This window comes from Syngnathus typhle, linkage group LG7 (genome assembly GCF_033458585.1).
Source record: "Syngnathus typhle isolate RoL2023-S1 ecotype Sweden linkage group LG7, RoL_Styp_1.0, whole genome shotgun sequence".
NCBI classification, from domain to species: domain Eukaryota; kingdom Metazoa; phylum Chordata; class Actinopteri; order Syngnathiformes; family Syngnathidae; genus Syngnathus; species Syngnathus typhle.
In genome coordinates, this window is record NC_083744.1 from 6,460,129 (window position 1) to 6,518,348 (window position 58,220).

The 58,220-nt window shown below is 41.4% G+C and overlaps 7 protein-coding genes across 11 annotated transcripts; 1 reads left to right on the forward strand and 6 right to left on the reverse strand.

Annotated features, from left to right (window-relative positions):
* Positions 1 to 12,246: 12,246 nt before the first annotated feature.
* si:dkey-234i14.6 (uncharacterized) lies at positions 12,247 to 23,390 on the reverse strand. Its single transcript, XM_061284315.1, has 5 exons — positions 22,513 to 23,390; positions 20,709 to 20,885; positions 18,730 to 18,939; positions 16,693 to 16,906; positions 12,247 to 16,251 (listed from the first exon to the last, which is right to left on the reverse strand). Exons 1-5 carry the CDS (start codon positions 22,984 to 22,986, stop codon positions 16,073 to 16,075), a joined length of 1,254 nt encoding a protein of 417 aa, XP_061140299.1. The 5' UTR covers positions 22,987 to 23,390; the 3' UTR covers positions 12,247 to 16,072.
* Positions 23,391 to 26,054: 2,664 nt separating this feature from the next.
* Positions 26,055 to 30,895, reverse strand: prpf18 (PRP18 pre-mRNA processing factor 18 homolog (yeast)). 2 transcript variants are annotated; one of them, XM_061283833.1, is made up of 10 exons: positions 30,692 to 30,895; positions 30,089 to 30,166; positions 29,866 to 29,892; positions 28,837 to 28,938; positions 28,485 to 28,598; positions 28,022 to 28,168; positions 27,782 to 27,850; positions 27,564 to 27,704; positions 27,119 to 27,346; positions 26,055 to 26,815 (listed from the first exon to the last, which is right to left on the reverse strand). In XM_061283833.1, the coding sequence occupies exons 1-10, from the start codon at positions 30,755 to 30,757 to the stop codon at positions 26,735 to 26,737; spliced, it is 1,053 nt and encodes a 350-aa protein (XP_061139817.1). In that variant the 5' UTR covers positions 30,758 to 30,895; the 3' UTR covers positions 26,055 to 26,734. The 2 variants fall into 2 exon arrangements, with proteins under 2 accessions (XP_061139817.1, XP_061139818.1); XM_061283834.1 differs by lacking the exon at positions 29,866 to 29,892 and having other exon boundaries at positions 30,692 to 30,894.
* A 1,486-nt stretch (positions 30,896 to 32,381) lies between these two features.
* sephs1 (selenophosphate synthetase 1) lies at positions 32,382 to 36,305 on the forward strand. 2 transcript variants are annotated; one of them, XM_061284005.1, is made up of 10 exons: positions 32,382 to 32,454; positions 33,498 to 33,615; positions 33,713 to 33,809; positions 33,907 to 34,010; positions 34,261 to 34,368; positions 34,434 to 34,588; positions 34,658 to 34,748; positions 34,831 to 34,930; positions 35,012 to 35,224; positions 35,596 to 36,305. In XM_061284005.1, the coding sequence occupies exons 2-10, from the start codon at positions 33,520 to 33,522 to the stop codon at positions 35,808 to 35,810; spliced, it is 1,179 nt and encodes a 392-aa protein (XP_061139989.1). In that variant the 5' UTR covers positions 32,382 to 32,454; positions 33,498 to 33,519; the 3' UTR covers positions 35,811 to 36,305. The 2 variants fall into 2 exon arrangements, with proteins under 2 accessions (XP_061139989.1, XP_061139990.1); XM_061284006.1 differs by lacking the exon at positions 32,382 to 32,454 and adding an exon at positions 32,461 to 33,114.
* Positions 36,306 to 36,693: 388 nt separating this feature from the next.
* cpt1b (carnitine palmitoyltransferase 1B (muscle)) lies at positions 36,694 to 44,643 on the reverse strand. Its single transcript, XM_061282144.1, has 20 exons — positions 44,500 to 44,643; positions 43,979 to 44,142; positions 43,249 to 43,401; positions 42,462 to 42,601; positions 42,102 to 42,273; positions 41,932 to 42,033; positions 41,570 to 41,707; positions 41,415 to 41,492; positions 40,828 to 40,935; positions 40,659 to 40,743; positions 40,055 to 40,250; positions 39,779 to 39,961; positions 39,464 to 39,569; positions 39,232 to 39,348; positions 38,900 to 39,064; positions 38,505 to 38,639; positions 38,155 to 38,307; positions 37,981 to 38,094; positions 37,409 to 37,501; positions 36,694 to 37,029 (listed from the first exon to the last, which is right to left on the reverse strand). The coding sequence occupies exons 3-20, from the start codon at positions 43,387 to 43,389 to the stop codon at positions 36,901 to 36,903; spliced, it is 2,355 nt and encodes a 784-aa protein (XP_061138128.1). The 5' UTR covers positions 43,390 to 43,401; positions 43,979 to 44,142; positions 44,500 to 44,643; the 3' UTR covers positions 36,694 to 36,900.
* Positions 44,644 to 44,687: 44 nt separating this feature from the next.
* On the reverse strand, positions 44,688 to 49,013 carry LOC133156440 (kelch-like protein 42). Its single transcript, XM_061282145.1, has 8 exons — positions 48,501 to 49,013; positions 48,247 to 48,434; positions 47,949 to 48,133; positions 47,522 to 47,861; positions 47,280 to 47,425; positions 45,581 to 45,735; positions 45,315 to 45,475; positions 44,688 to 45,054 (listed from the first exon to the last, which is right to left on the reverse strand). The coding sequence occupies exons 1-8, from the start codon at positions 48,751 to 48,753 to the stop codon at positions 44,872 to 44,874; spliced, it is 1,611 nt and encodes a 536-aa protein (XP_061138129.1). The 5' UTR covers positions 48,754 to 49,013; the 3' UTR covers positions 44,688 to 44,871.
* A 243-nt stretch (positions 49,014 to 49,256) lies between these two features.
* Positions 49,257 to 54,621, reverse strand: chkb (choline kinase beta). Of its 3 annotated transcripts, XM_061282149.1 has the most exons (11): positions 54,467 to 54,621; positions 54,088 to 54,388; positions 53,771 to 53,993; positions 53,339 to 53,472; positions 53,157 to 53,261; positions 51,629 to 51,687; positions 51,352 to 51,466; positions 51,162 to 51,270; positions 50,837 to 50,937; positions 50,657 to 50,738; positions 49,257 to 50,392 (listed from the first exon to the last, which is right to left on the reverse strand). In XM_061282149.1, exons 1-11 carry the CDS (start codon positions 54,513 to 54,515, stop codon positions 50,336 to 50,338), a joined length of 1,335 nt encoding a protein of 444 aa, XP_061138133.1. In that variant the 5' UTR covers positions 54,516 to 54,621; the 3' UTR covers positions 49,257 to 50,335. The 3 variants fall into 3 exon arrangements, with proteins under 3 accessions (XP_061138133.1, XP_061138130.1, XP_061138131.1); XM_061282146.1 differs by having other exon boundaries at positions 54,088 to 54,612; XM_061282147.1 differs by having other exon boundaries at positions 51,352 to 51,439; positions 54,088 to 54,610.
* A 655-nt stretch (positions 54,622 to 55,276) lies between these two features.
* Positions 55,277 to 57,690, reverse strand: LOC133156442 (axonemal dynein light intermediate polypeptide 1-like). Its single transcript, XM_061282150.1, has 6 exons — positions 57,418 to 57,690; positions 56,680 to 56,816; positions 56,424 to 56,593; positions 55,797 to 55,975; positions 55,497 to 55,661; positions 55,277 to 55,415 (listed from the first exon to the last, which is right to left on the reverse strand). Exons 1-6 carry the CDS (start codon positions 57,496 to 57,498, stop codon positions 55,383 to 55,385), a joined length of 765 nt encoding a protein of 254 aa, XP_061138134.1. The 5' UTR covers positions 57,499 to 57,690; the 3' UTR covers positions 55,277 to 55,382.
* Positions 57,691 to 58,220: the final 530 nt, after the last annotated feature.

The window sequence follows — 58,220 nt, forward strand, 5'->3', positions numbered from 1 at the left end:
GAGTTTATCACCACGGCCAAAAAGCACGGGGACACCGTGGAAAGTTGGCAGAGAAGAGAAAAAGGGTATTTAAAAAAAAAAGCAAGTTGAGAGGGAAAGTTAAGTAAAATGCTGATATCGGCATAAGGCGGCCTCATTGTGAGCATTGTTCCCGCGCTTTCTTGCAAATACAGAAAAGAGGAATACTAGAGGGGAATAGGAGCTAATTAAAAGAAAGATCAAAGCACTCCTCTAAGTGTTTTTCCTCGACACATCCGGGAAAAGTCAAAACAGCGCTATTATTTTTCTGCCATCTCAGATGTTTCTTTTAGGGTTAAAAAAAGACAAATATAGTGAAGTTTCTTTGAGTACATATTGTTAACCAGTTAATCACGCTCAAACACTACGAAATCTTTGGTGTCAATACGTGGCGGTTGACGATATAAACCGAAACACTTCACAATTTACACAATCCACAGTCAGAAAACACCTTCAAACTGTATGTAAATGTATTTGGCCTTAAAAATAGGGACAAAGTGATTTTGGGTGCAGGATATTCAATTAGCCTCAATGCAAGTGGACTGCAAGAGCAAAAAGGTAAAAAATATATATTTCCCTTCAATGCACCACTTCCAAACGTAGACCATCTCTGTAATTGTTTCGATTAATGGCAAATATTGCGTGTGTGTGCGTATGTGAGTGTGTGCGCTCGTGCGAGTGTGTAAACTGCGAGTATTAGATCCCGTGTAGCTCGACAAGGATTACACCCCTAATCTTCACTGTCACTCTGAATGAAGCCACAAAGACACATGCACGGCACTGAGGGGTGCGGGAGCTGTCAGGTGTTATAACCACACAAGCTTTAAGACCCCGTACTCATAATGCACTCTGGCACAGCATGCATATATGATCCACCCATCCTCAGAGAGTTTGAACTCATCGGGGAGTCAGAGTTGGAATCATAAAAATCAGGTCAGTGCGGTATGTAGTGCCTTGACAGAGATAACCACAATGTCAGTCAGGAGAGGGCACATCTCCTAGACGGCCAAGTTGAGTCGAGACGTCTTTCCGGAGACGACGTCAGACAGTGCTGCCACCTGCAGGATAAAGGTGGCAGAGGTCTACAGTATTACACGCTCTTGATATGTTTAATTTATATTGACTGTAATGTTAACATGCATTTCAGATAGAATTTGATATTATTAATTCTCATTATATAAAAACAGCATAGCAGTCCTATAGTCGCTTTGTTTTGCTGAACTCACAAGTTCAGTTCCACATTCTCTTAAAAAAAAACAATTCTAAATGCTCCTAAATTCTGTCGAGAGCCATCCAAACTATCCTGGTTTGTAGAGGTCACATTCACATGAGTGTGGTTGTGAGCACTCACAACCGGAAATGACATTATTACCTGGCCCACTCCAGATTGTAAGTGATTGAGTTGTGCAGTAATGTGACACTATATTGACTTAGACCAAGACAGGTCACGCCAAGCCTTCCCTGCTCATCAGCATCAGTGCGCCTTAAAAAACAGCCCCCGTTCACCCCAATCAATGGCCTTCGCATACATACATTTGCATACTAACCTAATGGATCTTTACCTTGATCAGACCTGACCGGCACATGAACATTGCACTTAAAAGGAGGCCAGACCTGCAGGAAAGAATGATGCCCTTGTTACATGACGCCATGAATGATGTTCAATAAAGATGTCGGACAAACAAATCATGATAAAGCGTGTTTGCGTAGATGATATTGTGCATAGTGATGTCACTATGGTTACGTGTTCTTGTGGTTCTTATGGCAGTCAATCATAGACATACAAAATGAGAATGCGCACAAGAAGCAGCTTTAGAGCACATCTTATGCCCGGATGTTCACAAACACACTACCCAGCCAACCTGACTCCAACTCGTGATGTCACTGACTAAGCCACGCCCCTTAAAAAGCAAACATCTAACACTTGCACACTAGTGTACACTTTACAAATTCACATTCATTTAGATTTTTTTTTTTTATTACAATACAGTTTTTTTCGCTTTATTCAAAAATATATCTTTTGATAGGACTTGTATGACCATGTAAATATTTTAATTTGTAATTTTGGGCTAAAACAGGTCACACATTCTGGCTTTCCACATCTGGACTGATCTTTAAATTGTAAGCAACCTCGTGCAAGTGCTCACTGTGGTATACTCAAAATGAGCAACTACGCACACCACACACACGCACACAAAATCATATCTCCAAAAGATGTTTAGCATTTACGATTGTTGGCTGCCATCACTTTACAAGCACATTGGGGAGAAAAATAAAACACTGTAAGACACCCAAGATAATTCATCAGACTAATCGGGTTGAGATAATTGGTAATCAAAAGGCGGCATTTATGGAGAAGTGTACGCCACTTAAAAGTTTCTTTGCAAAAATCTCCAGCGGCATTGTGCACACAAAAGGAGGTTTGCAAAGCTTTGACTGCCCAATAAGCAATTCTTTGGCAATACTGGAGCACAGCCGCTTGGTTGTTCCAACTTGTATGTTTCTTTGAGTCTCGTGTTCCATCCATCAAGTTATTTCTTGTTACCACTGGAAATGGTCTCCACTTTCAGCACCATATTTCCATTAATGTCTGCCTTTCAACAACCCCCCACAGTAAAATTGTTTGAAATGCGATTGGAGATTGTTTCCGCATTCATCTTGTTGATTTAACTGCCGTGCACCCAGGCCATATTTCTCAATACTGTAAACCGTCCATCTATCTGTCCGTCTGTCTGTCTAAGAATTAACCAAATCACAAAAGAGAGAACAGTCAGCTCCTGCCAGACGTTCTTCATCAAAACACCCTCAAATGGGTCAGTGGCAGTTTGTTTCATCAAGCAATATTCCATCATTGGAAATAGCAAATGAAAAAAATAAGCCTATGTTGGAAAAAAAAGTGCACTGAGCGCTTGTGTGAGGAGATGATTTATCACAGCTATAAAATTTATGTTGCTTCATTCTTCGTGTTCACATCTGACTGTGAGAATCCACACAAATTAAACATGACAAAGTCTCTCACAATATGTGAGATATACCTAAAAAAATAAATCCAATGAATACTGAGCATTACTCTGAGTGGTCATACACACCAAGTCAGACCTCCTGGTGAAAAACCTGGAGTAGTTACAAGTAACAACATCGATGGCCTCGTTGTAAAACTTCCTGATTAAATGAGGTGAGGTCAGAGCTGTCCCGCGTCCGCCGTCACTCAGTCCCACAACACATTATTCACCCGAGTGGCAGCCATCAACAGGCGTCCACTCGTGGGTCTGCCTGTCTCATCCTGTCCTGTCCTTTCACTCCGTCCATCTATCTGCAGCTCCTGTGGTACAGATTAAAAGCTTGTATTCTCCTTGCCACATACACACACACACACACACAAACACACACTATAACTGAGTTAATATGAATCCTTGCGTCATTCATACTATCCATGTTTAATAGGTATTTAGATAAAACTGGAGACCTGGATGTTTTTATTAACAATTCATTTTACCGGATGTAATGCATGAAGCCAAAAATTCAGGAATATTTGTAAATATTATTTAACCGATAAATCATTTGCAGGATTGTTGTAATGTCCTGACCTGCCCAAGTGATCCCGTTTTTGACAGTATCCAGACAACCACAATGTGATGTGTTTTATAATCCACCATGCTAATAGGCACACATATGCATAACATAAACTCCTCGTTGTTTCAGTGTGCCTTCCCACAGAAGCTGGTTCCAAAGGCCCCCTCAAGGCGGAGGCCTCGTCCCGGGGAGTGAACACGCCGAAAAGCCTGATGATCAAAGTGGCCCATTTGTTTGAACACGGCGAGACAGAGTCATTTGAAATGCATATTACACGACAGCTATTGCATATTAACACGGCCGGGCGGCCAATTAATCATTAACTCATCAATATCTCATTTGCATGAAATTATTCTCTTTTAAGAGCCCGTGTCTGAGGTGATGGGGTGAGCTCATCGATAATGCTAATGCCCTCAAGAGCCCAAACTGAATGTGTGTGTGCGTGTATGTGTGTGCGCCCATAGTGTGTGTGCGTGTGTGGGGGGGCATTTTAATTCCAATCTGCAAAAACATGTTTACTTTCTAGGTGTTGCATCTTAGTAGGAGTTTTGCCAGTGACGTGAAATGAAAGCAATGTGTGTCACATATGCAAACACACACACACACAACGCTATTGGCAAGGCCTTAGTGGCGTGTCTCAAGGTCGCCTAAGGCTCAGGGCTCTTATAGATCGCCACTGAGGTCTGTTTGTGTATGTGTGTGTATGTGGCCCAACCACACTTTGTGCCAATGGGTGTGTGTGTTGTGCACATGGATGAAAATGGCAGCGACCGGGAACGATTGTGTCAGCCCTCCTTATAGAGGAAGGTGAGATGTGCCATGCTTGTTATCCATCAAGACATTGATTGCTCACATGGAATGAAGGTACGAGAAGAAACAAGAAATGCTTAGAGCACAATAGTCAAAAGGCACAAGTTTCAAAATCCTATACACAAGTGCAACTTTATCTAATGATATTTAATGGAGATAAGTGTCCGAATATGGCGCATGGCATTTTCCATTTTCAGTATATAAAGAATTGGGATTAAATCTGGATTAAGGCACATTACACCATTTTGTTTTAAAACTGCAAAACTGCTGCTGCACTATTAGTCATTCTTTGCAAAGAATGACAATATGCCTGTGAGTATTGTTGTATTGTTTGTCTGCATACGTTGCTACCATTTCTGTTAAAATAGAAGTAATTTAAATGTTCATAATTAGTTTTCGAAACCTGTCTGTGTTTTTGTTCCCTCTCTCTGTTGTTAAGTATTAAAGGGCAAAGTTTGATAAAAAAGTCAAATATTTTTGCCCGGAATGTTGTGAGTAATTTAATTTATTATATATATTCTTAATTCATTGGCTGATTAATTGGTGATCAGATTTTTTTTTGGGCCAAATATCAAAAACATTTTAATATGATTTCTCAATATAGCAAAACGATTGTGGATGTGTCTGGAATGAACACCCAGGAGCTAGCCACGAGGAAAAAAATTCTGCGATTGATTGTTTTTCATTTCGGGTGGTGTGCCTCAGTCACCTGGTGTCCAAAGTTTCAAGAATTGTGCCAGAAGGAACTCTTTGTCCTCCTGCACTCTCTTTTTGTTTGTCATCTCCTTACGCAGCAGCGCTGATTACCAAACACGAAGAGGTGTCCAACAAGTTCAAGACGGTCTATCGATCATCAACCACACAGTCGGTCCTCTCATTGTCAATCCACTCACCTCACACACAAGCCCCACTTTTTTCTCCTACACATCACGTCCTCGGTTTTCCAACCACGCTAGCAATCGTCAACCCAACCCTGCCGTTTGACTGTGTGCGTTCCCGTCAAGTGTTAGGACTCACACGAGGCCCAATTAGAGCCTTCGCGGCTTCAATGGGAGTCTTCTAATGGCGCATAATGCAAAATGCCAACATTCCTGCGCTATAAAGGCAACATTGATTAATGAAGAGCACTTTGCGATAGTGTGTAAAAAGATGATGTATTAATCCTCTGCCCTTACAGATGGCTCAAGCCTCCTGACAACCGCTATTCTGTCGAGACACTGTTAGCGCGCATAATTATGCTAATTAAGACCTAATTAAGCGCTAATTCTTTGGAGAGACGCTTTCTTTGGCTAGAATTTAACGCGACTCAGCATTTAACACTTCTTAAGGAACCCACACACACACACACGATTCATTTGTACAGATACAGTACAGTCAGGCTGGTCAAACAATGATGAAAAAAAGACCAGAGTTGAGGAAGAATGGGCCTGGAGCCAAATAGTAAAAAAAAGAAAACGAGACGGTGCAAAAGAGAAGACCACATTAGCATGGACATGGACTTAAAGGAAATATATGATGAATTGAAAAATGCCGGATTGCAGATTTTTTTTTGACATGTTTAGTGTTAATAATCGCATCATTAACATGTTTTTTGAAACTGAGGACAGTATTTAATATTGCCATTTCGAATCTGTCGGGAAAATTAATGCCAGACAGGCAGCATGTGTAAGTGATTTATTTTGAACGGGTAATGTAGTAAAATGAGTTTGGAATGATATTCAAGTGCTTTGGAATCATAGTGTCTGGTATGTTTTCGATTTGAACTACAGCGATGCCTTCAAGTGCAAGCTTATCGAGTTTTGTGACCATGCTCGTAATTTGATTTGCAATACAAGTGCTCTGACAATTGTACTTCTCAAATAATCTTTCCGCACTGACATGAAAGAAAATGCCATTATTCTATTCCAGCCTTCCTGTTTTTTGCAGAGCAAAAATAAGATATGCCTGTGAGGACTGCTGCATTATCTGTCTATCGACACGTGTTGCGTCACCATTTCTGTTCAAATATCCGTTATTTTGATATAACACCTCAGTCATGTTGATTAAAAAAACAGTAAGCATGCAAAATGTTGGTAAGGGAGGAACTGGTGGGAGTTCCCCTATCACAACATGCAGTTGTAAGGATGCAGTCATTGTTGACTGACCGACAGGTCGACAGGTTGCGTCCGAGACAAGTGACAGTGATCTGGTGTGTGTATGTGTGTGTGCGTGCACGTGTGTTCTACAGTGACTCACAGCTCATTAAAACACAGCCATTACAAATTTGACATGACATCTGTCAACAGGGCCATCATCACAGGTCAGGACTCTTGACCCGTCCCCAACCTTCCGTACCCGCTCTCTGTCCCCCAAACCCCCACACTCCACGCTGACGTGCCTACAGCCATCAGGGCAAATGCTGCTCAATGAGTGCATGCGGCTTACAGCATAAACCTGTTTCAGAACGCCACCGGATGGAACATTTGTTTAGCATTGTGATCAAATTTGGGAGGGGAAGTATGTGGCAGGTGGTGAATTTGTTTGTTTTAAAGTTATTTGGGGGAATAAATACTTTGGTGATTTAAGTAAAAAGATTACAGTAAAAATGTGTTTAAAACTGTCTTAAAAGCCTATTTTGAAAAAAAACATAAGACAGGCTTCAAACTTTGACTTAAAAGCCTGCTTTCATTTGATTTACTATGACAGTTATTTTATTTTTTTAGTTATGTTTCAATGAGATGTAATTTTACAGCATTATGTCTGTTTTTATTGTTTTTGTGGGAAAGGTAAGGTTTCATTATCATGTGTCTAGTTGCCTGAAATTAAATCTGAATGCAACACAATGTACACTATGTAAAAGTGACTATCTATGACATAGATTCTATGTGGAAAAAATAAGCAAATCCGGAAAGAATTAAGAGCCTATAAACTTGACTGTTTGGGGGCATTTGGAGCATTTTAATAAATGCTCAGATTTGTATTCATAAGTATTTTTGATCATTGTTGCATTATTATTTTCCCAATTAAAAAAAAATCTTACATCCTATTTCATCTTAAATTTTAACCTGAAGCTGAAACGGGAGTTTCAACCCCTTTGCCTTGTCAATAGAATAACAAACAAACAAAAATACTAAATACTGCACCAGAGCAAACAGATGCAATTTCGTGCAATGACTTTTTTTAACCGCTGCTTAAATTAAGGCTGGCTGGTGTGGTCGTATGGCAGAGCAGTTTGTTTTGGGGCAGATAATGAAGTGTGCCGCTCTGAGGGAAGTGTGCGGGGCCCTGCCAAAGCTTAATTACAGATTCATCCGCTCTTATATATCACTGTTAGTGTGTGTCAACAAGCTGCCATGCATCAGCTGCTGCCACAGAAAGCTTTATGGCTCAAACTCGCCATGTGTGTGCGTGCATGCGCGTGCGTGCGTGTGTGTGTGTGTGTGTGTGTGTGTGTGTGTGTGTGTGTGTGTGTGTGTGTGTGTGTGTGTGTGTGTGTGTGTGTGTGTGGAAATTAAAGAGCAATAATTAATGGGAGGTGGGGAAGCTTAGCACCTGTTTCAGTCTTTGTTAATAATGACGTCTCGGTGAGTGTGCCTGTGTGTGTGCGCGTGTGTAGAGGTGACATCAAGATAAACAAAACAAGTGCATGTGGCCCTCACTCTCACTAGGCGTAATAAAGCACATAAATAGTGTTTGGTAAACAAGTTAGGGAGCAAACTGAGGCTTGAAACCGAACTTTGACATCATAACAACCTGTTTAAAAAGTAACTGAGGCTTTGGAAAAGCCACTGAGGGGCATATAATTGCAACTATTGGCAAAAGCTGCAAAATTCACGTTCATGTCAGCTTGTCAGGGTTCGTTCAAGATAGCAAAACATTCCAAGGGAAAGATGAGAGCCACTTCCATTGGCCCCGTTCACTGTTCACTCCTACAACGGCACAGACGGACCTTTCTACTTGCGCCCATCTAAAAAAAATACAAAGAGAATCAAAACCCCTCTTGATATAGATATATAGATACATACATACGTATATATCTATAGATATATACATACGTATATATCTATATATATATTTTTTTTTAAAAGAAACAATTTGCAAACATCTGCTTTTACTCGGAAAAACATTCATCAACATTTTTGCAGACTTTCTGGTGGATCTTATGGACCAAAACCATAAGTGAATCCAAATTTAAAATAATCATTTGTTGCACCGCAACAGAAATTGAGTCATAGCTGGACAAAAGAATATTCAGAAAATTGTGGGATTGCAGAAAACCTCTGTTTGAAGGTAGTTCACACTATCAATCTATTTGTGATTGATTTCTTCGCTCAAAATGATAAAAATAGAGTTTGCCCACACAATTTCTTAGTGGGTCAATTATTTTCTCTCATTAGCTCTTCTTTTGATGCACTTTTGAATATGACTTCTGTGGAAGTTTTCTACTGTGCTGCAGTCTGATCGGGTTGAGCGGACAGAGGAGAACCTGCCGGAATTTTATGAAAAGAGACAGACATCAAGTGAAGGAATGTTTAACGTGCAGCTGCATTGACTGTAAAGTGCTGTCGTGAGCAACGATTCCAAAGTCAACTTGACCCAAAAAGTGAACTGTCCACCCTCCCCCTTCTACACACACTCACTTAAAAAAGTCACAATGCATGTCACTCACAGAGGATCTCCGCTCAGCATTTTCGTTGACTTTTTTCTGTCAGCCTTGCAAAAACAAAACATCTCTAATGTCTGTCGGAGCAAACATGATCGCCAACCCCCACCATCGTCACCCCACCGCTGCTACGGCAACCCCCCCATCCCTCTCCGTCCCTGTCACAGTTGCTCATTCGCAGAAGGGATGAACGCGTTCCTCTCGGAGAGGAAGGCCCGAGCACCCGAGGGCAGCATGCTAACGTGGGACGGGATTGGCGGAGGGGGTCTGCGGGAGTGCGAGACTGAGTGGGCTCTCATGTTCTATCATCTAAAGCGTGTTTTCCATCTCATCTGCCTTCACTTGCCATTCTCCTCCTTCAACATCGGGCGTGCTTGGTCCGCACGATGCAAGCTGACAGACCCGACCTGAGTGGTGACTGACTGCTTTTTTTTACTTTGAATGTGTGTGTGTGTGTGTGTGTGCGTCCATTGAAATGATGATAAATTGAGAAAAAAATAAAACTAAAATGATCCTATATAGTATAAGTGCAAACTGTAGTATTTGTGTAGTGGCTGTGTGAGCGTAACCTTGTGAACATCAGGTAGGTTAGTCGACGTGTGAACATCCGTGTGTGAGTTGTGGCCCACAGCAGCTCCATGCGAATTCTCTCTGTACCTTATTTTAAAAATGTTTTTCACTTAATTCCTTAAACTAATATTTCATCTCATAATGTTTTATCTCATTTGCTCGCAACGATGCGTATGGTAACTTGAAAAACTTTGACAACCAGTTGTTTTTAAATGCACTTGATTTTGTTATGAAGAGTGTGCTTTTTAAATACAGCCATAAAGACATCACTTTTCTCCCAGTTAGCATGACTTTTACATATATATTGCGATTACATTTTCTGCTCCGTCCAACTGCCTTCAGTTGCCATTCTCTTCCTTCTACATGGGCCTGCCTGCTCAGGCCAATCCGTACTGACAGGCCCGAGCTGCATGCGTACGCGCCGGCTGGCTGACTGACTGACTGCTCTTTTTGACTTTGGGAATGTGTTTGTGTGCGCCTGCGTGTGTGTGTCCTATGCGGCTCGGCTTTGCGATGGCTCTGATTTTTGTGGCAGGCCTGTCAGATCTCTCGTCCCTCCACGCCAGATCAATGCCAGCGCCGAGCAAGTGGCGGCGCGTGATGAGAGCCACCCGCCCCCTCCGACGGGTGCCCGCCAACAACAGGGAATATGTTCTTTCCGAGGAGTGGGCTGGTGGAGGCTGACTGACGGATGGACACCCACACATGCACATTTTAGCGACAAACTAGAAACAGGAAGTTCTTCACTAACAGATGCTTCATACAGTGACACATTGGCCACATTAGGTGCAAAACAAAAGAAGCCCTTCACACTATACAACCTGCAGGAGACCCCCGTCTATCACAGTCTCTCGGTCTGCAGTGACACTATTAAGTGAGTTTTGTGTTTTACACCTACGGAAAACAACTACTGTGGGTTCATTTTATAACTTACGTCATTGGGCATGGTAGTGAGATAAAAAGCAGGATTACAGAATAGAGATGTTATTTTGGACAACAAGCAGACTGTGCTTAAATACAGTACTTCGTAATTGAGAGGCGCTTTGTGCATCTTTCACGAAAAAAAGAGGTTAGCGCTTCTGTAATTTTCTGATGAGGATTTCTGTTGTCGTGGTTGGTCAGGACAAAGGTTTGATTGAAGAACTCAGTCAAGTGATTCACGTATTGAGGGCCGCTGTCTTGCATGTTTTACATGTCTCCCTAGCCCAATGCATCTGGTTCAAAAGATCATCAGCAAACTCTGGAGGAATCTTGATAACGATTCAGATCATTTGAATCAAGTGTGTTGGATGAGGGAGACATGTAAAACATGCAAAACAGCTGCCCTCGAGGACCGGGTTTGGAGGATCTACTTCAATTTTAGATATTGAATACAGAAACCAGCAAATCACAAGAGTGTATTATGCATAACAGCAAAGAAAAATTATCATTTGAACGTTGATTTTAATACACAAGTGCATTATATTCCGGAAATTGCAGGGTTTTTTTTAATACAAATTGGCAATTCTTATTGACTAAAGATACATATCTTTTATTGCATTTTTTACATAATTACATTTTTACAGTATAATTACATTTTTACAGTATATTGGCTGTGTAGTTTGTACATGGCTAACATGCACACAGCCAAGCACTTTTTTTTTTTTCCGCCGCAACAGGAGAATATACTTGCGCTGTCAGAATGCCGCTTAGGAAGGGGGGGAATAAAAAAAAACAAAAAACAGCACTTTCTGCATGAAAGTAGCTCGTACTGATGGAATGAAAGCCACGCAATAAATTTCTTCGCGACACATTTTTCACAGAGCGGGGAAGCCAGATGCAGGCGGGACGGCAACAGGGTGAAACAGTTAATGCTTGGCACCAAAAGCCATAACACTAAGTAGACGCTGCCCACTTTAATCTTTACATTCTTCATTCACTTAAGCTCACCAAACACGACAGTCCCCGTAGGCAAGTAATGAATAATCATTAGGGAAAGGTCCACAAATTATTGATGTAAAATAAGCAATGATTCTTTTTTTTTTCTTTTTTGAGGGGTGGCACAATTTATAGCCATTAACAAGTAACTTGCAATCCAATAAATGTCGGCATGGCTTTCAGTTAATTAAAGGCAAAGATATTATACAGTAATGCAGGGTGGCGTTTATATCTCGATTTCCACAGACTGCAATTTACTGCCCGGGCCTTTATTTGAAGGGAGCCACAAATAATGGCCATTAAGCCGTCACGGGACGGACAGGGATCACATTAATGAAATTAGATAAGGTGGGATGGCGATACGCCACTGGAGGCTCTCTGGAGACATGGGCACGCGTGTGCATGTGTGTGTGTGTGTGTGTGTGTGTTTTCCACATGCTTTTGTGTATTGTGTTCACCTCCTCGTGCACTTTGTCCAGACACCGGCAGGACTCCACTTAGGTGTGCAACATGAAAGTCTGCCACCTCATCAGTCCTGCTGGGGCCGTCCACACACACACACACACATAAGCACACACACGCAGAGTGGCACGTCTCTCCCACTAACAGGGAGGTGTCACTCGGGGAGGCAGCTGCAGTCACTGGTGTGACGGCTTGCCTCAAATCTGAGACCCTCGTCCCTGTCAACAGCAACCTGGCCCCCAGGCTACCTGTGACACACAACCCCCACGCCCCCTAACCGCACCTCCCCAACTCCACACACACTCACATTTGAGAAGGAGGAGTCGGCTCGTTTCAATCGTGAGGAGTGATTTAGACCATATGGTTTTAGAAAAAAATGTAATTGCATTAAAAAGTCTACACAAACCATCCAAAGCCCAGGTTTTTAAAATATGGCAGCAAGATAAAATCTCTTCCACTATGGCATGTTACCTATAACTTGCACAAGTGTGCACACCCTTTTATAAATGGGACATGTTGATCTGTGAGGGGTCATTGGGGAATCTCGAAATAGTAAAAGAGTAAGAAAGTATACTAAACAACAGTGTAAGAAGTCATACAGAGGTCAAAGATCACCTGCACCTGCAAAAATAAATACCTGTATGGTAGTAATATAAAAAGCAAATTATTATTTCATACGATCCAGCTATGAAATTGTCATAAGCTTATTTCTGTAACAATTGATTAAGGATAAATCATTAATTTATCAGTCAAAAAAGGCTACTAATATGTTTTTAAAATATCTGTACGGTACACATTTCCTATTTTAATAAAGACAATTACCATAAGGATATTCTTGCCCCAGATCAGAATTAAAAATATGCAGTCTGCAAGATTCACAACATGACACAAATATTGCCAAAGACACAAATGATACCATTAATTGCTTTCTTTGTGGCTACAACTTGTTTGCGCAGGCAGCAGAGACAAGGCGGCCTTCACTGCGCATCGGATAAGGTGCCGATATCCAAGTCATGCGACAGTGACTTCCTGTCTGCGTGTCAAGACAGCAAGCAAAGGCCCGTCGATACCGGGCCGTGCTGGCGTCTTCTCAAGCAAGCAGGGAAAGGTGAAAACGACATCTTCATTCATTCTTGGTGGCTGTTTAGTTCATATGAAGGTGAATGTTAAAGGCCAAGATTGGAATAATATAAATCTTATTGACTAATTCAGAGGTCATTTTCCCCTCTGTTTATAGTTTTGGTGTGGTTTTTGAAGACTTTGATAGGGTTTGATCATTTAATTATCATTACTGTTCCCAGCTAATGTACAATAAATAATGGAGAATATTTCTAAAAAGGTAATATTGAAATATAATACAATTACACACACAGAAATATTTTTAAAAATCCAAAATAAATAAAAGAAATCTTGAAAATAAGCGTACATTTATCAATTATTCATGCATTGGTTACAAAGGGCATTGTAAACAGTTTTTGGCTCACTATTTAGCAAACTAAAACTGAGGTCATATTTTTTATTTTGTTTAATTCCTTATCTGGCTGCAGAAATATTATAGTATCATTAATGACGTCTTCTCATTTATAAGAAAAGAAAAAAGTGGTGGATTGCTCACGATATAGCAAGATCAAGTCAATATAAGTGTTGACTAACTTATATTTAAGTTATGTTAAAGTACTCACTAAACCTTAGCTATACAGTATAACAGAAATATTGGTAATGAGGGTCTACCATTTTAAAAAGGGGGCAATGTGGAAAACTCACTATTCGGCAAGGTCAAGTCTTTTTTAACGCCAACATAAGCGTAAACCAGTTAACATTTAAAAAAAGGAAATATTTTGATTGTAAAAATAATTCCAATAAATGGATTTTTTCTTCACTTCATTTTAATCTTGTCATTTTTTGTTTACGCGTGTTTTTATGTACCATTATTAATTTATTTCTGTGTCTGTGCTTGACAAAATTGTTATTCGATTTTTGGATGAACCAAAGCAAATTTTAAATGTAAGCAAACAGTGCTCTCGTGTGGCAGAAGAAAACATGTACCGGCCACATTTTTCCACACGGGTACAAATCAACTCCAGGAAATTTGTACAGTAAAACTTCCATCTTAGGGGAGATATTAGAGTCGACAAATGAGTATAACGCAGTTGGATCACACCTTGCAAGTCAGACTCGCTTAACATGTGTCATTGATCAAAGCCTGAAGTCCCCGTTGGGCAGTCTGATTCATTTACCAACTTGTCATTCCATGCATTGATTATGTTGTCCTTCAACGTGTTAATGTAATGACATGCAAAGATAAAAGTTGTTGTCGTGATTGCGTCTCATCTACATAATGAAAGGCCTTGCAAAAGAGCAGTGGGCCAATTCAGAGGGGAACACTGTTGACCCGAGAGGGTCAAAATAACCCACGATTGAGGCCGTTTAGAATCAGAATGGGGATACTTTCTATTTGCTTCACTGATGTGAAAGGTGCAAATTTTGTGACCCAACCCAGACTTGTGCAAGTCAAATGACCAGTTTAGATGCACAGTATTGGTACTTGGTTGACTAAGCATAACATGGACACACACAATTCTAGCCAAATTCCCCCATTGCATAACAGTTGTCTACAAAAGAAAATACAGTCAGGTAAAATCACTATATCAGAGGTTGCATTCTAGTTTAAGTCTTTAAAAAATACATTAAAAATGATGTTTTTATGCTGGAACTACAAGATTGTGAGTCTGCATTGACACAACACCTGATTTGCATTAATGGTTTGAAATTTATATGGAGCAATAAGCAATTTTGAAATAGCAGCCATGATGATCGACATTCTGCCATTGTCAACCTTTATGTCATTTGGGGTGTTGTGGCAAGAGACGTCATTAAGTCGTGTTGTACTTTTCAAAGACACCGCTAGGAGACAGCAAAGCTCTATTTAAACTCAACACTAGATTCAATGGACGACAAGGAAAGGACTGAGGTTAACTAACTAACTAACTAACTAACTAACTAACTAACTAACTAACTAACTAACTAACTCACTGATTATTAGAGTAGGCTAACTTTATTCGTGTCAATTTACAAGAGAGATTTAAAACTCCATGGCTGCCACTCTAGTGCAACAGTAGTCTAGGTCGATTATTCACATAAGTATTTCCTTCATGGAGACATGTTTTCTTTCTTTTTATTAAAATAGGATCAAAGATGCTGGAAATTTTTTCTCCCTCAATTCTGAGTGAACTGAGTGGTGTGTGTTGAAACCGAGGTGATCTTAAAATGAACTTTTTTCGGTGTTGACAGTCTCTTGCGACTCTCTGCTTTGGCAATGGTACAATAAAAGCAAATGCACAGTTTTTTTTCCTTGCATTACCAATGCAATTAGCTACCAAATATGACTCTTTCATGGGACTCTTTTTTGACGAAGTTCTGCAGGCAGCATTCGCTCATTGTAGAGGAATCACCTGTCGCTGTAATTCCCTATTTTAAGTGGGTTTTCGGGTGTTGTCTGTAAAATGCACCTTGTTTTCTTCTTGGACTTGTGATGAATAATCACTGTGCCTTTTCCTCATTGCAAAGATTTCCAAATGTGTCGATTTACTTTACTCATTTCGCTTGTTCGTGAATGTAACATTTGCATCACGCGACGGCCACTAGACATTCGTATGTCATGAGTCCATGACAGACGGATGTCATAGATAGAATCTGGTCACTTTTCAAAATAAAATATTTTTCAGGCCTTGATTGATAAATAAACCGGAGGTCACTTGAAGGTTAGGGGTTAGGGTTATAAATTAATTCCTGCGTTAGCATTGCTTAAAGTTTCAAATACAAATTTGGATTGTGTGACCAAGGATTGAGGACTAATTCAACTTGAAGTCCCTTTATAAGTATAATCCTTAAATATATCATTATTTTACATACAGTATTAAAAATGGACACAATCCATCACAAAAAAAATTATACTACTATAGCAAAGACATCAGAAACTCAGTCCAAGGCGTTTTAGGTGAGTTGATGATACTCGTTGGCATTGGCGTGACACCTTTTCTCTGTAACCACCAGTGTGCACCATCCATGAAAGCAGAGGTTTCAGGCATACATGGACTCAGTCAGACCTGTCTGCTTGAAGGTGCGAGCCACTTGTCTTGAGTGCTGCATCTTGGCCGAGAGAGCCTCCATGACGTCGTGCTGGTCCACGGCGGTGGCCGTGCGGTAGATGAATGTGCTCATGGACTCCAGGCCTCGTAGGCCTAGATTCACTCCGCAGCCTACAAGAGACAATTTGGAGGTCATAATAATTCAAACACATTAACTGGTGGACATTCCATAATAAATACTGACGGAATGAATACATTTCAGTATGATAAAGAATTTTCAACCGTCTGTTCAGAACCGTTTGCCATTATTATACTTCCCACAGGTGGGTACAGATGGAGCAACACAATGAATGAAATTAAAGCATTAAATCATGATTCACAAACACAAATCCTTTACAGCCGGACAAGTCACAGAAAGGCTTTGCAAATTTTCATCAATACCTGTTTTAAATTTTGCAGTTCAGCTCCTTGCTAGAGAACAACAAGTTGTATAAAAAGTAGTGAAACACTGAACAGTTGATGATCACACAGAGAGACTTGCCAGAAACCACCATTACACTTGGACACGTGCGTTGAAATTTTTACTGAAGATCAAATTAATATCACCCATACCCGTGTCAAAGTTGAGGACGCGGGCCGCCTCTCCCTCCACGGTGACAGCGACATTGTCCCCCTCGATGTAGGCGGCGCTGACGCGTCTGTGCGACAGCTGGACCTCAAAGAGGCGGCGGCTGCACTGCATGTGGTAGAGCGTCATGTCATTCAGCCGCGGTTCGATGTCCGTCTTGTACGCGTTGAAGGACTGATAGAAGATGTTCTTCATGATCTATCCGAGCAAAGAAAGAAAGACGCTCCTTACAGTGACATATTGGACAATAAACCTCTCAAGGAAAGACATGTTTATCATTCATGTGACCTAGATGTTTGTAACTGTAATGTGATTTTTAAATTAAGATATTTATCTTATTATCGTGATAAGTGGTTCTTCACAGAGAATAAAGAATCCATGCCAGTGCATTGAGTATTATTTGTGAGCTCCAACATTTGTGTTGAAAAATCTATTTATCACAGGCACAACAGTATCAATTATTTTTTTAAGAGGAAGTCAAATGAATGCATGAATATAGCTAAAACTGTTCAATAAATGATGAGATGTAGACACATAAGGACATATTCAATATGAATTAAACCGGCAAAATCCCCCTGTTTTCGATCTATCTATGGGGGCGGCCAGATTGCCACTTGCTGTCTATTGAAAATGAGATCACGATTGTTCAGGTCTCAGGTCACAACCAATCACAGATCAGCTTCTGAAAACTGGTGAGATGTGATCGGTTGTGAGGTCTCTCGTCACAACCTTTCACAGATCAGCTTCTAAAAAACTGGTGAGCCGTGATTGGTTGTCTCCTGAGACCTTGCAACCATGATGTCATTTTTCCCAAGTGATTTTAGCCTGCTTAACTCATTTTCCACAAACACAATTTTAATCCAAATGCAGTGTTTGAACTAACGGGAACAGAAATTTTGGTGTGGACTTTCTCTTTAAATTGACTTGTTTTGGTGGCTTGGAATCAATGATGGATCATCAAAGCCCTGAAGATGAATATTTTCCAATTCAAGAGTAATGACAATGCCAGCCAACATCTTGCAATCTCTCCTCCTGTTCAGTGACGCTTGTCTTCTTTCTAAGCAACCTGGCGCAGACATCTGTTACCAAGTAACGCGACACACCAAGTGAATGGACGCCCACGTAGCAACAAGGATGGCCTTGCCATGCACCTGAGTGCGTATATTCTGCGGCCACAAAAAGAAGTACAAGCGCACACACACAATTCCTCTGAGTGCACCCACAGACTTGAACATGCTTTCAAAAACAACAGCACGGGCGCACGCACACACGCGCGCACACGCACACACATACACACTCTAATGGACTTCGACATAAGCATGGCCCAGCTGCTAAGTGCAAGGTGGTGAATACCTAGAAAAGCACCTTCCGTAAACATGGTTCCGTCGTTTGGTCAGTGCATTAGCAGCAGCGTATTTTGTCATTTTGGTGCTAAAGGCAAACCCCATAATTGCATACTATTAAGACTTGGACTATTACTTTTGATCATCAATTAAAAGATACAAACTCGAGAAAATTCCTTAGTCCATGCTCTGAATTAAGTCCTTAAACTCATTTTAATCGTTATTATTTAATATGTGAGTGTAATCAATAATATCAAACATCATCAACAGTTTATCATTTTGTCGACAAGATGGAATCATCCATTGCATGAGAAGTGTGCGGGAGCATTTGGAACAATCATGATGTATTCGGCATGTTTATTTGGTTTTAAGTGTGTGAATTAAGACTAACGCAATAGCAAGTGCTTTAAATCAAATAGAATCTGGAAATCTCGGCGCCGCAGCATGAGCATTTTGCACGATTATTAATAGTATTTGTTAAGCACTGATAATTAGCGGAATATTATAATGTCAATGGTAGTAATATTCAATGGTGGTAATATTGTATTATTTATTGAGCTCACAGAATGTACATATGCTTTTTTTTTCCACGACTGCCTTCCACTAAGTAGGGGGGGAAAACATTACAAAAAGACAGTTGGTACTATTATTGAGAGGCAGGGCGTACGAGTATCTTACCGAGGAGTTGGCCGTGTGTCTGAGGAAGCGGACCATCCTGGCATCGGAGGCGGGACAGGCGAGGGCCATGTAGCGATTCCTGAAGGTGCCATAGATCTTCAAATGGAACCCTTGCTTGGCCAAGAGGTTGCGGTGCTCCCGCTGGGCTTCCACCCCGTACGCGGATAGGTCGAAGTAGAGACTGTGGGCACGGATCTCCGGAGTGGGCACCTGACGATAAAACAACAGAAAAACAGGGAATTGTCATTGTAGGTTTTGTGTTATGATGTAACAGTGAGGCCTGTTTACACAACATCACTCCATACTGAGTTTTTCTGACCATGATTTAATTAGATAGACAGAGAGAACTTTCAGAGCCACTTTCAAGTAATTGCTGGGATACAATATCTGGTATAACAACAATGCATAAAACATTTTCGGTATCATTGATAAACGCTTTATAAGGCAACGTTTTATAATTGGTTGTCAGTATTTGTTATGGGAAAAATGGCATTGAAATAAATTGTTGTAAATAGTTGCATTTCAGTTTACGGCTAGAAATGTCCATGCTAGTGACTCATTTAATTGGTGTTGGGATTATGAGGGGCTCCCTGGAAACATTTTGAGAACCTCTACTTTGGACAATATATGTGCTATGCATGACCTCCGAGGTAATGAAGTAGGGAACATACAGTACACGATTCCTTCTAATGGATCTATTTCAGTCCAACACTACAACATTACATCCCCATCCTCCCTCCAGCCGGAATTGATTCATCTCCCTTGTAGTGACATAAAGCAGCCAAGTGGGATCAAACAGCATTTAGTGGATGGCGAGATGATGGGGACCGGGACAGGCACGGGAAAGGACGGCGAGCGAGGCTGACAGGGTCGTATCCTGAGAGGCAAATTCAATCAGAACAGGAAACAAGCCTGGAGGGGGCTGGGGCAAATTAAGAGGAGGCCATATGACCTCTGTAGTGTGGAGGACGTGATGTGAATAGTTTAATAATAAAAGAGAGTATGTACCACCATGTACATTGGGCATAAAAAGTCTACACACCCCTATTCAAATGCTTGGTTTTGCGGCATAAAGAAATTACACCAAGACAACTTTAGAACTTTTTCCACTATTAAAGTGATCTGTAACATGTGCAAGATCATATTTTTAAAATATTTTTAAGAGGGGAAGTAGAATTAAAATTTAGTTGGTTGCATAAGTGTGCACACCCTCTTATAACTGGCATTTTGGTAAAAAAGTTCAGTCTTGTTTTTTGGACATAACACAAATGTGTACATGAGATTTTGGTATGGTCCAATGACATTAACATTTTGGCCATAATTCCAAAAGGTATGTTTGGTGTAAACACATCCCTGCTCAGTGTTCACTACAAAAAGAACACCATACTAAGGTTGTTGTTTTTTTTATCTCAGAGTCGAGGTGGACGACTTGATGAACAGTTAAAAAAAAAAAACGTCATTGTTAGCACAGAACATTCAGGCTTCAGTGGGAAAGCTATAACAAATACCAGGAAAAGCTTACCAGAACATCTAAACAGTTTCAGTTGAGTTGTACAGGGTCTAAGTCACATTAACACATCATGAAAACTTGGCATTTGAACAGGGGTACATACATATCCTGAATTTTTGTATCCACTGCATAAAGGTTCACATCAAATTACTGTTGTATAGAACCCACACAGCATGCTATGGAGCTGTAAATGTGATTATATATCATATCAAATATTGGTGCCTGTATTTATATTGGTGAAATAAATGTGAGAAATTGTCAATAAAAAGCTGTCTTCCACCCCATGAGAGGCAATTTTCAAAAAGTCAAAATACTTTTACTGACATGCTTATATTCATCACCGCTTTTATTATGACCCATTTGCTGAATTTGTGGCTTTATAGTCTCTTTAATATCCTGCAATATCCTGTTTTGACTGACTCCGCTCCGTACACTTCAGTATGTTTGTCCTTGCATTTGTTTATTGCACCTGTCTCTGGTCCAGCCTCTCGATGCTGGCGTTGGCTCCGTAGGCGTGGCACGACTCCACCATGTAGTCAGAGCTGAGACCCAGTACGGAGCAGGAGTCGCCACACGAGCCGTCGGCCACCACAATCACACGTGGCCACTCCCTGGCGGGGATGCGTCGCAGGTAATCCTCAGTGAACTAGTGAAAAAAAACACCTGTATTATCTTCCCATTATAGAAGAAGGAGTGGAGCTCTTTACAAGCCCGAGGCTTCGTCTCCCTCCTTGCACAGTTATTGATATAATAATATGTGCTAAACAATCAACTAAACTAAACCTATCAAAAAAAAGCAGTGGCACACGGCTGTGCCATGCAGCCTACATCATCTGGAGCAGGCAACAATTAGTATTCATCTATTGATAACATGACCAGAAAAAAAACATTTATTTTTTTATTTTATTTTATTTTATTTTATTTTATTTTATTTTATTTTATTTTATTTTATTTTATTTTATTTTATTTTATTTTATTTTATTTTATTTTATTTTATTTATTCATTGTCTCTTCTATCACACTGATTGCAGGTGGGTCTGTGGCAGTAATGCAATGCTACTTTTTTTTTCTTGACAGACGTCTCCCTCTTCATCTTGCAAAGTCCTCGGCGCCAAGGCGAAATGTGGACGTGTGAATGTAAAACAAGCTGGTAATGTGCAGGTTTGGATTGCGAGCATTGCTGTTTAATGAGGCGGAGAGGGGGACAAAAAGAAGAAGTCTCTGGTCTGCAGCCATGACACAAATATTCAGTGAGCATTCAATCCATCACCCACTCTGCATAGAAATAGTACATTCATGCCAACTTGGGTTGAACTCTGGCTGGAAAGAGAAGGGATGAGGCGTCACCCATTATTCTCATTATTACAAGTGTGTGTGCACAGGGGGAAGAAAGACCTGCGCAGACTCAAGAAATTCTATCATGGAATATTGTAGAAAAGTTGAGCACATTGGATTCAATCAACATTTAGTTTTGTTTTACAAAACTGTAGGAAAAGAGAGATTTTAGCAACAAATTGTAGAAAATGGGAAAGTCTTGGCACATATTGTGAATTAAGCAATAATTTGTCAAAGTTTGATATTTTTTGTGCATTGTTCTACTAAATTCTAAGACACCTGACATCATGTTATCATGAACATTGTCTAATGCCACGTAACCTGAACAAGGTTGCGCAAGTGTACACACCCTCTTTTACATGGATGTGTTTATCAGACTGCATTTTTTTGTGAGGAATTCAAGCTTGATCTTCAAGGCCATAATTCCAAAATGTACGTTTGGTTGTTCGAATATTAGGATATACTATGTGATTTGTAACTTTTGAACTTAGCCACAACTTCAACCACAAGGGGATGTGCACGCTCGTATGACCCCATTCTCAATTATTTTTAATAATTGAATGTTACGGGTTAGAGGTCACATTAATAGTAGAAAGTTTTTAAATGATTTATCTTGGTCTTATTTTATCATCACTAAAACATGGCATTTAAATAGGCATGTGTCGACTTTTTATAGTCACAAAATATGAAGATATGTCAGAAAATTATTTCCACACACCTGATGATGGTGTTTTGGTTGCCAGTTTGTCCTTTTAGAAGTGTCTATCATACAATCTTGTCAATACTGTAGAAACGTTTCTGACATCTTTTTAGATTTGTACTCCACCAGGCAGTGCAACCCACCTTTTTCATTTTTTGCCACCCAGAAGTATTTCGGCACCAAGTGTTTACAAACGTTGTGAAAAGGCATTAAAAAAAAAATGGACGTGTTGCAATACCTTAGTGCCGAGTTGCACCCTGACGTCCACCTGCTGCTTCTTCTGCTCCAGGATGCTGAGCAGGTACTCCTGGAACACGCCCATTCTGGTGAAGAAGTGCTCATCGTGCCAGCATCCCTCCATGTTGTCAAAGTCCACGCCGAGTCCCAGCAGAAAGTCCACGCTGCGTGGGTCCAGGGCGATCTGCTGCGGCCGGCAGAGCAGCGCGCTCCGGTTGCGCTCGTCCAGCACGGTCAGCTTCAGCACCTTCCCCGAGCGGACAGCGACCAGGGCGGCCGTCAGCCCTACGGGACCCGAGCCCACGACAAGCACCGAGATGCGGGCGCGCCACCGCCGGACCCCGTCCAGGCCGGCTTTGAGCGCCACGTAAACTGCCACCGCCACCACCGTGCTGAGCGCCGTGTCGTAGGCGAGGGCGCGGAACGTGTCCTCAGCCTCCTCCACGCCGACGTGTTGAGATTGCACGCCGTCCATGACCCGAGGACGCGGAGGAGGCGGCGGCGGCGGTTGTGTCTGGATAAGAGGCAGGAGGAGAACGGCCTCCCTTTCGTCCGTCAGCGAGAGGGAGAAGGCTGTCCCACGGGGTAAACACTGGCCGCCTGCGACGTGCCATGTGCGTCCTCACTCCCTTACTCCCTCCCCTTAGGTCTCGCGCCCTCGCTCGCTCTCTCTCTCTGAGAGTATAGGGCCAAATACCAAAAGTTAACCCTTAGACGTATTGGTTGAAACAAATATGCCCCGTTTTGACATTTGACAGCAATATTAAATAACAAATACCCCAAATGTCATTCTTTCACCTGAAATTGAATGACCTATAATAGGATAATCAAAGAATGTCATTCTTTCTTTTTCACTGAGGTTGCAAGGCAAATGTGACTCATGTCTACTAGTTATCTGTGTATTAAATCAAGAATCTTGACTTTCCATACATGTGTATTTTCTGTGGGACAGCGGTGGTAACATTCCCAAAGGAGTTTGAAAGCATCCCAAGAATGGTCAATGTTCCCACCACATTTGGAAAAGTTACCACATTGGAACATGGGGGAAACTTACATCAGGAAAAATGTCCAAGTCATGTATGTGTTTTCTTACAGGACATTGGTGATTTTGTTTGTGGGAGAACTTGAAACCCTGTTGCATCATGTTATCACCACGTTTGCACAAGTTCTTACCTTGATCTTCAAAAGGTCACGGGAGAATCTCAAAACAGTGAGAGTTATGTACAGTACAAAAGTATGTATAATTATTTTCAGGGGATAGAGGGGGTGGTGTTTATGGAGAGAACTGTATCTCCACCACATTGACCCAACTTTCTGTGTCGATCAAATTTTTAAATCAGCAGGTTCATGGATGAAATTCAAATATGTTTGGAAAAAAATCCACAATATAGCAGTGGACAGGATGAACCGTACACAAATGTTTTGATCCTAAACCCAAGAATTGACAAGCGTGCTGTTGCTTTGATTTCTGCAAAAGCAGATGCAATTCCATAGCAGCAGGAGCAGGTTACGGCGGTTCTGGTTCTACCAATCCATAAATGGCATCCTTTGTCCCTCTTCTCTTGATTCAATCCTACGCCTCGAACAAAAGGAGCTCAGAGAACAGCTTTTGAATCAGCTTGCCTGCATCCTCATCAGAGAGAAAAATCCTTAAGGCCTCACTGTTGCCATGGTGGATGACATTAAAGCATTCAATGATATATGCAAAGTAGGACGCAGTTGTTATGCCATGAAGAAAAAGGGGACAGGAAACTCATGAGTGGGAAAATATGACAAACCAAATGTTAGGTACCAAGTACTTTGTTACTATTGTTAAGTGATATTTTCAATACTTTAATTTTCTGTCGACATTATATTTGTAAGATCCAAACGCCATCAATTCACATTGGCAGTGGCGTAGCCAGGAATTTTTCCAGTAGGGGCGCGCGCCCACAGGAAAAAAGATCGAACATCACCCACGCCGTTCGCTGATCGCTAAAACAACATCCAGGTCCGGGAGGCAAACGGTGAATGGATAACATCGCGCACATAGAATAGCACAAGCACATTCGCGCAAGACCGAAAGAAAAAAACGGCATGAAAATGAAGAATCGAAAAAGCTCGATCTTTTTCAGCCGGGGCGGAGGGAGTCCTAACCGGGGCACCGCCCCGGCTTGCCTACGCCACTGCACATTGGCTTCCTCGCAGTGAAAGGACAGTACCACTTGGTGGTGTTGATAAATTCTCAAGATGGTTTGCCAACTGTCAAAAAAGACCACATTGGAAAAATAAGGAAAGACAAAATATTAGTATACAATCACGTTTTAAGCTCCTATTTTCCGTATCTGTAAATCAATGTCGAGAACAAAAAAATAAAAAATAACTTTTTTTTTTAATGTTAATTATATGCCCTGGATCAATAAAGGTTTGGGCTCACAGTGCTATTTTCTGTATTAAAAACAAAATTGGGAAAATGGTTTAGACTGATTTCACAAACATTTAGTAACAGTGCCCCTGTACAACATTTGGACTGCTTAGAAGCACAATGAATGTCTCTGGTGTGCAGTCAGCCGTGTGAAATGATAACACAGCACACTCAATTGTGTGTGTGTCATGGCCGTTCCAGTTCAGGGTTCTTGTGACGCGTCACTACTGGACTGCAGCCAACATATTCCGCTTACTTAACTCAAGGGCGGATAAATGCCAACATGGCTGAACAAACACAATGATCCCCTCACAGTGTGCAAACATTTCAGCATTCCCGCTGTTGGAATAAATTGTCATCGGACGTCAGCGCAGGAGAATCCGACACCGGCAATTTGCCTGTCAACCTAACCTGGCTCAGCCTGGCGAAGTAATGACGTGCGGAGGAGGCGAAGCCGGAGCCGTAGTGACGCGCACGGACAGCAGACCAGACGACTGGGAACATCAGGAACACCAAATCACCATGGTTACACACACGGTGTAATAAGGTCGGAGAGTGAGTGACGTCGGACTCTACTATCTCATCGAGTTTCTGGAGCGCGGCCATCTGCATTCTGGAATAATACATCTATGCAAGGGATTATGACGACAGACTCTTTTGAAACATGGTTATAAAATAATGTTTTCAAACATTTGCCAAGGAGATCTTTTATCTGGAAAAAAACTAACCTAACATAAAAAAACAATTTAACGATGAGGCCACAGAGAAATCAGATAAGAACCTAATTTCAAAACCCTTCAGTAAGACTCTGTGCAAAAGAAAAAACGGAATAATAGAATAACGAATGGCATGACTTGGTTATACTTGGAAAATAAAAGAGCTGAAGGCCATGGAAAATAAATTACATAATTTGGAATTTCCCGAGAAAAAAAGCAACAATGAACTCCTTGTGAATTTAATAGGTTAAAAAATACTTATAGTACGACACAATACATAATTTGAATTTTCCTAACAATCTAACAAAAACAAAAAATGTAAGAGCCTGCTGCTGTGAGAATCTTTTTTAAAAAAGCTCCCCGAATTAAAGTAGACATTAAAGAAAAAACACTCAAAAGAGTAGAAAATATGACAAAGTAGAGTTTCTGAAACCATTTCTTTAATGTTTTAAAAATAACATAAAAGGCGTGACGGTAATTTCAGATAAACTGAGAATTTAGTAGGAATTTATTTATAAACAAGAAAATGGAGTTTTAATATTAGGAAAAATAAAATTTTTAGGAGGAAAGAACCCCCAATATCAGATATAACTGATTACAGACTAATTTAGCGGGATTTTGGATTACTCGGGGTTGCCTAGAACATGTGATGAACACGCCATGTATAAATAGAAATCTGCTTCTTTTACAGCATGTGGTTGGAAAACAGTGCAGCTGTTTTGGTATGATTTCCTACTAAATTCTCCAGAGTATACTGAAAACCCCAAGCGCAACAAAAGATGCACACACCTGATTTGGCAGGGGTGGGTGGGTGTGTGTAATAAAACTTACACTAAAGGATCTTCCGCTTTAGACAGCACAGTGGATCACACTAAATGCTAAATCGCAAATGTTTCCTGAAAGAACAAAATTCTGAGAGTATGCATGTGCTCAAAAGACCAACAGGTTATTATCGACTGAGAAAAATGAGATGGTGAGAAAACCAATGAGCGTCACGACGAGTCTGAGGGGGATTGGTGTCATCTCCATCAAAGAGTGACTTTTACAACAACTTGCCATCTTGACACGATCCATCTGCTTGAATGTTCAGTCGCGGCGTAGCATTAAAGCGCGTTGTACTCCACACACTTGGATGGAACCGTCGTGAAGTGTTTTTGGCAGATGGTCATCAGCCTCTTTAGTCCCTGCGCAGGAGGTAGAAAATTGTGTCATTTGGCAAGTAGTGAATGAAATGGAAATCCGTGCACATGTGTGCAAAGTTCAATGAGGACTCAAAGTTGTCCTCAAGTGAGAATACGAGTAATTGTTTGTGCCCTGTGATTGACTCTCAGCCAGTTCAGGTGGTACCCTGCCTCTCCAGTTCACCCACCACCAATGCACGGGTGGATGTCTCAATGGATGTTATTGACTGTTGATTCAGTTTGGCCCTTTGTAAACCCAACACGGATAACCAAGATAAGCAGTTAGTCGAGACACCGTTTGCACACCTGAATATACTTCCTCTGCGTTTCATCGTTGAGGACGTGAGCCACGTGCTTGGAGAAGATCTTCTCTCTGCCCGTACGGGCGTGGATGCCCACCATGGTCACACCAATGGGCCAGGGGGCGTTTCCAATGGCCATCTGAAGATACGCGTCGTTTGCCTTGACGTACTCTCTCTCCAGCATGAATTTGATGATGTCAGTGATGGACTCCTTGATGTCAGCTGGTAAACCCTGACATGACAGAGAAAAATTAAGTTGGCTGTGAAAGCTGAGTACATTAGTGTGGGGCTGCAAAATAATGGAATTCTTTTTTCATAGGAGGTAGTGGCTATTTATGTGCATTTACTCAATTGTAAGTATATGCATGAACTATAAATGACACAAGTCAACAGTAGATGTAGACACATGACTGTCAGCATACACCAAGCAAAGAGCCACAACACGCTACCTTCTTCCTGAGCTTCCTAAAGAGAGGTTTGAGGTACGACTCTGTCTGCGAGTGGGTGGCACTGGCCAGCTTCCCCTGAACGCTGCGCTTCACATAGTCCTCGCGACTGTTCAGATCTTTGGCCCACACGCCAAGAAGGAACTGGAATGGGAACAGAAATGACAATCAAGTCAACTGGCAGAGAGTCTCGTGGCAACGATTGGCGCCGGTTGTCTTACGCGCAAGAACTTGTCGATGACCTCTTGGTCCCCGTCGTCATCCCCTCTTCCCAGAGTTTTACCGAGAGCCTGTATGGATGATAAATATGCATCGGACAACATCCAGTGTGGAGTTCTAAGTATAAGTAGCAGGTACACACAAATGAGACTCTTGAACTAAGAAGCAGCCTTGCTTTGAAGGTTAGCAGTTTTTAGGCAGCCCTCCCATTTCATGTCTAATTTTCTAGGATGTGTGAGTACCTCCAGTTCTTCAATAGTGGTGTTCTCTTCATGCACTTTGAGGTCATGCTGCGTGTCCTTTTCTCCCGGCTCTGTCCCACCAACAATTTCGTTTAGGTACTGCTGGTCAATCTTGTCCATGGCCGTCTTCAGGTCATTTCTATAACCCTACGCCGCACAGGCAATTGATGGTGATAACATGAACAACGTGATAAACACAGCTTGTGCTCTTGTGTCGCAGCTGAGCTCTGACTGTCAAGTGCAGTGTGGAGTACTGGTCAGACAGTTTACCGTGGTTTTAATTTGACTTGAGTGGCTGCATATGTGAAGCTCACTCATAGCCTAAATTTTGGCTTGCAACACAAAACAAAATAAACCAAGTGATCGCTCGTAACAGAAAAAGTCCCAAATTGGCTCACTGGTGACTTAAAGTATCACTGCGTTATTGGTTTTGTATTCCACCTAATGGTGCGTGGAGCTATACCTTGTTCACTTCTGGAGTCAGAATCTCAATCTTGCGGAGTCTCTGGAAAGCATCGTAGTCGGACTCTCCGAACAGTCGGATTGGCTCGCCTCGTTCCCTCAGCCGTCGGATGACCTAGTCACATTGATGCAAAAGACACATTTGTGTAATCATGAGTGTCTTGCTGGGAACCTTCTAGCGATTTTAGCCTCAACATCTACTTCATTTGACATGCTGAGCACATCTTCCAGGTTCAACTACTACATCATTCAACATAGCTTATAAAAGTCCACACACTGAGGATCACTAATAAGGAAACGTGCTCTTTTTTCTCTCTGATGAATTTAAGTGAAATGGACCCAGCTGAACTCACCTCCTGCCTTGACAGCGTCATGGGCAGCTTCTCTTCCGTTAGTTCCAACTCCAACACAGGATTAGCAGAGGTGGATGTTTCATTCTCTTCTTTTTTATCGATCTTCAACAGAAAAATGAGTACACAAGTTTAGTATTTGAATCTCAGATGAAATGCAGATTCAATGAGTGAGATTTGAGGCGGCAAGAACTTTTGGATCTCAGAATTCAATGAGGATGACAGCACAGATTTACATGCATATATTCCTGAAACGCCAAAGAACAGTGTGATGTATTCTCTAATTGACTGCAAGTGGTTACGTCTTAAAAAATAAAGTGGTGAACTCCAACATGCTTTCATTGACTCATGCAGAACTGATCATTTGAGGATGTTCTTAACAGGTTTAACCAAAATAATCTGGTAGAGCAGAGATGAGCAATTTAAATGATGGCGGGGCGATTTTTCAACGGAGACACTCATGGGGTCAAATATAAGCACACACTTCCTAAACAACATCATACAAAAAAACGAGCAACCGCCAACATACATTTTCCATGAAAAATGGTGGTTTGACCCACCCCCCCCAAAAAAACTAATGAAAATGTTTTTATTGTTAAGAAAAAAACTGTAATCACAAGAGTAAACATGATCATAATTTCTCTCCCACTATTAAAAAGAAATCAAACATGGAGAGCAAATAAAAATGTTGCAAATAATAGAACAGCAATCAAAGGAAAAAATAAATAATAATAATTATGGAACAAACATGTCCAATTTCAAACCAGTCTCCATGCGGACAAGCACATTAAAGCTGTGTTCTGATTTGGCAGTGTGCCTTCTGTTCCTTGTTAACTTTTAATAATTCAATGAAACAAGTCCAGTACAGGGAGCAGATGAAATTACATATCACCATGGAGAACTGAATCAAAATCATTGCAGGTATCAAAAGGTATCAAGGAAGTAGAAGCAGTATGACAATGTGCATTACAAAAAACAAAAGTAAACTCAAACTCTTTCAGCCATGCATCCCATCATACCAGTTACCCATACCTGGCTGTCAGGAGTCTCTCTCTGAACCTACAAATGCAGGTGGCAAGTTGAGGAGAAACAGCATAGTGAGGACAAATGCAGACACTAAATGCACACCTGAACCACCTTGGAGGTGTGTGAGAAAGAATGTGCGCGTGTGTGTGTGCACATGCGTCTGAACGGTGGCAAAATACTGAAGAGATGCGAGATCTCTTTGTGTGTTTGAATATGAACAAGAATCCACCTTATAGCCGCATTTTTGGAAGTAGTCCTCCTCCTCCTTGCGAGCAAGATCTCCTCTTTTGAAGAACCTTTTGGAGTCCTAGGAACAAAAAAAGGGGGTGCTGGGTTTTATGATTTACTTCTGCTGGAGGGGCAACATAGTAAATGGGACACTTTAGTAGGTACACATGAACACGCGATTGAGTAATACGAGGTTCATACAACACAATCTGGTCTAAAGCATCAGTAGTGTGCACCCAGAAACAATCAGGCTGAATGAGATCCCACACACACAAAATATATAGTGCAAATACAACTACATATTACACGTAAACATACTTACATAATTTTAAATTGTACATTCAAACGGTAAACGGTAAATTTACGGTACATGATGGGCACCATTTTGTTGTTGTTGACATTTTCATCCAGTTTGCACAACTTTAACGCTTCGGATAACATTTACTGAAAATGATCATTTCAGCTTTATAAATAAAGCTAGCCTGAGGATTCAGGGTCTATCGCTCGTGAGGCATATAACACGTAAAAGAGAAGTGCTTCTAGAACGTTCCTTAAAATAACAAGTTAGCATTAGCAAAGGGGGCTAACTAGCCAACACACTCACGTCAACGAGTTGTTTTTCCTCGATGAGTTTCCTCTTCCTCGCGATCTCTGCTTTGAGAATATCCATCCCGGCTATATAACAGTAGTCGATGTTTATTTTATTCCTAAAACAAACGTATCCTACTAGAAAACGATCATCAAGTGCCTACATTAGCAGCGCTTTCACGGCAGGAAGTAAAATGGTGAGATTTCAGTTTAAGAGTATGTTCGGCTACTCACGAGAATATTTCAAAGTAAAAGCATCAAACTCGGAGGCGATTCTTTAGATTTAAAATACAACATAATCAAGTCGGCGTATAATTATGCATATATTCATTTCATATTCATAGTCATATTAACCATTTAGCCTGTATTTATTTTTAAATCAAAATCCATGGAAAATTGTTTCATGCAAATTAAGTAGCATAAACTGTTGTCCAGTTAATGAAGTGATGTCTTTTGGAAACTAAGGATGCTTGAAACATTAATATGTGTTCAAATTAATATTGTTTATAATAATATATTACAGAGAAATAATGCGGTGAACACAGAATAGCTACCAGGCCCACGAGACTGAATCCAGATCCTTCCGAATCAAATCAAACTTGCCATGTGGAGGCTGAAAAGAGGTGCATAACAGTACTTTTGTTGTTTATTGTTATGTTGATCAATAAAGTTAGTGCCATTGAAAAGTCACTATGCTGTCTAATAGCTGTTTTTTTTTCTTTTTCATGATTTCCCCCCCACCTCTACTGCCGAAGCCTTAAATAGATTGATTGGCAATAAATGTACAACTCAATATAAAATTCCATTTCAGTAATAAATGCCTGCTTTTTTTTTTTTTTTTGGTGCAATAACAACACCACAGCAACAAGAATGCATGGGACACTGATGGACATGACTAGACCGGCTGGCCTGTGCCCCAAAGTTACATGTAATAAATGTGAATTTACAGTAATGTGTACATGAACTGCCTTTTTGAATTTCATTACCATTTTATAAAAGTCAAAGCTCAGTGTTTGTGTCTTTTTTGAATGACCTGTACAAGTGGCCGTGATTCACAGTATATAGTGATGCATTCATCTTAAAAGAAAAAAAGAAAATATGGTGGAGTTCACTTTGACTATCAAATTTTTAGATTTTGAGATGACTCAAATCGATTTGTCTTATTCATGACAGTATATTGCAACTGGTGACATTGACTTTGTGTCTACAATGAAATGTACTTCATTTCACCGTGCACCTTGAATTGTCAATGACGCTGAACCATGACATTTGTGTTTTATTTTTTGTAATTTGCTTATTTAACCAAATAAGAACGTGGGGAAATTAGAATATTTATTTGAATTTGTGTTTTGACTAATTATGATCTAAAGTCTTCCATCTGGAGGTAAAAGGCTGAGGGTTAATTTGGAGGGAAAACATCAAATTAAAGGTACACTCCATAGTAGAGATTCGATTGCCAGACTCGGTGACTTGTTAAAGGGGATGTTGAAGCAGCTCCAGTGTTGACAAAGGACCCATGGCGATCGCGATCATTTCCTAATTTTATTTTGCAACAAATATTTCCTCGTAGACAATTAATCACTGTCATCATGTTTTCTAATTCGGATACATGACTTTTATACGAATAATCACAAACAAAGTTTCCACGAGCAAACTCTAAAAAGAACAAATATTCGCCATTTACTGTCAGGCAGTGGCCGAGGGCGCCTCATTGAAGGCCCGCTGCGAGCCGCAGCCGTCCCCGCTCTTGTGTCGGGATCTGGCGCTGACTTGAAGCTGGTAAGGATCAACTGGACGCTTCAATTAAAGGGGAAATGTGAAGCGAATATAACTCAGCTTTGGCACTCAAATTGCAAAAGCCACCGTTGTAAACTCCTGCAGCGTGCGACTGCGTTACCGGCGTTGCACAACGGGCGCCGATTGTACGGGGAGCACGTTGATGTGGCGCACGTCGCATGGCATTGGATAGCAAAGGGTTAATTTTTTCCACAGCCGACATTTTCGTTCGGCGCTCTAATGGCAACTTTTAAACTTTTTATTTCGTACGCTGCACGCGTGGTCCTTGCCCCTCCACCTACGCTGCGTATTTCAAACAACAACTTATTCTATCATTTCATTGTGTGTATGTTGGCTTCTCCTAGTTGAATACAGTATAGCAACACCTTGTGCACACAATGCGCACATCACTTCATGCACGGGTCGGCAGCTAACTGGAGCTAGCGCGGAAATCGAATTGTACGCTCAAACGCGTCAATGTGATTGGAATACACTTAACACGTTTCTCATTATGTAAAGCATACATTCTGATTTTAATTTAAAAAGTAATGCGCTGATGTCGTGCTTGAAGTTGTCCCCTCATGGCATGCGTTGACTCCACATGTAACGCCTCTTCCCACTGGCTGACCCAGTGGTTGGAAGTAACAAAGTACACATCTTGAGGTACTGCGATGTCAATAAAGTATATTTTTGGGATAAGGGAGTTGAATCCATTACGGCTTGACTACTTTTGCCTCGGCATGGAGTGTTTGCAAGGACCCCTGCTTCAAACTTATAATGAAACAAATTAGGGTTGGCGGAGTACCGATATCAGGTATCTGATACCTGCCTTGAGCTCCAATATTTATTTGTCTTACAGTTTAGATGATTTCGTACTCTATTTAATTCCCCTAATCGAATGAATAACATCAATATACTGTATTTATTTGGTAGTGTTTACATTGGCTCTTGTGGGTCCAAATCACTACTGCCATTGAGAAAATTATTGGTGTTTTTAAAATGTCAGCTTCCTGGTACTCAATTTTAATTTGTGTGATGTGTGTGAGGTGGCCCTGACTATCTTCAGACATGTCGGTGAGAGAGTCCTTTAATCCCGAGAGCTACGAGCTGGACAAGAACTTCCGGCTCACACGCTTCGCAGAGCTCAAGGGAACGGGTTGCAAGGTTAGAGCGTGCCTCAAGTGTCACATTTGAAATAACTGCACGTGCAAGTCCATACTATCTAAGAACAGCATCTTATAAAGATGTTGGTTTGTCGCAGGTACCCCAAGAGGTTTTACAGAAGCTTTTAGAGAACCTACAAGAGAACCACTACCAGGAAGATGAACAGTTCCTGGGTGCAGTCATGCCTCGATTAGGTAACGATAACACTCAATAGCACTTTGAAAGAAACAAAAAACAACTGATAGTTCATAATTAGTCAAAGTGTACCATGAATAAACATCTGTTTTTCAGGCATCGGCATGGACACCTGCGTCATCCCGCTACGACATGGAGGCCTTTCACTTGTTCAGACGACAGATTACATTTACCCTATAGTGGACGATCCCTACATGATGGTATGAATCTGCCAAATGTTTCAATTCAATTTCAAAAGCTCATTGAGCCCACCTTTCCAAACATGACCAGAGGACATAATAGAATAACAATAAAAAAATGTTGCTTAAGTTGACTTTTGTCTATATGGGCTTTAAATGTAAACGTATGGGCCTTAATCAGTTGCCAAGAAGTATTGTGCGACAAAAATGCATATCTGAAAAATATTACTTAAACATCATTTTGACACGTGTACTTTTTTTCCCCCCCAAGGGTCGCGTGGCATGTGCAAATGTTCTCAGCGACCTGTACGCCATGGGGGTGACGGAATGCGACAACATGTTGATGCTGCTGGGCGTCAGCAACAAAATGTCAGAGAAGGTGAGAGCTTGCGTCCTGGCACACTGATGACTTTGTTTCTTATCTTTATGTCCTCTTTATTACAGGAGAGGGACAAAGTCATGCCGCTCCTCATGCAGGGCTTCAAAGATGCGGCGGAGGAGGCGGGCACGTCTGTGACGGGTGGACAGACAGTGCTCAATCCCTGGGTGGTCTTGGGGGGCGTCGCTACCACCGTGTGCCAGCCCAATGAATTCATTATGTGAGTTATTTCACATGAAATTTGCTTAGATTTGGTGTGGTGATGAACATGTCATGTGATGACTTGCAGGCCAGACAATGCAGTGCCAGGAGACGTGCTGGTGCTCACAAAGCCGCTGGGGACGCAAGTGGCCGTGGCTGTGCACCAGTGGCTCGATATCGTACGTTTGAACAAATTTACAAGCGGGTGTTTCTCGAATGAAGGTACTGAACACCCGTGGTCTGCATCGTTCTCTCTTACAGCCCGAGAAGTGGAATAAGATCAAGTTGGTCGTTACGCAGGAAGACGTCGAGCTGGCCTACCACGAAGCAATGATGAACATGGCTCGCCTCAATAGGACAGGTAAGAAATTGAGTTTCATCTCTGCTATCATGCAGTTGTCCATGATCCTACAATCCATACTTCCATCTATCTATCTGCCAGCTGCCAGCCTCATGCACACGTTCAACGCACATGCCGCAACCGACATCACGGGCTTTGGCATTCTGGGCCACGCCCAGACGCTGGCCAAGCAACAGCGGAGCGAAGTGTCCTTTGTTATCCACAACCTTCCCGTGCTCGCCAAGATGGCCGCCGTGTCCAAGGCGTGTGGCAACATGTTCGGTCTCATGCACGGCACCTGCCCAGAGACGTCAGGTATGCAATTTTGGTCTTCAAATTTGAGGTTAAATGTCTTCTGCTGGCCTTATTACTTTTTGCAATTGCAATTATTTACCAGTGTCAATTTAAGCCTACTGTCATGTTGAATTTTTTTTTTAAAAAAAATTGAGTTTCAAATGGAACTTTTTCTGTATTTTTGTAAACAATGTTCTTAAAAGTTAGACAAAAACATTTGATTTTTTTTCACTTTATGGGTCAATTTGATCTGCAACATTAACTTTAAGTAAAAGCATTGATTCCAGCAAAAGACAATGATCATAGAATGTAATTTCTTGACTCAGATTCAGAAAACTGGATTTATCCCTGCAGGACAATATTTCATGTTATTTAATTTTATGGAATTGCAGGGGGGCTGCTCATCTGTCTGCCGCGTGAGCAGGCGGCACGTTTCTGCGCTGAGATCAAGTCACCCAAGTACGGCGAGGGCCACCAGGCATGGATCATAGGCATCGTAGAGAAGGGCAACCGCACAGCGCGCATCATCGACAAGCCACGGATCATCGAGGTGGCGCCGCAGGTAGCCACACAGAGCGTCAACCCAACGCCCGGTGCTACGTCCTAACCCCCCCAAAGGGCCCCTCATCATCATCATCATGACCTTCCTCCTGCTGCATCTGACGATGATTTTGTTTTCAAACAAGCAACTACAGAAACCTGTTAAGAGTGTCCACTCGTTTGACTACTGGCTGGTGTGTATGTGACAAACAGCTTCACCCAGTGGCTTAGAGTGGCATTACAATCCCCATGGACTCCAAATGTCATAATTGGTCATTCGTTTGCCTTTTGTGTGGCTTTTTTTCTGTATTCTGAAGGTGAGAGAAGACGACAGATCCACACTGCTGATGGATGATTAGTCACGGATCCTGGTTTGTCAGAACTTTTTCTCATCTAAAAGGAAGGTCCGTGTCTTGTCGTTTGGTTGGTTTTGTTTGTCCACTTATGTACAGTTATAAAGTTCTTTGCTGTAATGTTGCCTTGAAAGGAACTGTTGGAATGTTTTTTTTAATTCAGTTGACTTTTTGTATTGACCCCCACCAGAATAAATACTCAAATACTATGATTTGTTGTGTTCCCGGATTCTTCCCTCCACGCATCATGATGACATCGGTGATGTCTTGTTGAAATTGACATGGTATCGCATCACGTCAGTATCAACAAGTATTGAATGATGTCGAGATTCCCAGTGTGATATGTACATGAATGCTCCTAACGGTAAAAAGAATCACTGGCCAAGTTGAATTCTGTTAACCTTTTAGCACATTTGCATTTGAAAAACTTTGTTTTAAAACTTATTTTAATAAAATCTGAATTTAAACTACGATGTGTAATTTCTTATCTAAATATAGTCTTGTTTCCATTTCCATGTAGAAATCTTTGTCATTCTGAGGGTTTCTAATATTTTTGATCTACATCCGCTTAAAAAAAGTGTATTCAAAACACTAAAGTAAATATGAAATCAGTGCGGATGCTTTATTTACAAGGTTTGGATTCACAAAGGCGCAATATACAGAGCAATAACTTACAGGAGCATTCATGATGATGAGTGCGTGTGTTGACATCATCGCAACTGCATCAACTGTTGCATAGACACACACACACACTTAAATACAGTCTGCACACTTACATACAGTATGCACACATACGCAGGTCTGCTACATATGCTTCTTGCCGTTGCTGAGCTGCATCTTAGACTCGTCTGTCATCGTCTTGTTTATGGGATGGAAAAGCGTTTGGATGTCCATCATGGCTTTGCTGATGTGTTGACCGAACCTGCGCGAGTTCTGCATGGATCACATGATGAGCCCCAGATAAGGAATTAACAGAATTGGGAAGACTGGTGTGGCAACAGGACAGGCAAATCTAAGATAAAACAATGGCACTACTTTGGGCAGTGCAAAGACAAGTTTCAGTAATACCGTGCAGAGGTCATCTTACTAGCTATTGCTCGCGGGTGGCTAGGAAGGGGGTAAAGATTAGTCTGTAGTTATGTTACTATATTTAGTAATCGTTCAGTACATCTAGTTTTTTACCAGTCTTTTCTTACACAAATATTTATACTTTTACATGAGTACAGAGTAAGACGAGTCTTGCTACCTAGAATGAAACATTAGTAAGAAAACCTGTTATTTAAAGTGTGCATGGGGTCAGATAAATGTTCACCGTGTCAGGGCTTGAGAACTTGGAGGAGATGTGGAATGTGATGAGGTTTTCTCCAACAATGATGTAAGACACGCCGTAACCGTCATCGGCCACCTGTAAAATGATCAGGCAATATTTTTTTATTAATTTAATTAATCCCAAATTAAAAATGGATATGATGTGATTAATCATGATCACAAGTTATATTTCATGATTTCATTTTTTATTTATATAAAATTATACCTATTAAATTATGCTCACATTCTGTTTTTGTAATACGTAGAATGTATGAATTTAGTTTTTTGTTCCAATATGCAATGCTTCAGAAAATGATCCCTTGTAGTACTTCAATGAAACTACATTAAACTATATGCTTGAAATTAAATTTTTTCTTGAGTATTTTAATTTCTATAAAACTTTGTGGGGTAGGAATCAGAGTCATAACAAAGACTATAAGACTTTTGTTACGATTGATTTCCTCTCATCCCGTGTGTTATTTATTTCTTCTGCGGAGAAATTTGTCATCTATTTGTGGAAAGGTCACAATGTTTTATTGATCCCCGGGATAAACCATAGCCAAGGATTTCACTCACAGGGCCAAATCCGCCTCCAGCCCCGACATATTCCGGGAACTTATTGATGTCCACCAAGTTGAGCTGCTGCTGAGGAGTCTGACTGGTGGACAACTTCCACGGTTCCGATAGAACCTGCAAGCAAGCCAGCACTTAGCGACGTTAGCGCGCCGCAGGAATGTGCCGCATTCTCACCTGCTTTAGGAACGGTGAATCTAAGCCCAGATACTTGGACACAATGTAGAGACAGAAAAGATGTCGGTCGATGCCGGAACCGGTCATGGCTAGACGGTACATGTTCTGATGCTTGTCGGACGCTTTCCGAAACAGCGCCAGCCTCTGCGTGTTCTGTGAAAGGCATAAGGAGACAAAGACACACAAATACATACACACTTTCTAACTGTATTGGAGTGTTTTTCTGATAACATTGACAAATAGTTTCATTAAAAATGTTTATGACACAAATAAATGTCATATCGTCATGCACTGCTTGTGATAACACGACTTTAACATGGACTTTCTCGCTCTTGATTTGTCCGACTTACGGTTGTCTGTCGGTCCTCCATTGCTCTGACGAAGGCGACAGCCTCAGAGGTGCACGAACGCACCGTCTCCGTGCGGCCATCTCTGAACATGCGCGTCATGGAAGACTCGTATGTCAAGCGGAATTCCCCCTGGTCCTGGTGAACAGAATCACAAGAAATACATACATATGCTGAAAATCTGAAGCCAAACCGAAATGCTGCTGACTTAATTCTGAAAGGTGCTATTTGAAGAAAGCAAAAAAATACATATGTACTGATTAAGGTGAATAAGTTGACGAATTGATGGAGATATGTGAAAACAGCAGAAATTGCTAACGTATTATCAAGTTTTTTTGGATCAATACTTTTCAGTCTTCCCTCAATAATGTTCTTATTATTAATGAGAGGCTGCATACCCTGAACTGTGCCAGCTGCAAGGCCAGCTGAATGAAAGCGTCCGGGCTGGTCCGGCACTTTTTAATCAGGCCTTTGCCAAATGCACCAAAGACGTAGGCGAAGAAGTCCACATCATCCGCTATCTTTTTAGCAGAAAGGTAGGACGTCTCGATCACATTTTGGCACTACACAAACAAAGAACGGGCACATTAGGTGTTTTTTCTATGACAAATTCCAGAAGGATCTGGCCCCACTCTGCCCACATGCTAGTGTACTTTTGTTTTCACTGCCGTTTTAAGATTTGTAGCCGAAGAAAGCTATAATAGAGAGCACAGGGATACTGCTAACGTACCTCCTTTGGAATGAGCCACTGGAGTCGTGTGGGATAAGGGAGGCCTTGGTTTACGTCTCCTTTGCAGTGGCCCTCCTTTGTGTAGCCCAGCTGGAAGCAGTCCGTGGCAATGACGTACTACACGCACGCACGGACGCACGCGCGCGCACACACACACACGCACACACACACATACGTCTTGTATGAATAAACAGACATTAAAATGATTTGCGCTCAGGGGAGGGTGAATTACCTCCCACATGTGTCCCACGATAGGTGCGTCAGCCCACGAATGTTCTGCGTTTATTCCCATTTTGCCATTGGGATAAGCTATGAGGGTGAAAGATTTGTCAAACCACCTAAAAGAAAAGAAGGATGAGGTTTGATGGTCATTTTATTAGGCTTGCCCGCATAATTTAAGGGTTGCTCAGAATTCCCAAATGGTATCTAAATGAATTCCATGTTTTCATTTTAATATTTATTTCGTTATACGTTGTGTTCAATTTTGTGGGGGATTAGAACTGTGGAATTGTTTTTTTTTTTTAAACTCCAATGGTCAGGCTTTTACCTGTCGTAGCACTTTCCATGCAGCAGAGATTTGGCATAGCGGTCCAGAGAGTTGCTGGCAGCGTCGTAACCCTGAGATTCGTCATCCAATGCCAGAAAGAAGGCTGCCGACTCCACCGCGTCCAAGGACGCTTTGTTCACTCCTTGGCTGAAGTATTTCATCCGAGCCTGAGCCCACGGAACCCTAGCGAGGTTAAAGACATGTCGAGCCTTCAATCCACCTCGTATTATGACCACTATCACGTCGATACAAATATGAACGTTTGGAAATGTTCACCTGTTTCCAGCAGTCAACGCGGCTAGTTTGAGCTCACCAGGCTGGGGCTCGGATGTATCATTAAGGATCCTGCTAAATTGGGTCTCCAGCTCGCTGGGTAAGAGGTGACGTCCCCCCATGTACAGCCACACTTGGAAGAAGCGACCCTTGTGGTACACCACCACGTGCTTCCTGTCACTCAGGTGCTGCACAAAATCTTCAAATTGCAAGATAACAGCTTGTATTTTAAGTTATTGATATCCTGACTGAGAAATTTCACAAGAACATAATATGAATATGTACTAACACTAAACCACAATTTGTAAAGAAATAAATACATATTTAAATGCATACTTTCATTAACAGGTATGGTTTTCACTTCTTATGATTGTTACATAAATGTCTTTACTGTGGCTGAGTAAATTCTGTCAAATTGACAAAAAAAAATCACATATAACATCTCCCAAGTCAAGAAGAAACTTATAGTAGAGTGCTGCAATAAGATAGCTCCAAAGCACTACTTTTATTTTAGACATGGCTTTCAGCTAAGTACCAAAACAGTAAAAAGATAAGTATTTGAGCAAACAACAGAAGATGAAACAAAAGAGCATTTTACTGTACGTACCTGTTTCAATGCCTGGGATGCGAGTTGTGTTGAACATCCTCTCCATCTGAGCGGAGCACATGGGAACCGTTCCCAGAGCCCTCAGCTGAGAGACAAAAGAGAGAAGAAAAGTTACAGCGTTTCCAGTCAAATGGTGTGTCATTGTGTATTGAGCATGTTGGGCCATTACCGGCGCATGTTCACCACGCTCCAGTTTGCGTCTGTACTGCAGCATGGCGTGCACCACATTGCCCGCACGCGCTGCCTGCCGGTGAGTTGGCGTCACATACAGAAGGTCCTTTGCACAACAATAGAGATTTTTTTTTTTTAAATAATGGGGACACAATATCATTAATAACAAAGAAAAAATAAGCGATGACTTGCGAGCAAATAACAACGAGGAAATGTGAATAGTAGTTAACCCTTTGAAACATAAATCAGCAAAATAAATAAAAAATAACCAAAATATATCTATTTTTTTAATTTCATTGCTTGTTTGACTGTAATTTAAACACGCATAGCTTTTTTGAAAAGTTAAATACAAAACAAAATAATACAACTTAACACAAATTGGAAAATGATAAAATATATTAAAAGAAAATTTAATAATGGGATATAATTAACTTTTCACAAGATAATAAAATGAAGTTATCCAAATAAAATAATCCAAAGAAAACATCTTTTAGAGTTAACACAATAATAAAATTGAGTTAAACAAATTAGCTCATCTGTAGTACTGTTGATGATAGTCTTCCATTTGTCCGCCTTCAATCTTACCATGATGTAGAAGTTACTGTTGACCATAATTGGGCCTCTGCCTCTCAGGTAGATGTACTCCTCCCACCAGTCACTTACCTACAGGCAGAGTGAAATGCAAAAGTTTTAGAAATATTAACGGCACCTTTTGTGACGTCTTACTGTAGCATACTCACATAATTGGAGGCCCACCAAGACTTGAGGATCAAGTATCTTTGCAGCTGGGCAGCCTCTGACTCTTTAAAATCATTGGCCAAAATCTTCATTTCCTCATATTGCTCATCATCTAAAAGAGGACGCACCGACTCCAGATACTGCACACAAAACAACTTTCTTGTCATAACTGGACAAGAAAAAGCCTCTAACAACCCTTTAAAGAGCGTAGCAATCCCCATCCACCCAACCAGTACATTGAAATCACATAGCAAACTCAATGGAATAGAAATCAGCACAGTACAGCTTCAAAGGATGGCAAGTTTGCTCTTGGAAAATGACAAGTGGTTTCAATTAATTCCACAATTTCCCTCAGAGTACCTACCCTGCAGATCGTGTCTTCCACCTTGGGTACGGGTAGTCGGGGTAAGGACGCCTGAAAGCTGTAAAGAAGTGGTCTGCGCCCTGAAAACATCTTCACCAGGTTCTGAAAGCAAACAAACAATTCCGTATCTGTATTTCAAAAGTCAGAGCAATGAAATATATTTCACATACCAGCCACACTTGAGTGGACGTGCTCATCTTTCCGTGGGATTCAAAGATCCAGGCATGGTAGGAGAGGAGAGCTTTGAGGGTGTACCTGAGCAGGTAGATGAGGAAGAGCCACGCGGCACTGGCGAACACCACGGCGCTCAGGACCGCGCCCGTCTGCACTGATAGATATCCTCTACTCGCAAAAGTCACAAAACTGCACTAGTTACACTTTCCTCACATAAACGCAGTCAAACACAAACATTTAGGTGCTCAATGGCCACTTTATTAGGCACACCCACAGTATTATGTCAGACAATAGAGAAAAAGCAGAAAAATGTATCTATACAAGTGTCCATTGGAAGTACGGAAATGGTTTCTAACCTGAGCGGTATGTTTTCCTGGATGGAGTTTATAATTCCCAGCGAGAGGTCCAGGCCCGTGTATAAGCTACTTATCATGACGATAACCACAATCAGCCAACTGGACGGACTGGCCGGATACAGGCCAGCCAAGATCCCATTCTGAACAACAAAAACATATCTTCATTTCCACATGTATACATATGAATGGGTTTAAGCGGTGGTTGCCAAGTAGAACTGTGCTTAGTCTTATTTCTTTAAAGGGGAAGGTCCATGTGGCTTCACTCGTCTCCATAAGGATGGTATTTGACTGGCATTGCATTTGTGGAACAATTTCAATCAGTACTACCGTATTTTCCGGCCTATAAGGCGCACCTTAAATGAATGGCCCATTTTAAAACTTTATCCTTATATAAGGCGCACCATTAATGCATCATGTCAGATTTTTAATCCAAATCAAATCATTCTCCATTTTATCTTTTTTATTTCAACTTCAGACAGAACAAATTACTTTATAATCATAAAATAATGATCCATAGTCTTTTTGATTGATGATTCATAGTCTTCAGTGGGCCACTTATGATTGATTTCATGACACAATTATTCTGGCCAGTTTAAATTTAGGAATTTGGTCCATATATAAGGCGCACCGGACTATAAGGCGCACTGTTGGTTTTTGAGAAAATTTTAGGTTTTTAGGTGCGCCTTATAGGGCGGAAAATACGGTACTTATACAAGTATCCATACTTCTACTCAAATAGAGGGAGAACTTTTCCCACCTCTGGTACGTGTATGTTAAAAAGAAGCACCTTGAACCGTATGGCTCTCTTCTTCCACGCCGTCAGACCAGCCTGGCAGATGTTAGTGATAACTTCCTGGCTCAGTTTGAGGTCCACGCCATCCGGACGCACAGTGAACTGGAAGCCCACCGCCTGATGGGCTTCAGCCATCGCTCCTAATCACTGTCAGTCATACAATTAATTCATCAGTATTGCAGTGCTAGATTGCAATATCATATTCAGAGAGGTTTTAATATTCAGCCCCTCTCAAGCCGCTAAATAAGACCGCTATTTTAGCGAGTAAAAATATAAAACATAAATACATACACATATCAATATCTACAGATCTATCTATATATATATCCACTATATGTATACAAATATATATACACATACAGACACACATGCACACATGAATGACTGAATGACCCCGATGTCCTCTCGGCATAGCAACACATATTTCCTGTTCTGAAAGCGCACACGTGGCCCAACAATAATATTGACGTCGACAGGAGAGCATGACAGGCTCGGATGACAGCGTGAAGACTTTTTCCACGTCACGCGACTGCAGAGTCACACAAGTGGGTGAAAGTTCAACGGACAGATATGGCAGAACGCCTCAGGCTGCAGGCCGCGGAAACACACACATGGTTATAATGGATTGAGCTAAAGTCAGTTAACCTTCAACTTGCTGGTTAATATAATAGACAAATGTGATATAAATATATAAAATGTCATAAGAAAAGCAGTTTTAATTTACCTTGGCTTGACTGTGAGGAAGTAGAAAGGCAGTGGTGGCTTTTTGCAATGAAGCACTCTGTCCCCTCTCAGCTTTGTGCCCTCCAAGGGCTTCTTCACTCAGGTGGCAACTCCCAACTGCACTCCCCCACTTAAGTCCAACAGCGCTCGATCTCGCTCCCCCCTCTGTGGCATGTAACAGGACACCAAGTCAGAGACGATCACCTCCCATGCGTGCGTGTACACCAAAGCCTCACACAATCATAAATATCATTCATCGATTTATTCAAATATGAAAAGGAGAAAGGCCATTATAAATATAGAAGTAAATGTGCAAAAAGATATTTTGGGAAAAGTGCCTTATTACAAAATGAAGCGATAGGCTATGGGAGGAAAAATAGCTTTCCTGGATCACTTATCAAGACATTGAAGAGGCCTTATGTGAAAAGAATGTTTTTTTTTATTAGCATTTATTGCTAAATAACATTGCATAGAATTGTTTTACAAACAATATATGATGAATAATAATAAGGCTGCGCTCACCTCTGGCTTGTTTGTTTTGCTTGTGACTTGGCAGGAAATCACTGTGACGACAATTAAAAAAAAAAACTAAAAAAAAACACAGCAAGCAAAATTAGGATGACATCACATTTTGTCAGCCACATGCGGACAAGTTACAACCTTTATGATGCTCAAAGGACCACTTGACATAGTGACTTTCCACCACAAGCAGCATTTTCATAAAACAATTTATATTGTTTTGTGTTTTCAATAATAAATGGTACTAAATTATTACGCAATGCCATTGAGTTTAGTACACATTACATATATGATTATATGTCATATAACTTTGTTTTTGACATAATTCTGTTACAGATATTCAGGCAATCTTAACATAGGATATGGAGTGTATCATCAAAAATGAAGGTAAAAGACGGCTTCATAGCAGATAGAGATGGGCAGAGCAGTCAGGACCTTCATAGTGAGCGTTTGCAAGTCCATCGTCACCACGCTGTTATGCTCCACACTCGGCATCACGAGCTGCGAGCCTAACAGCGCCCCCTGTCCGGCCAACGCCGTTTTCCGTATACTGTGTGCCTGCGCAAATAAAACGAAGCATGCTTACAGAGTATATCTTCAGTTGGTTCCAAGCTCAGAAAAACAGAATGTATTGTACTGTGTTTTTAAAAAGACCAACATAGAGCTGAGTGAGAAAATATGATATGCAAAGCTGTTCTCGCCCAGTTGTTTTTATTTTGTTCAGCGGAACTGGACTCTAGATTCAAAGAATTGTGATTCTTTGTCAATGAACAGTTCAGGCTTAGCAGAGTTTTTAACAAACTGGGGTTAGTCATTACCTGTCCCCATTTCTGCGTGCGTGTGCAAAACCACATGACCACATTGTGCAAGTTGTTTCCTCCAATCACCACTAACTTGTCGGAGGCGCCCATGAGGAAGTAAAGAGCTGGAAGGTCTGCATCTGCTCTAGTGAGAGTGGGAAGCAGCTCACACCACAAATCTACCAGATTCCAAGACACAGATGACATTTCTCACACCATCATCCCGGAGGCTTCATTAAGATGAATTGTGGACCAGCTTTCCATGTGAGATTGTTAAACCATACCTTGCTTGGTGTTGTACTGGAGCATCAGTTTTTCTCCAGTCCTCTGTATGCTACCCAGGACATAGAGGCAGTGTCCAAGACTGGTCGCTAGAGGCACATCATGAGATAAAGATACGGTGAACTGGAAATCCGTGAGCGGGAGTGACGAGACAAACCTGAGGCACACAGACATATTGAAACTATACAAACTAGGGCATAGCATAGAATGTATAGCATGAGGTAGCCTAACCTAGTCTAGTGTCGGCCAACCTAACGTAGCATGACATAAACATAACATATAAACACAGGTATATGAATACATGTATGTAGCAACAATCTATCACATAGTAAAAGACTAGCATAGCATGTTCTAGCATACAATATTATTACCGTTTTTTTCCGTGTATAGTGCGCCCCCATGTATAGTACGCACCCCTAACAATGGCATGCTGATGCTGGAAAAAAGCTTGTACCCATGTATAATACGCACCCAATTTTTATGATTTTTTTTAAAAAAAAATTTAATTTTTTTTTTTTTTTTTTTTTTTTTTAAGTCCCAAAGATCGTCACACACGCAGGGAGGCAAAGGGTCCCATTTTTAAAGTCTTTGGTATGGTCTTAACTAGGCTGGATGTCATTTTCTTTGTTGGCGTTGATTTCTCCGACTGCCCCTAAACGCACCACCGCGCTCCGTGCGCAGGGGAAGAGGCGGCTCTGTATGGGAGAGACGTTGAAGAGGAATAAAAACAACCAAATGTTTCGGATTTGTGTAGGGTACATTGTGACAGACGGCAAACTCGCAGGTGATCGAGCGAGCGTCTGATACAAGAGCATTGCGGTCGTATGGAGCGTGTTTGAAATGAACAGCAGAGACAAAAGGAACAAGGCAAAGTGTTGTGAAATAAAATATTACCTGTAATACGCATTTTGTTATTTGCTGATTGAAACTGCTAATTAAACTGTGAATTGAAACTAATAGGTGGAGAACTGAACTCTCGCTCTTTATATAGCTGACGTGTCTTGCGCAACCGTTCTGCGCATCTGTAATGGCGGCCTCCGTATGACGTCCGGTCCGCGATGGAGATTAAAAAACAAACAATATTTGACAATAACACACCATCGAGGATTGCACCATCGCATCAAACGATGTGTCGTCAATTATGAATTTTACTAAGTGTGTTGGGCAGGATGGCTGAATGCGATGCGCGATTGACAACAAACAAGAAGAAAGGTGAGTTTTATTTCGGGGGAGATTTGTCATGTCTCGTCCCCAGTTTTGCTATGTGTCTAGGTTGCCATAGTTTCTGTTCGTGTCACCCCGCTCTTCCTGTGTCACCTCAATCGATGTAACGTGTTTTGTATTTAAGTCCTGTCTGCCTCTCGCTCACCGTTGGATCATTGCATGTGTTACTGTCATTCTGTTCCTGTCTTTGGTAATATCACCCTGTCTTTTTGTTCCATGACTTTGTCGGTCAGTCCTGTTGTTGGTTTTGTTGTACCATGACTTTATTTAAAAAAAAAAAAAAAAAATTAAAAAAAAAAAAAAAAATTTTTTTTCTTTGTACCCATGTATAATACGCACCCCAGATTTTAGGACAATAAATTAGTAAAATATTGCGCACTATACACGGAAAAAAACGGTACACCTTCATCCAAAAAGGGCAAGTGCTTTTACTGACACTGCGCCAAACCTGTGACATCACTTGTTTCCTGTACATACCTCCATGAGTCCTCCCATGGATCGTAGCACTCCACGGCTGTGTACAGGGCCGTGCTGGAGTCTGGGGTGACCAGGGAGTCCAAGTACCAGCCACCCAGCGCGTAGATACGGCCCTGGCAGGCCACTGCGCTGAAATGCCTCCTGTGCTGTGGACCAACAAAACACGGCCAACCAAACTGTCTTAAGTTATTTGCACTTTTTTTAAAAAATGTAACTATATATTAGGGTGTTTGTCTTTTTACCTTAATAAGTGGAGCAGCAGTAGACCATTCCAAAGTCAAAGGATTATACCGAAACGTGGCAATTTTGAAGTCCCACCTTCTCCTCACAAGGGTCCTGTAGCCTCCTATGATGTACAAGTAGTTATATAGCACCACAACCGTGAAGCACCACTTGTCTGCCCGGAAAGGGAACTCAGCAGCGGGTTGCCACGCTCCGTTTTGCTTGGCAAAAACATAGCGGGCACGCTCTGTCTCCGGGTCCTTCCAAGACATCAGGTTCTCCTTCCGAAGACTGCAGAGACAAGGTTTCCCTTGTGTCCTCAGTAGGATGAGCTCCTCTTTTTCCTCCTCGCTCAGACACCTGAGACATCACGAGAAGGGTTTCAAAAGAGGATCATGAGTTACTTTCCTCAAAAGACACATTTCCAAAATCTAGTCGTCACAATACCTGATGACATGAGGCAGCTCCAACAGGTTCCTGCTTAGGTAGGCAAACACGGTGCTCCTCAGCTCCACGCAGCAGATCTCCCGAGCCAGACTCAGATAGGACAGACACCTCTCCGGCCTCAGCTTCTCTGTCAGCTCAGACAGACACCGCGAGAGAAAGGCCTCAGCCAGGAGGTAGCTGGATACCTCCACAAACATCACACAGAACGTTAGTTAGGTCGGGCACAATTCATTAATCGTCAATGTCATGTCAACTGTCTGGCAGAGAGTACCAGTTTGTGGATATCTTTGTACAGTACCTGTATATGAGAGCCTAACTCCTCCTCTCGTGGGGTTTCAAATGCGTCGTGGAAGTAATACTCCAGCAGATGGCGAAAGACGGCTGACGAAACGTGTTCGAGGTGGACCAGGTTCTCGGCTGCTTCCCTCATCCCCGACTGAGACAAAGCACGGAAGTACTCGCTGCACTCAGAAAGCCTTCCCAGGTCTACCTGCTTGTACAGAGAAATGTTTGGTACTGAAAATGGAGACTGATTGTTTTGGATTGCGCTACCTACACGGAATGTGTGCGTGCTGGTTTGGACTGTGACCGCACTGCCGCCTTGGCCTTGATGGTCATACGTGCGAAGTGCCATGCTACTTTTCCACTCATCTGAGTTTTCTCGGTGTGACACGTTGGCGCGGGTGACGCCTGGTGTCCATCCACCAACTCTGGGAAAAATGCTGCAAACTCTCACAAGACTATATGTTAGCCACATATTTATCCAAGCTAACATCTTTCTAAAACAATTACATAGAAGGTTCATTTCAGATGCAAGATAATGAAAAAACTTTTACAAAACTGGTCTTGCCCTTTCAATGAGTCATGTTGTCCAAAATTGTCTTTTTGTTCTGGAAAAGGTTAAGATCCAGTTGGTTTAGCTAGGCAGTTGATTTTGTTAGGTCTATTTTAAGCTTATGCAACTTGAAACTCCTGACAGCTCCACTGACGCAGCGGCAGGAGGAAGGTACCAGAGTAGGCGTGTCCAATCTACTGCTTGAGGGTTGTCAAGCGGACCTTGCATCTGTGGACTTATCTTTATAGAACAGATTAAGGTTGGACAGCCCCCTTCTGGACACTCAAGTTTAATAAATCATACCCACTAATAGTATAAACAGGAGCAATGCTAAATTGTTTTGTCTAGATTTTAACAGATTGGACCAGTTCAACATTTTGTTTCATCCAAAAGGTGGATGGTAATGGGTTTTGGTTACAACAAATGAAATACAAAGTTGCATGACAACCCACAGAAATTTGTTCAAGCTACTCCATATATTTGAAGTTGTGCTCAGCAAAATATAAACATGTCGATGTCAAGTTGCTGATTGTTTTAATTTTTGTCTTTGAAGCATCTGTCCTGTCGTATTTTTATTTTCAGCCGAATCTGCATTGACACCATAAATAGTAAATATCCCAAGAGTGTTATTTTGTGGAGTACAATAGTATCAGAGTATAAAGGAGCATTTGTGCTACCTTGACAAGACAGTGTATCAACATGAGACACGAATAATTACTGTCCTGTTACTGCCCATCGCACATAATAATTCTCAAAAACAAAGTAATTTTAATCCCTTTGGAAAACTGACTTTGTCATATATCAGTCTTTAGTCACAGTTTTCTTTCTTGCATTATGACTATTCTTTTAAATTGATGAGATTCCCGTCATATCACTTTTATTTGGGCTTTTTTAGGTAATTGCATCTTTTTTCTTGTAATATGATTTCAGAATTTTATGACAAAGTTGCAACAAAGAAAGTTTATTAGGGAATCATTTGAGGATTACAATAAAGCCATAATGATGTTTTTTCTGCATCTTTTCTCATGAAATCTGTTCATTTCTTGTAAAATGAAGACTTTTTTCTGAAAAAGATTTTTCCCTGTGCAGTATCACAACTTTTCATAATTCTCCTAAATTATAACTTAATTCTCAAAACACATTTCGTTTAATGTCTCTAATATTTTATCCAGGACAGTTTAATCATCAAATAAACAGAAAAAAAACCACTTCATTTTACAGTTCTCTTAATGTGCTTTCTTCATATTAATGTGGACGGAACATCAATGATCAGATCAAGTTCGCTCGTCAAAAATAAAGACACAAGCGCCTTCCCACAATGAAAGGACAAAACAAATGCTCATGTCAAAAAGTGGTCCACAATAAACTACTGGATCGTGGTGGTGGGGTTTAGACCTTGAAATCCAAATGGATTGATAGAACTTGCTTGGGACTACTTCTGCGTAAGAATACTGTTCTCAAAGCATGAGGCCCAGGAATAGTTTGTAATGTATTTAAATAAAGTACAAACAAAGAAAAAAGTATTTTTACATGAGTGCAAGCAAGCAGGACTTCAGGAGAAGAGCTTCTTTTGTTTGAAGTAGGCATCAAAGCGGACCTGGGCATAATCCTGGCAAATGATCACATCACAAATTACAATTACATACATACAGTACATTCATATTCGTGCCTCGAGTCACATGTTGGACAAACTAAACATTGTTCCAAAAATATGACATATGACCACTAGATGTCTCGGTGAACTTCACAACGTCAAGCAGCAGCTTGGCAGTAGTAAACAAGACCTCAAGAAAACATTTAGTGCTTGCCTTCAAGCTGGTACTATTACTCTTTTTTCTTTTTTAAATAAATGAAAACACTGGCTCCTTCTTACCATGTAGCCAAACTCAATCTTGGAGAGCTTCGCTTGGATGATGGACCAAAGACCCCACAGAAAATGTGACGCTAACGCATACCTGCATGAAAGCAATTACAAAGCATGTCATGATTGTGCTATCTCCACCATTTATAAAAAAAATAATAATAATTCTACAGGTTTGGCAGCCCGGTTTACCGGTTGGCTTCAATGATCATGTCTTCCTCCATCTGCCTTTGGTCCACGTTTTGGTCACCGCATCCTCTTTGCTCCAAGAGATAATTTCGAATGAAATGAAGCTGCCAAGTGGAACAAAAAAAAAAGTTGTGAGAAGAACAGCATTTTCTAAAGCTGAGCTACGACGAAGAACAGAAAATATTGCAGTTTTTCTTGTGTATGTACAAAAGAAATCTCTGGAGACAATGATGCTCACTTGAATAATATGTAAACACGAATAATTGATCAGTCCAATTTAATCAAATGTATTCAGGAAGCAAAACAATGAAATGAAAAACGTACAAACCTGTTGCTCTCTGCTTGGGTAATCCTCTGGTGTGGCTTTGAAGAAGGGCCACTGGTTGTAGGTGTAGTCGTACATCCACTCACAGAAATGGTTTCCAAAATCAAAACCCCTAATAAAAACAACAAGAACAACATGAAAATGATTTCTTTCGAGGTCTTTAATATCATTCTTTATTCAAACCTGACTTCACCTGTAGTTGTAGCTGCTGTACTCAAAGTCGATGAGCATCAGTCGGTCTGTTGAGGTTTGGTCCCCCTTGTGGAGAATTAGAACATTACCTGCAGAGACACCAGAGGTACAGAAACCTGGTATGAAAAAAGTAAAGAGCCTGCTTTGACAAAGTATTTTTACTCGCTTCCCACCACTTCAAGACACATGACCATCCCGCCACACTAATGACTGAACATTTGTGACCAAGCTGTTGGGTGTCTGCATTTCCCATTAATGAAGAGCTTTTTTTTTTTTACCTTCTTGGACATCATTGTGGCAGAAGACTACAGGTGATGGCGTTTCTGCTAGTAGCTTACTGTGCGTGGGTGAAAAAGAGAGCAGAAGTAGACATTCTGTTTAGTGCAAATGATTCACACACAACAAATTTGGCAGTGTTTTTGGGAAGCGCAAAAAAAAGGAGTGCCAAAAGGAATCAAATTATTCATTCAGTCTGTATGAGAGTCTGGGCGTGAGTTGTGGTCGACAGCAGGTTCTTGCAAGCGTTCTCATTGTGTTTTTGTGTGTGACTATGATGGCTGAGAGTACAGTGAATAAATATGGTGTGGACAATGTGAATAATATTCATAGACAAAAAAAAAAAGAAAATTGCAATTTTTGCCAGTCGTGATTTTTTTCAGCTAAGACAATTCATTATATAAACTCCCTAGATTGGGTGAAAGAGAATGAAAAAATGTTTTCAAGACCATACTCTTATTTTGTGTTAACAAATAAAAGCATCTTTTCTAGAATAAATGTTGTAATTATATATTTTAAAAATGAAGTTAAAACAAGACTTTCATAACTTTAGAATTTTTTTTCCCTCGACAAAAATCCAACTTCATTCTCATAGCATTACAAATATGACTTTATTCTCCCAGCGCACAAAAAAAAAAAATTTGTTTGGTAACATAACGTTTGTCTTTGAAAATGTTCCTATAGCATTTTGTGCTATACATGTTTTTTTATATGGTGTTAGAAATACCAGGCTGTCCTTGTAAAAAGTTCTCCCTTGGGTGGAAAAACCATAAAAATCGTCCCCTGCAGTATTACTTATGTGTTCACAAGATTGCTAGTTGATGATTCCTAGTTGATGAGTTGGGGACATTTCATCATCATGGAATGCAGCACAATCTGTATCTTAGCTTTTGATAAGGGATACACATGCTGACCCGCCTGGTCCCATGAAGGCACTAGGCATTATTGGTGCTTCACTCCCCTCCTTGAAAGACATTTACATCTCCCATTTCACCCGCAAGGCGACCACGATTGTGAGTGATGTGAGTCACCCCGCTCACTCTTTGTTTGAGCTTCTGCCCTCTGGGAAGAGGTACAGGAGCCTGCGCTCCCGCACCACCAGGCTCACCAACAGCTTCATACTCCAGGCTGTTAGGATCCTGAACTCTCTCCCCGTTTCTGCGTAGCGTCCTGTACTTTGCACTATGCTTACTGTCTGCTGTATGCACACTGGCTCAGTTTTGCTCCTCTTATTTATTGTGTTGTTTATTATTTATTCATCACTCATTATTTATTGTTTGTGCCTTCTTGTTTTTATTTTGTGTCGTCTACTTGTAGGTCTATCGTGTACTATGTCTCGTCACCGTGGGATAGAGGAAACGGAATTTCGGTTTCTTTGTGTGTCTTGACATATGGAGGGATTGACAATAAAGCAGACTTTTGACTCTTTCTTTTTGACAAAGGTCAGCTGTTTTTTCAATGAAAGCAAAAAAACAAAAACAATACAATTAAGGGTTACATTGGTCTTTGAGAAGCAGCACTTCCACTCACCGGAGGTTCTTCAGCTCCATTTCCAGGTTGAGCTTCATCAGCTTCTGATACTTCTTCACATGAATGTCACGTGTAAAAGTTAGCGTCAACACTTGATCCATGTATCTAACAGAAACACACAACATATGACATAGTTAACCAAGCACGAGTGACGATAGCAGCGAGCTTGTTCGACTACTTACTTGTTAATGGTCCCAAGCAACCAGGTGGGCTCTTTGTTAAATGGCATGACCATTTTGTGAAAACGAGCCATTTTTGTGGCGATCTCAGCAGAGATGTCAGCGTCTGACAGCTGATTAGTGCGCATTCGAGTGTTCTGCGGAAAGAAAAACACTAATATGAAGCCCAAAACGTGCATTTGGTACCTGGGCCTTTATCCTAATTGGCTAACGAATCAGTTCATTGCTATTGTGAGTTAACGTTGGTCAGCATAACTGATGAAGGCCCCTGGTATATTAGACTGACATAGCCGAAACATCATCATTACAAAAATGTAGAAACATGCAACTGAAATGCTACGCCATGAAGAGAATAGATGGTCAGGAATAAATTAATAGAATTTCACAGAACAAATACAGGTTTAGAATTTTGAAACGTAGGTCAGTGTGTCGTACCGGAAAATACTGCTCCAAGCGCCCTTGTGGGAAGATACCGTACAGTTTTGGTCCCAAATTTCGCTCGGCCAGGATAGCAAACATTACACTCTCCAACACCAGAGCGTCCACACCCTGGAGAATGGGACCGTAGATTCTGAGGAGCACTTCACGAGGCTCTTCCTCCACGCTAGGCACGTAGTCAGGCAGGCTGCACAGGTACAGAAGATTACTCAGGCCGCCACTGGAAAAGACCAACAAAACGTACATTCATGACGATCATGACAAGTGACATGACACCGGCAATAATCATTTATGTTAGATCACTCAGTAGTCACCTTACGATGCTTATTTGAAAGTCCATTATTTGGATAGTTTTCCACGCTCCAGACAGGAAATCTCGGCACCACGCGAACGCCCTCTCCTTTGTGTCGCGGTCCACTTCCTCGGTCCTGCCACCCTTGAAGGACTCCGCCTCGGAGTCGTCGTCTCCATTGGCACACAAAAGTGGACTCGGGGTTCTCGAGGTCCTCTCGTGGGCGAGAACGAGTAACTGGTAGTTGGTCGGCGGCTTCTTCTCGTCTAGCGGGACTGCGTCGCCGCTTATGTTGCTACCTGCCTCCATTGTGTGTCTTCGGGCTAAGAGTAGAGGAGAACCGGGGCAAACGATGGGTCGGAGAAAGCGACAAGAGCTTACTGGTGACGAACGGCGCTCACCAGTAATGCCGGCTAAACGGAAAGCCAAAGCATATCTAATTAATCGCATATGGTCAAGGTTTCATCGGAGTCATCGTGCCGACGCCCACTTTAACGCCTATTTTGCTCGCACACCGGGGGACACGTGACGGCCCTGTAACAACGTTTCACGCAATACATTTCCGGGTTGGAAGACAAGCTGATTGGTTGTGATGAGTGGCGCTGTTGTACACATTCAAATTGTGGTGCAACAGAAAGCTGAAATACTGCTTTGGTCTAATGACATACACGTTTTTATCAGTGTAACGTGGCACCATCTTGAAGAATTTCTGAAGGCTGCCATAATGTGAAAATGTTTTATTATCAACAGGTCTTGCCAAAGAAAATCCTCTCTCAATGCTGTGTAGAAATATCTTTCCTTGTAGCTCGGCTGAGCTTGAATAGACGAATTTGTCTGACTTGATGACCACAAAGCCTGTGACCGTTTTTTAAATGGGTGTGTTTTGGCATACAATCTTTGCCTTCCAAACACACCTTAAGAATCGTACGATGAATATCTCCAGAACAGGAGACACAACTTTGAGGCAATTATATAAGTACACTACAGCGGGTGCACACTTCTTTGTGACTCACGTTGCTTAGTTGAACTCAAATACAAAACAAAAGTCAAATTCTATCACTTGTGTTTGAGACCCCTAAAATACATGGAGTCTATATTCATCATGGAACACAGACAGGCAAATGGGTGATATTTCTGGGCACATGCACAATGAAGCCTCAAAAAGGCAATTAATTCATTGGAAGGTATTAAAAATTACCTGCTCTCCTTCGTTCTTTAAAAAAGACATTTAATTTTTAATTACCCAACAATACATTCATTCATTAAAAAAGTGTACTGTTCAGTGACATGTTCCATTGTGAAGTGGCTACTGTGAAATTACTTTGGTGTCACAACTCCCTCCAGTTGAGCCTAAGAGGGACAAATTGAAGAGAAAGACAACAGTTTCAGTTTCATGACATCCATATGAACACTAGTGTGACTTGTCATCACCTTAAGCTGCTGATTGGTTCTCTTGAGGAACTGAATCTGCTCCGTGTACTTCTTTTCCTGAACTTCATGTTTGTCTTCTTCGGTTTTTTCGATGGCGTCGCTTTTGGCCTTCTCATCGCGCAACTCTTTCTGCAGCTCATCTTTCTCTTGCTCCAGCACTGCAATCTATAAAAGACAAGAGTCAACTTGCCACAGACACCCTACGTGGTGGCCTCGCAGCTGCTCGAGCAATGGGCCGTTGCTTGGTAGATATTTTCTTATGTTACGTTATGACTGAAAGGAAGAAGAACTGGTCCTTACTCTTTTCTGCATGTCCACCTTGTCCTGCTCAGCCTGCAGAGCTTTTCTCATGCCAAAAACCACACTGCTCTCATAGAAGGTCTGGTAAGCGGCTATGGTCATCTGGATCTCATCTCGGACCCGCAACAGCAAGTGACCCCGCTCGGCGCAGTTGATGGTCACCTGCCGGATCAGCTCATCTACACAAAGAGCAGCTTTAATCATGACGTAGCCCGTCTTCCAGATTTAACCTTCTGAACACAGAACATTTAGAGTGTACGCCTTCAGAGTAGTGCCACGTTGTAATGCAACATGTCCACACAAGTGTAATTCTGATAACAGATGTTCTGCTGCTTGGAGTTGGCAGTTTCCTGATTTAGTTCAGTTTCACTTTTGGAGATGGGGAGGCTGCCCGTCATGACTGAAGATGTATGGCTGGCTATTATTACTCAAACTCACTCGATGAGCGAGTTCAACTGCAAGCAGGATCCGATTCCTGAGCTCCTTCACAAAATGGGTGCCACGAGCGGCATCAAAGACTCGAGGCAGACACAAAATTAAAGTCTGCTTGTCCTTAAACAGTTGTTACCTTCATTGGCATTGGCCTTGGGAAGGGTTCTTATCTTCCGGATTGCAGAGCCTCCTTACCGAAGCACTGGGTATAGAGCTCCCTTCGAACAGGGCATATTCCCGTCTCTATGGCCCTTCGTTGCTGCAGTTTCCTGTCCAGGAGCTCCTCGAGGTTCACCACGTCCGCTCTGGTGCACGGCGCGCTGGACACTTGCTGCACCCACAGCTGGTTTCCCTCCATCCATTCCCTGGCATGATAAAACAATAAAAGATTAAGGAAGGTTGAATTGGTCAATTGACACGACATGGAAAGCAGGGAAGGGGGCGGGGATACCTGGGTGGAAAGATGAGGTTAAGTATGTCATCATTTTGTTGCCTTGGGGCTTCAGCTGCAGAGGATTTAACTTTAGGCGGTGGAGGCACCGGGGAGTCGGCATGCGCTTGGTTGCTGATTTTAAAAGGACGCCCCCCCTGTAAAAAAATATCACATTACAATACCAGGACATTTTGTGTTTCTTTGAGTGCTGTCTTGCCATTTTTTAATTGTCATGTTTACACTAACAGTTTTAGGTATAGCACTTTCTAAAAATCATTCGATGTGACAGGTGCTCAGTGAGTCACAAAATGAGGTACAAAGTCTCCCTGAAGTGATAAAACAAATTGCGCAACTAAATACAAATGAAATTGGCAACCTTTAAAACATGAAATATATTCAGTTGAATATTTTTTTTTAAATTCTGTTAAATGAAGCTATCATGCATGATTTTGGAATGTGGGAAGAAACCGGAGTACTCAGAGAAAACCTAATCACAGATTCAAACCCAGAATCTGTCGGCTGTGAGGCAGATGTGCTCCACTTGTATGCTGGGCTGTCAATAAATAAATATATTAATTATATATCTTATTGTTGTTTGTTTGATGGCAGAAACCACCGAGCCATCTGAAATGTGATTATTCAAAACGTGATTATTCAATGATGATATTTTTGTCTTGCTCATTGAGAGCACTAAAGAAAGTATTTCCGACCTCTAATTTATTGAATGTTGGCGTGAACTAGCCTTGCCAAACTTACCTTCGTACTCTTTCTATCTGTAGTTTTACTGATTAAAACTGGAGTCTCATATTTCAGCAGAGTCTCGAGGGGTTCAAACATGTTGTCTTAAAAAAAAACAAGAATAAAATACCACATCTACACAGCAGAAATCCCAGAGCCCTGCTTGACTTCATGAATGCATACGTAACTAAAAACAAAACTCAAAATTCAGGTGCCTCATTCTGTCACCTCGCCATCGTTCAAACGCGTCACCCTTGTCATCAAATTTGAAGGCGGAGTGTTTGAAAATGTTTCCCTTACGAGTGGTGACACATATCTGACGTCATCACCAATCGTCAGAGACGACAAACGTCACCTGACGCGACAAATCGGGATGGTCAATAAAAACAAAGATAATCTCAAAATACGACGAAGAAATTGTGAGATGTTGATGAGATCTTGTTGTGGACTTTCTGGTGTATTCCAGTAGAAAGGCCTGGAAATAAAGTCGTAAAAAGTGCCTGAACGTTTAGCTGGTCACTTTGTTTATATCATAGCAAAGCATACGTCATTCTAGCTAAAGTAGTTGCTTCTCTCCAAGTCTGCTTGTGTAGATGTGTGTATTGTGTACCATTAATCAAGATTAATCGAGAGACCCAACTATTTGGATACAGGCTATGGAAAAGTCATTTTCATATTAAGTCCTCTTAAAAATCATTAATTGTCCCTGTCGGTGATTTACAAATGGAGTCTGATGACGGACTTGTGACCAGTGAGTGCATGGAGAGAAGAGAAGCACATACTCAAATCAGCTCAAATTCTGAAAAACGAGTAATTCGGTT

What these genes read in the sequence shown, in the direction of transcription:
- si:dkey-234i14.6 (XM_061284315.1), bottom strand. Translation starts at nt 22,986, where the DNA reads ATGGACGGCGTGCAATCTCAACACGTCGGCGTGGAGGAGGCTGAGGAC. An exon ending in GGGTGCAACTCGGCACTAAG is followed by an intron (nt 20,886 to 22,512) that starts GTATTGCAACAC and finishes TTTTTTCACTAG; the next exon opens with TTCACTGAGGATTACCTGCG. An exon ending in GACACACGGCCAACTCCTCG is followed by an intron (nt 16,907 to 18,729) that starts GTAAGATACTCG and finishes TTGCTCGGATAG; the next exon opens with ATCATGAAGAACATCTTCTA.
- prpf18 (XM_061283833.1), bottom strand. Translation starts at nt 30,757, where the DNA reads ATGGATATTCTCAAAGCAGAGATCGCGAGGAAGAGGAAACTCATCGAG. An exon ending in TGACGCTGTCAAGGCAGGAG is followed by an intron (nt 28,599 to 28,836) that starts GTGAGTTCAGCT and finishes CAATGTGACTAG; the next exon opens with GTCATCCGACGGCTGAGGGA. An exon ending in TTAGGAAGCTCAGGAAGAAG is followed by an intron (nt 27,347 to 27,563) that starts GTAGCGTGTTGT and finishes CTGTCATGTCAG; the next exon opens with GGTTTACCAGCTGACATCAA.
- sephs1 (XM_061284005.1), top strand. Translation starts at nt 33,520, where the DNA reads ATGTCGGTGAGAGAGTCCTTTAATCCCGAGAGCTACGAGCTGGACAAG. An exon ending in TGGACGATCCCTACATGATG is followed by an intron (nt 34,011 to 34,260) that starts GTATGAATCTGC and finishes TTCCCCCCCAAG; the next exon opens with GGTCGCGTGGCATGTGCAAA. An exon ending in GGCTCGCCTCAATAGGACAG is followed by an intron (nt 34,931 to 35,011) that starts GTAAGAAATTGA and finishes TCTATCTGCCAG; the next exon opens with CTGCCAGCCTCATGCACACG.
- cpt1b (XM_061282144.1), bottom strand. Translation starts at nt 43,389, where the DNA reads ATGGCTGAAGCCCATCAGGCGGTGGGCTTCCAGTTCACTGTGCGTCCG. An exon ending in AGCGTGGTGAACATGCGCCG is followed by an intron (nt 40,744 to 40,827) that starts GTAATGGCCCAA and finishes TTTGTCTCTCAG; the next exon opens with CTGAGGGCTCTGGGAACGGT. An exon ending in CTGGAGGCGGATTTGGCCCT is followed by an intron (nt 37,502 to 37,980) that starts GTGAGTGAAATC and finishes ATCATTTTACAG; the next exon opens with GTGGCCGATGACGGTTACGG.
- LOC133156440 (XM_061282145.1), bottom strand. Translation starts at nt 48,753, where the DNA reads ATGAACCTTCTATGTAATTGTTTTAGAAAGATGTTAGCTTGGATAAAT. An exon ending in CACGCACACATTCCGTGTAG is followed by an intron (nt 48,435 to 48,500) that starts GTAGCGCAATCC and finishes ACAAGCAGGTAG; the next exon opens with ACCTGGGAAGGCTTTCTGAG. An exon ending in GAGCTGCCTCATGTCATCAG is followed by an intron (nt 47,862 to 47,948) that starts GTATTGTGACGA and finishes GTGATGTCTCAG; the next exon opens with GTGTCTGAGCGAGGAGGAAA.
- chkb (XM_061282146.1), bottom strand. Translation starts at nt 54,515, where the DNA reads ATGCGATTAATTAGATATGCTTTGGCTTTCCGTTTAGCCGGCATTACT. An exon ending in GCTTGGAGCAGTATTTTCCG is followed by an intron (nt 53,473 to 53,770) that starts GTACGACACACT and finishes TTCTTTCCGCAG; the next exon opens with AACACTCGAATGCGCACTAA. An exon ending in ATGATCATTGAAGCCAACCG is followed by an intron (nt 50,739 to 50,836) that starts GTAAACCGGGCT and finishes GCTTTCATGCAG; the next exon opens with GTATGCGTTAGCGTCACATT.
- LOC133156442 (XM_061282150.1), bottom strand. Translation starts at nt 57,498, where the DNA reads ATGTTTGAACCCCTCGAGACTCTGCTGAAATATGAGACTCCAGTTTTA. An exon ending in AACCTCATCTTTCCACCCAG is followed by an intron (nt 56,594 to 56,679) that starts GTATCCCCGCCC and finishes TTATCATGCCAG; the next exon opens with GGAATGGATGGAGGGAAACC. An exon ending in GAACCAATCAGCAGCTTAAG is followed by an intron (nt 55,416 to 55,496) that starts GTGATGACAAGT and finishes TGTCCCTCTTAG; the next exon opens with GCTCAACTGGAGGGAGTTGT.